This window comes from Lathyrus oleraceus, chromosome 2 (genome assembly GCF_024323335.1).
Source record: "Lathyrus oleraceus cultivar Zhongwan6 chromosome 2, CAAS_Psat_ZW6_1.0, whole genome shotgun sequence".
Classification (NCBI taxonomy): Eukaryota; Viridiplantae; Streptophyta; class Magnoliopsida; order Fabales; family Fabaceae; genus Lathyrus; species Lathyrus oleraceus.
This window is the reverse complement of record NC_066580.1, coordinates 322905417-322977505: the sequence shown is the minus strand read 5'-3', so window position 1 is coordinate 322977505 and position 72089 is coordinate 322905417. Positions and strand designations below refer to the sequence as shown.

At 41.1% G+C, this 72089-nt stretch overlaps 1 protein-coding gene across 2 annotated transcripts; it reads right to left on the bottom strand.

Annotated features, from left to right (window-relative positions):
* Positions 1-52753: 52753 nt before the first annotated feature.
* LOC127119331 (uncharacterized) lies at positions 52754-59047 on the bottom strand. 2 transcript variants are annotated; one of them, XM_051049546.1, is made up of 19 exons: positions 58537-59047; positions 57552-57589; positions 57422-57444; positions 56631-56737; positions 56488-56539; positions 56324-56408; positions 55976-56066; positions 55683-55724; positions 55506-55564; positions 55345-55407; positions 55092-55147; positions 54928-55001; positions 54741-54833; positions 54563-54664; positions 54304-54384; positions 54093-54181; positions 53978-53993; positions 53357-53467; positions 52754-53249 (listed from the first exon to the last, which is right to left on the bottom strand). In XM_051049546.1, the coding sequence occupies exons 1-19, from the start codon at positions 58852-58854 to the stop codon at positions 53106-53108; spliced, it is 1644 nt and encodes a 547-aa protein (XP_050905503.1). In that variant the 5' UTR covers positions 58855-59047; the 3' UTR covers positions 52754-53105. The 2 variants fall into 2 exon arrangements, with proteins under 2 accessions (XP_050905503.1, XP_050905504.1); XM_051049547.1 differs by lacking the exon at positions 57422-57444 and having other exon boundaries at positions 58537-58632.
* Positions 59048-72089: the final 13042 nt, after the last annotated feature.

Below are 72089 nucleotides of genomic sequence, written 5' to 3'. Positions count from 1 at the left end.
ATGCACCAGACACTTGCCTCAATGATGACTGATTACCCTCAACCGGAAAGTAGAAAGTCTCCTGAATCTCATGCTCGAGGGGAGGACCCTCCATAGCAAATCCCATTTGTCTCTTAAGAAGAACCGGGTTGTAATTAATACAACCTTGAACTCCTATAAGAGGCACATTGGGAAAACTCCCACAACTGTAAATAAAATCTCGTCCAGCCATACCATTGTGAGTCCAAGCTATGTCTTTGGCTCGCAAACCCATCAACTTGGCTGCCCAATTAACCGTATGGTCAAGAAAGACAAAAGCACCTCTGGAAGGCAAATATCCCATGAACCATTTATATAACAGTGGAGCACAACATCTAATTAATCCTCCACGCCGCTTCTCGTTCCGATTATGGACCGAGTAATAAATATCCCCCACCAAGGTAGGAATGGGACAAATAAAAAAGCATAATAACATCACACAATTGAATTGAAATAAGTAACATAGTAATAAGGAAATCATTTGTTCAAATTCATAACATACGATCAAATCAGGACCACCCCCCTAACATAGGGGGTTTAGCCTCTCATAGTAGTAAACGAAATCATAGTATGAAAATTAGACATTACAAAGAACTAGGAGATTTGGATCTTCAATGGTCGGAACCCTTGAATCTCGCCGTCTTCGAATCCTCCGTAGTAGCTATCTTCTCAATGCCGTGTTTTCTTTCGTCCGTCAAAAGTGTTCTCTCCTTTCTCTTCCAAGCCTTCTTATAGCTTCAGATGAATCTCTTCCAAGCAAAAGGTCCAAGCTACCCTTAATGAGCAGAATAGGTTCACAAAGCAAAAGTTGGGGTTTCCAAGCCGCGCCCAACAACACGGGCCGTGTGTGTACACACGGGTGCCCGTGTTGCTCTCCATAATAAGTATCTTCAAATCAAGCTACAGAGGCAACAACACGGGCCGTGTTCCTTCACACGGGTGCCCGTGTTAATGCACTGTTTTAAACAACACGGCCGTGTGTCACCACACGGGTGCCCGTGTTGATCTCTGTTTTTCTTCTCCCATTTTGCTCTGCCTGATCAACAACACGGGCAGTGTTGTAGCACACGGGTGCCCGTGTTGACCTGCTGTCTCTTCATATTTTTGCCTTTCTGAGTATCCATAACTTCACTATTAATGCTTTTAAACCTGTACAATGGCCTGTAACAATAACATTACCAAACGAAGCGTAAAAGAGATCTTTTTGACATAAACTTGTAATCAAATGCAATGCGATACCAAACCAACAAAACATGATAAATGACTCTGAAGCAACTATAAACAAACATAAATCTTACCAAAGTGATGAAAATATGTCGGATTAACGGTGGGAATTCAATGGAAATGGTGACCGATCACAACCCCAAACTTGTCTCATTGCTTGTCCTCAAGTGACGTATTGAGTCCAAACAAAGGTCACCCACGAATTCCTTTTCCACAATGCAACCTAGTCTTTCACAATTTGTGTTATTCCCTTCCAATCGAGTTTCAGGTCTCTCCGACTCAGGCAGTTTGCCACATTTCCACATCAGAAGCCTCGTCACCTGCAAGCTTTTCACACACTCACAACTTCTCTCATGGTTAGGGGTGTACACTCACAGCATAATATGCAATACCAAACTCTTAAATTTGAATACATTCTAATGTCACGACAACAGCAGATTCCACACACTTTACGAGGTCTTTTTGGGTTGTAACGTGGCTTGGGTACGGTGGGATAAACAAAAAAAATGGATAACAAAGGGTTTTGAACTCGGCAGTCATGTTGTGTGATTTTTCTTTCTCTTTTTCTCGTGCATCACGTATACTCTGGGGGTTAATTTCACTCTTTTGACTCTTTTTCTACTCAAATTTTTCGAGCATTTTATAGGTGTTAGAGTCTTAAGTCTCGGCAAGTGCATTTTTTCTCTTTTGTTTTTCTTTTCCTTTTTTTTTAAGGAACATACATAATATTTTCTTTTTGTATGATCTCTCATTATGCACTTGCCCTCTCTTTCAAGATTTTCCACCCCAAACTTAGTTTTATGCACATCTTGCAATTCACAACAATCATACCGAGTAATGGAAAAAAATGAATGATTAATAGTTAACAGGGGGTTTATGATGAATAAAATGGCTAAGGCTCAACGGGGTTCACGAATTAATAGTTAACAGGGGGTTTATGATGAATAAAATGGCTAAGGCTCAACGGGGTTCACAAAGGGAAACATACAGATAGGGATGGCTAGAAAGGCTCTGGCTAAACAAACAACTTGCCTCAGTGTGTGTTGTCATGTTGTGACGTGTCAAAAGAACATATGCAAAATCAGAGTGATAGAGTCATACCTGGCTGAACTCTCATGCTGATATTTTAGTGTTTGGCTTTTTGTTATCTCACCATGTTGGTTAGCTTTGCAAGCTCTGAAGCCTCCTCGTGTTATGTGGTTCTTTTCTGACTTGGTTTTTCCATACCGCTCTCTTGGTCCGGTGTCCCCAAATTGTGTCCGACTTTATTTTCTCAAGGTTGCATCAACTTCCAGGGTGCCTTATCAGCCTAAGTTTGAGGGGTGTCATTCATCCACTACCATTGATCCCGGGCTGGTCCAACCGTTTCTCATCACTCTGTACACACAGTAAGTCCAAAAGAAAAGAAAACAAACAAAACAAACAAACACACTAACATAACGATAACATAACAAAAACAAAACAAATTGAAAGAGAATTAAAACATGAAAGGAGAAAAAAAACCCCCACACTTGAACTAAACATTGACCTCAATGTTTAAATTCAAAAACGAAGGGGACTTACAGTGATCACTGTTGTGGAGGAGGCGGAGGATCGTGCGGAAAATGCAACATCAGACGTTGCATCATGGCTTGCATGTCATCCATGACTGTCCCTTGTCGGAACAGTTCCACACCCTGTCTGTCTAATTCCGCACCTTGTCTGGTTTGCTCGGTGCGGAGAGGTCCCATCTCAGTTTGGAGCCAACCCCACTGGTCCTGAGACATAAAAGAGGATCCTTCACCATGTAGGCTCGAATCATGTGGGGGTGGCATACCATAGGTAGCTGGCCTCTCATCTTCTTCCATTTCCTCACCTGAAAGGTCATGGTCAAACTGAGCATCTTCCCCTACCGATGGGGCTGAACCTGTATACAACCAGTTAGCAACATTGGCAATACTAATGGAACCAGGTGCTGGTAGTGCGAGCACTTTCACATTGTGAATCACCAGAGAGTAATGAGTCGGCCTGATGGCAAGCATTTGCTGATTGACTAGAGTGTGCATGTCGATCTTAGTCTTTCCCATCACTGCAGTTTCTTCCAGCAAGAGTTGATCATACCCAAAGTGGCCTGCAATCTGCGTGATCATACCACCCACAGAAATATCACCGGTAGTTGCGTGGCCAACTTGCTTCAAGTGATTGGCGGTGAAAGCCGCTGCATTGATTCGCTCATTGTGGGCCATGCAATGAAGAAAAAATAACTCTCTCTTAGCAGCGACCCCGGTACTATCACCCTGTCCGAACAAGGTGTAGGCTAACCCTTTTTGTGCATATCTGAAGCAAGGGTTATGAATCCCAGAAGCTTTTCCCGAGCTCGGGTTATAGCCAGTTTTACCTGTAATAGCCCTCCAGAAATCAATTGCTGAAAACGTGTCTGGAGGGGTTCCGGGTCCAGATACCGGGAGTCTCAGAATACTCCCAAGTTCCTCAACAGATAACTCGTGATCTTCATCGAACAATCGGAAAGTAATTTGACCATAAATTTCCATCTCCGAACCTGTCCACCTTCTCCTCATCTTAAACTCAACCGCACTTAAGAATTCAAGTGTGATACAAGCGAAGGTCGGTGCTTCGAATTGCATGAATTCTAACATACCGATGTTGTGAAACATGTGGTGCACCTCTTCCTTTAAACCTAACTCATCCAGTGTAGCATCACACATATATCGTGTCGGAATGAGCTTACGTTTAGCGAGAATCACATACCTCTCTTGATGATTCGGTTGTTCAAACAAAATGCCATGAGGATTCGTAGAGCGTCTAGCCCGTTGCTTCGGCCGAGAAGACGTGGCTACATCCTTCTCCTTGCTTATACGCTTTGGGGGAATAATGGTACCTGAAAAAATTTCTCAAAATCCAAAGAACCGATTAGTGAAAACTATCACCGTCACTGTGTAGAGGACGGCAAGAGGAACGATTTTTGTGAAGGTGATATGAGGTTAAAGTGAGTGTAGCTATGAGAAAAGTGGAGCTTAATTTGATGGAGGATAGGTTAACAATGGAGGAGAGGGAGAGAGAAGCTTTCAAAAATCAGAAAAAGTGAGAATAAGAGGTGGGGAAGAGATGTAATAGCAAGTGGGTCCCAACAATAAAAATACCCAAAATCACAAAATTTCAAAAATCAACCCGTTAAGAACAACACGGTCGTGTTCCTGCACACGGGCGCCCGTGTTAATTCACTGTTTTAATTAACACGGTCGTGTGTCACCACACGAGCGCCCGTGTTAATCCACTGTTTTAATTAACACAGTCGTGTGTCACCACACGGGTGGCCGTGTGAATGCCCAGTATTTCCTCTTGCAGCACGACACGGGTCGTGTGTCACCACACGGGTGGCCGTGTGGATGACCTGTTTTTCTCAATATCTGAATTTTTCTATGCTTCATAGGTATGGTATCCTTTCGCTGAGAGGTGATTATGACTATAATCTCCAATTTCCACTCCTTACCTGCAACAACGTTTTACACACACACAGAAAAGAAAAGAAAAAAGAAAATAAGTTACCAATCGAACACATGGGTTGCTTCCCACGAAGCGCTTCGTTTAACGTCGCATGGCTCGACGGTTGTCCACCTCATTAGGCGAGGCGCACATGGTCGATCAATCCAGGCTCTTGGCCTATGTAATAGGGCTTCAGCCTCTGGCCATTCACCTTGAATATATCCCCATTGTTTTGGTTCTTAATATCTATTGCTCCACGGGGAAAGACCTTCTGCACGATAAATGGCCCGGACCATCTTGATTTCAATTTCCCAGGAAACAACTTGAGCCTCGAATTGAACAACAATACCAGTTGTCCTTTCCAGAAATCTTTGTTGATGATTCTCTGATCATGCCACTTCCGTGTTTGCTCCTTGTACATCTTTGCATTCTCATATGCCTGATTATGAAATTCTTCTAACTCGTGAAGTTGAAGAATTCGGGATTCACCGGCTTTTGCAAGATCACAATTTAAGAACTTGGATGCCCAAAAGGCTTTGTGCTCTAATTCCAGAGGAAGATGACACGCCTTAACATAAATCAGTTGATACAGAGACATGCCAATTGGGGTTTTAAAAGCGGTTCGGTACGCCCATAAAGCGTCATCTAATTTGATCGCCCAATCTTTTCTTGAAGCACTCACTGTCTTTTCCAAAATCTGTTTAATTTGCCGATTAGACACTTCAACTTGCCCACTCGTTTGGGGATGATATGGTGTGGCAATCTTGTGCCTCACATTATATTTCTTCAATAAGTTCTCCATGAGCTTATTCAAGAAATGTGTTCCTTCATCACTGATAAGTGCTCTAGGCACACCAAACCTTGAGAAGATGTTTTATTTGAGAAAGTTCACCACTACTCTCGCATCATTAGAAGGGAGGGCAACGGCTTCCACCCATTTGGAGACATAGTCCACAGCCACCAGAATATAATTTTTTCTAAATGAGGGTGGAAATGGCCCCATAAAGTCTATCCCCCAAACATCAAATAATTCCACTTCGAGCATGCCCTTTTGAGGTATCTGATTCCTCCTAGAAATATTTCCTGTCTGTTGGCATCTATCACATTCCTTCACAACGACTTGGGCATCCTTAAACAATGTAGGCCAGTATAACCCTGATTGGAGGACTTTTGCGGCTGCCCTGTCTCCACTAAAGTGTCCCCCATAATTTGAGTCATGACATGCCTTTAAGACTTCATTTTATTCTTCCTCAGGGACACATCGACGAATTAGTCTGTCTACCCCTTTCTTATACAAGAATGGTTCGTCCCACAAATAGAACCTGCAATCATGAAGAAACTTTTTCTTTTTGTTATAATCAAAGTCGTCAGGAATTATACCACCCACCAGGTAGTTTGCGTAGTCCGCAAACCAAGGAACACCCACCACCGCGAGGATTCTTTCATCTATAAACTCGTCCTTTATGGGATGTTCCTCTTCCTTCTCTTCAATCGGGGACATTCGAGATAGGTGGTCAGCAACGGTGTTTTCACACCCCTTTTTGTCTCGAATTTCAAGGTCAAATTCTTGCAACAGCAAGATCCATCTGAGCAGCCTTGGCTTCGAGTCCTGTTTAGAAAAAAGATATTTCAACGCAGCATGGTCAGTATAAACAATTACCTTTGTTCCCAACAAGTATTGCCGAAATTTGTCAAAGGCATAAACCACATCCAGTAACTCCTTCTCTGTGGTTGCATAATTCATCTGGGCTGGATTCAACACATGGCTAGCATAGTAGATGACGTGGAGGAGTTTGTCTTTTCTTTGCCCCAAGACTGCCCCTACTGCTATATCGCTCGCATCACACATTATCTCAAAGGGCAGAGACCAGTCAGGCGAGATCACTATAGGAGCAGACACCAATTTATTTTTCAGAGTGTCGAAGGCTTCGTTGCACTTTTTATCAAACAGAAACGGAGTATCCTTCACAAGAAGGCTAGTCAAAGGTTTTGCGATCTTAGAGAAATCCTTGATAAACCTACAATAGAATCCTGCATGTCCTAAGAAACTCTGTATACCTTTCTCATTCACAGGGTGAGGGAGATTGGCGATTACTTCCACTTTTGCCTTGTCAACTTCTATTCCTTTATGGGAAATTTTATGACCTAGTACTATCCCTTCTCTCACCATGAAGTGACACTTTTCCCAATTCAGAATTAGATTGGTTTGTTGACATCTTTCCAGCACAAGTGACAGATTATACAAACAATTTTCGAAAGAAGAACCAAAAACCGAAAAATCATCCATAAACACCTCCATATGCTTCTCAAGCATATCAGAAAATATGGATGTCATGCACCTTTGAAATGTCGCAGGTGCGTTGCATAAACCAAATGGCATTCTTCTATAAGCAAAGATTCCATACGGGCATGTGAACGTTGTTTTTTCTTGATCCTCCGGTGCCACAGCTGTAACACCTCAAAATTTGCCCTCCTCTCTTGGGACTGGTTTAACATATTGCATTGCATTTTTAGGTCATTAGTTATTGCATATTGCATATCATGTGGTTACATTGTGCAAGTCATCCTCATAAGTCTTGATCAGAAGATGAAGAGGTCATGATGCAAGCTAGGGTTTCATTGGATTGGATCACTAATCATCTGAGGATATGGTGGTTCAAATTAGGGTTTTTGATTTCTCAAGGAGATTGATCTTCATCTTGATTGAAATGATATATCATCATAATCATGGTCTTGATATCATCCAAGAGATTCAGAAGATTGATCATATACCTTGGGATTAGGGTTTTGACCACTGGTCAACCCTAATCAGTTGTATTGGGCCAATCAGGGCATGACAAGGAGATGGGGTCTACAATGGATATGGGGATCATCTCATGATTGTATTGAGCTTATGGAGGCTAGGGTTTCATCCTTGAGCCATTTCATCAGAAGATTGGGGCTCAGATTGATCAGTGCATGGCCAAATTCATCTATCAGTTGAAAAAGTCAACTGTGGTCAACTGTGCTTGATTTTATGGATTTGGAGGTGGGAGAGAGTTGGATACACTTCATTCATGTTGAAACAAGTTTCATTTGACATGTCAAAGCTCAAGAATGAAGAAAATAAAGTCAGGACAAAAATTGCCAAAAATAGAAAGTGACTTGTAATGGAAGTTTCCAAAAATGGAAAGTTTTTTACCACAAAATTACATGTCCAAAAAAGCTTCAAATAAAAATTTGTCCAACATGAAAGTTGTAGATCTTGCTCTCACCTTTCCAAAAAGTCCAAGAACTTGAAATTCCCATGTATGGTTGGCAAGTTATGGTCCATTCATTTTCCAAAAATACCTATAATCAAAGTGGCATAACTTCCACATGGAATGTCCAATTGGGGTAATCTTTTGTGAGCAAACTCCATTTTACATGTACTTTCATGATGTGTGGTCCAAAGTCATCAAAAATGGTCAAGGCAAAAAGTCAATTTTCAAGTGGATTTAAGTGCATTTTTGGTGTGAACATGTGATTTTGAGAAATACAAGGCCAATTGACATGAAACCAATTCCAACACACTCCAAATGCCAAATAGAAGTCGTGTGGACTGTTATTTCACTGTTCCATTGGTTATTTGAAGAGGTCATTTTTGGACTTTCACATAAAATGCAATTATGCTAATCACTTGGTTTTGGTAATTGAGATTAAGCATTGGATTAGTGTGGGGTATAAATTGTTAAGCATAACAGAAATTGTTAATTACTTCACATTCTCCAAGATCTGTAACCACTTTTCCCTCCATTTTCTCTCAAATTCTCCAAGAACTTCATCAACATTTTTCATCAATTCTTCACCAAATCTGCATCAATTTGCATGATTCTTCTTGATTCACTCTCCACAAGCCTTGATATACATCTGTTTTGGCAAATTCGTGGCAATAGCATCAAGATCATGGACTGTTGCAAGCTTGCACTACAATGGCAACTTGATGATTCTTGCACATGAAGCATCTCTGAGCTAGGCTGGCCTTTCCAATCATCTTCCTATACATCAATCTCAATCTGTTTTGGCGAATTACACCTTGAAGCATCCAAATCGAGCACTGCCATTAACACAAGGTGATTTTTCGAATTTCGCCTTTGCTCAAATCATGATATGCGTTTTAAAGATCATTCAACGTAGATTAACATGATATGAATAGTTTTTGGATTGATTGAGTATTGAATGAGAAATCACGATTTGAAGTTTGTTGCTCGTTTCTATTTTTGTTCGATCCGGTTTGTGTGTTAGGAATTAGGTTAAGCCAATTACATATTCATGTTGTACGTGTTGAGACGGTTCTTTTGGTATATCATTTGCCAATTTTGGTGGAGATTTGTTGTTCTTCAATTTTCTGGAATTTTCTGAACTTGTTTTGTTGAAGATGATGAGGAACACGTGTTTGATCTTCATTTGCCATGGCCTGTGTTTGAATCGTGTTTACCGCCATGCCTCAACCAATAGAAACGCGCCAACGCTTCTAATTGAAGCGGCGTCGTTTTGGCCAGGCGCTTAAGTATTACAAGTTTGCCACTGGTTCATATAATTATCATTATTTCATTTTCTTTTTCTTATTTTATTCCATTTTTGATGCTTGATCTTTAGAAATTCATAGAGAGCTCATTTTTTATCCAAAATTGGTGAGATTTTTTTCATAATACTCCTGATGATGTGTAGAATTTAATCATGATTTTTGTAAATTTTTTGCATGTGTAGAAAATTAAAATGCCTAGGGATTGTTTGATGTGTCACATTTGTATATGTTTTGCCATATCCTTCATGAAATGAGGATGCTTTCAAAGAAATGAATGAAATTTTTTGTGCTTGTTCTGCACTCATTTCTGGTAATTTTCATGTGGAGTTTGTGATTTTTGGATATCTGGTTGTTGAGATATGAATTTTTGAATTAAGGTGTGACAATTTGTGTCACACCAAGCTTGATGAATTTCATGATTTTATTTTCCTTGCTTGTGGCCATTGAATTGAGCCAATTTTTTGCATGGTTGAACATGTGTATGTTGAGATGAGATGTGAATTTTTCTGGATTTATTGATGGCATTTCCTAATTGCTTGGAATTTTTCCCTCTGTTTGGTCATTTTGTTGATTCTATGTGACACATGTTACCATTTGCTTTGTGAAATGCTGGTTATTGATTGTATGAGTGTGAAATTTGACATGAGAATTGTAGACACATTATAGGTCATTATGGTTTTGATCCCATTCATTTATCTTACATTGTCACTGTTTTATGATTTTTGGAAGTTGATGCTTGTGTTGATGCCTTGTTTTGGCTTGCTTGAAATTGTCTGAACTTCTTGATTTTCATTGACCTACTTCCTCTTGCCCAATTGAGCTGAAAATTGACATGCTATTCATTGAATGTGTCCTGTTTAGGTGTGAATTTTTGTGGAATTAATTGAATTGTTTTGGTATGCTTTTGATTGATATAGTTCTGTTTGGTCTTTTGAAGTTGCAAATTGCATGTTTGATGTTATTTTGTGCATAAAATGATAATGGTGATTGATATGAGCATGGGACCAATTGGTCTTGTTTCTGATTTGTTTGATTGTGATTGTGGATAATTTTCACTTGCTGTTTTGGATTTTTCTTCCCCTTTGGACCCTAGGCTTGGCCTAGTGGTCTAGTTTCTCATGTTTGGTTTGGATTTTCAAGTTGATTTGCAAAAGCCTTAAGGAGAACAATGCAAGTTGTAAATTGAGTTTGGTTGCTTGTTGTAAACTAACATTGACTTTGTGTTGTAGGGTTTGATGCTTGAGTTTGAGCTCATGGCTTGCACTTATGTGCATTAACTTGTGTTTGACTGTACAGATTAACATTTGCTGTTTACTGTTGGTTTGTCTGAGTACTGATGATACTTGATTGATTTCAGGTACATTTAGTCGCTTACAGTTCCTTGAGAACTTGCTTGCTGCTGCTTGGTTGTATAAACCAGTTGAGGTAGACTCTCTTGTCTCCATGTAGTCTGGAAGACCTGGCTTGTTATTTAGCCAGGCAACTGTCTGAAGTCCTCCTTAAGAGGCGATGTCTGTGATTGTTTACTTTTGTGCCAAGCAGGTAAAGACCTCTATGAGGCAATTGGCGGAACCCAAGGGATATGCAATCTATCCCCCACTATTCTGTTGAGTCGTCCCTTTGCTCACACCACTGTGTTGATGCATTGGGACATTAACCCAAGATCTTGTGCTGTTGCACAATCGAGTCAGAGTCTTGAGCGTAGAAGGGTCCCTCCATTCTGGACCCACGCTCCTTTGTCTGAAGCTCTCCCTGATCAGGGATAAGAGCTGTGAAGTCTGATCTTCACTCACCTTTCATCAGCTTCACCTTAGCCCCTCAATGGCAAGGTTAAGAGCTAACTCTACCCTTGTACAGATGACTTGCCTTGGCAGTCGAACCCTTTGTTTGAGTCCACTTCTGACTGGATATAGTGTGTGCTTTGTGAATGCTTGCTTGAAATGCTTGTTTTGTTTTGTTGATGCTTGCATGCTTGCTTTCTTCCTGGATAGGATTAGCTTGTTGTTGTGCAAGTAGATAGAAACCACAACATAGGGCAATAATGCATGATAACACTAGGCTCGAGTACAGCTCCCTGGTAGTGTGTCTCCCCTTTGTTTCTGGATAGAATTTCTTTCCCTTTCAGGGGAACTACATCGCCCTGATCCTCGTTCCAGACGAGGTATGTAGGCAGGAGACCGTGCGAGGTCTCTCCGGGCACTTTTTTTCTTTTGTGTGTGTGTTTGCTTGTTAGCTTCTTGTGTGTCAGGATATGGACGTAAGCCCAACGATTGGTTGTCCGTATCCTGATTGTGTTTGTTTGGTTCGGAAGCCGATGTAAGTCCAGCGATTGGCATTCGGATTCCAGGTTTGCCTATGGGTGTGTGTGTCTTGTTTGGCGTGCGTGAGCCGAACTACGGCAGCTCTGATTCTCGTTCTAGACGAGATACGTAGGCATAGGATGCGATGTCCTATCGAGATCTCTTCCTCTTAACCCCACCTGTGTTGTCTCCGGTGTGTGTGTGTGTGGTGTTTTAGCAACCTTTTCTTTTCTTAGAGCGTGGATCCCGTCAAGTACGACGGACGTGAGGGGTGCTAATACCTTCCCCTTGCGTAACCGACTCCCTTACCCTTTCTCTTTGGTCGCGAGACCATGCTTTTTCCAGGTTTCTCTGAGCGTTTCCTTTCCCTATCTTGGGATAAATAACGCGCAGTGGCGGCTCTGTGTTGTTTTTGTTTCAGCCCGCCGGTTGTTTTTCGCGGATGCGACAGCTGGCGACTCTGCTGGGGACTTTCTACAGATGTTGACCTGTGCTGGTCCATCTTCCCTAAGCGAGTCTCTCCTAGCGTTTTAGGATAGTTTAGGTTGTTTGATTTGCTTTATTTGTTGCATTTATTATTCTAACAGTGTATATATTTGCATAAATATTTGCACGCATCATACTATCATGTTGCCGTCCTCTGTGCAGGTGGTTCCTCTGTTTGGGGTGGGTGTTCTGAGTGGGGCTAAAACCCAGGACCGAGTATACACTTAGGATTAGTGTGGTCTCACGTTCCTCATTTGCTTTATCAGCATATTGTTGCAACGTGACATGCCACAAGCCGGACGAGGCTCATTTGATAGTGCTTTCCTCTGTGGGGTACTCCATTTTGGTTGAGTTACTTCATTTGAGCTGTTGACTTCGGTGACCGTTCATTCCCGGATCTTTGGTTTAGACGATCTCAGGAGAGCTACAATGGCACACCCGAAAGGGCAAACCCATTGAGTATCTTTGCCCGATTGTCGAGACTATTATCCGCCTTAGGATGACCTGATTAGAATTTACCTGTGAGGGGAGGGTGGTTCTTTCAGATGCATGATCAGATGGTGACTCAAATAGTGACTTTTGGTTCCGTTGATCAGAGTCGCGTTTATAAGTCGGATTTATGGCCGTTTATTGCCGAGACGCCGGAGTGATGTCCGAGTTATTTATCAGTGGGGATCCGTTTATTTCAGGATTCCCCGGGCCGATTCAGAGGTTGTGGGTATCTACTCAGAGTTTTGTCTGGTGATGATGATGATGTATCTGTTTTCCGTTTATTTCGGAACTCTTGAGGCGGATTGGTGGTTACATTCTCCTTCAGATGGTTGTGATCAGTTCATTGGTCCGGGCTGTAATTCAAAGCAACAGATGATCAGATGGCTGGGAGGATGGCAATGCATTGCATTCATTCATCAGCATCATTACATTTTGCATTTACCTGCATCTAACACATGTTTATCCATATGCAGGGACATTTTTGATCGAGATCTTGGTTGAGAGATTTCTGCTCAGAGATGAGGACCGGTTTGAAGCATGATGTTGCCTACAGTTTCTTCAACCCCGAGATTGATGGGTTGAGAGATATGATTGCATTGATTACGCCCGATCATGTGGGGATGTTCAGAGAGTCATACGGTAGTATCCTGAAGATGGTTTTCAGACTCACAGACAGCGACAGGAGTGCCATTCATACTCTTCTCCAGTTTTATGACCCGGGGCTGAGATGCTTTGTATTTCCGGATTATTTGTTGGGACCTCTGATGGAGGATTATGCTAGCATCCTGGGTGTTCAGATCCGCGATCAGATTCCTTTCTATGCTATTAGGAGAGAGCCTGACGTCCTTGGGATTTCCCGTGCTCTTTATTTGAGTCCGGAAATGACTAAGGAGGGTTTGAAGGAAAAGGGGAAATTGTCGGGTTTTCATTTGAGTTTCTTGGAGGCAAAAGCCAAGGAACATGCTGGAATGGGTAACTGGAAGACGGTTTGTACGGTGATAGCTGTAAGCATTTATGGGATTATTCTGTTTCCTAATCAGAAGAGCTTTGTGGACCATAATGCTATCAGATTATTCATGCAGAGAAACCCTATTCCTACTCTGATCGGAGATGTCTATTACTCGGTTCATAACAGAAACGAGAAGCGGCGTGGGGGTTTGATCCGCTGCTGTGCTCAGTTACTCTTCAGGTGGTTTATGGGGTATTTGCCTTCCAGAGGTGCTTTTGCTCATCTTGATCCTTCGGTCAAGTGGTCCTTCAGGTTGATGGGGTTGCAGGCTGATGACAAAGCATGGACTCATAATGGTTTGGCTGGACGGAATTTTATATATAGCTGCGGGGATTTTCCCAATGTGCCTCTCATAGGAGTTCAGGGTTGCATTAATTACAACCCAACGCTTCTTAGGAGACAGATGGGATTTGCTATGGAGGTTCCTCCCCTTGAGTGTGAGACTCAGGAGTCCTTTTACTTCCCGATTGAGGGCAATCAGGCCAAGTTGATGCAGGTGTCTGGGTCATGGCGTAACATTCAAAGGAAAGGAAAGGTTCCGTTTGGCAAGGTTAACTGTCGGTATTTTCCTTTATTTGATGATTGGTTGCGGAAGAGGATAGAGCTCACACTTCTACCATTTCCAGGAGGTGATCCTCGGTGTCCTATGATTGAGGGTCCGAGTTCTTCTGTCAGTATGGAAGAATTCCTCGAGATGAAAAGGGCCAGAGATCAGTTGCTTGCGGAGAAAGATGAATTGGAGATGAGTGTTGCTCGGGTTCAGATAGCCAACCAGGAGATCAAAGTGAAGATGGAAGATCAAGACAAGCGACATGCCCTGGAAGCAAAGCGCTTTGAGATGGATACTGCCTACTATGGGAAGGTCAGCCAAGCCTTAGCATCATCTACCAGAGAGCACGACATCACTAAAGAGAGATTGGCTAGAGCTTCAAAGGTCATTGAAGATGAGAAGCGGAGGCAAATCCTCGTGAGAGATCAGAGAGATGCTAGAGCCAGGGTCCTCGCTGTAGAGTGGGAAGCGGAGAAAGCGAAGATCATCGCCGAGAGAGATCATTACATTGCTGAGAGAGATCATTACTTCAGGCAGATGAAGATTCACCAGAAAGAGGTGGGGAGATTACAGCAGGAGAACACCGAGCTCAGGTTCGCCGCAGAGTTCGCGAGGATGGAAGATGAGATAGGGCCATCTGTGGGACCCTCATCAGGCTAGCTTTGTCATTTGTGTGGATTACCGTCAGGCTTGTTGACGGAATTCATTTGCTTGTATTTCTTTCCCGATTCTGGAGATTTGTATCTGATTTGATGTATGACTATGGCACTTATTGTGCATGTTGTTATGTGATGGTTATTTTCATTCAGTGATTGATCTTCAAGCTTTATTTGCTTTCCCGTATGCACTCACACAAGCACACACATGGTTAGGGGTATTTTGCTGAATCATATATCTCTGATCTGTATGATGAATCAAATGCTGAATATCAAAATATTGCTGCCGAATTGTTATCTGTCTCGATGAAACCAAGATCAAGAGACAAAGTGTTCCTCATATGGATAAACACTGCATTCATGCATGATTATAATAACTTGTGTTTTATTTTGCAGGTATCTGTTGCTCACGTGCTTGATTGTTTCAGGAATCATTGCTCGTGCTCGCAGAGCTGTACCTTTGCACTCAACTCGTCCTCACAGATACTTCACGAGACGTAATACTCCTAGACTGATGGATCTCCCAAATACAGATATCCTCGAGCTGAAAGACAAGATGAACGAGCTGATCAATATTATGCAAGGCTTTGCAGTTGGTCAGAAAGCTCTGGCTGATAAGGTCGAGAAGCTCGAGCGGGCTTTTGCTGCTAATAGTGGTGTGAACCTGGATGGTGTCTCCAACCAGGGGCTGGGATCTAGAGACGGTGGTAAGAGGACAACAGTGGGTGTGGTGAACAACGCTGGTTTTGGTACTGCTGGTGGTCAACCTGGGCCGGGACAGAATTTCAAAGACAGTCTTTTCCTTCCATTCTTCGGGGTTGAGGATGACAGAGAGGAAGATAGAGAGGCAGATCAGTTTTCCATGCACAATGAGCCATTTGGTCAGTATGGTGCTCCACCGCAGAATAAAGAGATTCAGCTACTGGTTGAGAAAATAAGAGCTCTAGAGAGCTATGCCACTCCTGGGGTGGTTAACATGTCAAACATGGGGCTGGTAGAGGGGATTGTGATCCCGCAGAAGTTCAAAGCGCCCGCATTTGACCGATATAATGGGAGTTCTTGCCCTGAGACTCATCTTCAGGCCTTTGTCCGTAAGATCTCAGCTTACACTATGGACCAAAAGCTGTGGATGTACTTCTTCCAGGACAGTCTGTCCGGAGGCTCACTGGAGTGGTACACCAAGCTCAAGTCCTCGGATATTAAGAATTGGCAAGATCTTGGGGACGCATTCGTTAAACAGTATCAGTTCAATGCTGATATGGCCCCGAGTCGTACCCAGCTGCAGGGTATGTCTCAGAAAAATAATGAGGGGTTTAAAGAATATGCCCAAAGATGGAGGGAGTTGGCTGCCAGAGTGCAACCTCCTCTAGTTGACAGAGAGATGTCTGATCTCTTTATGGGAACCTTGCAGGGGGCTTATGCTGAGAGGATGGTTGGTTGTCCGGTGACCAACTTTTCTGATATAGTTGTGGCTGGAGAGAGGATTGAGAGCTGGCTGAAGCTCGGGAAGATTCAGGGTAGCACTTCTTCTTCAGGGTCGAAAAAGCCTTTTGGGAATGGTCAGAGGAAGGAGGGTGACACAAGCGCTGTCTACGCACAGAGGGGACCCAGTAGGGATCGTTACTTTCAGCACACTGCTGCGGTAACTATTCCTGCTGAGCATCAGCCTGCACCGCAACAGCAGCAACAGCAACAACCTCAACAACAGAGACAACCGTTTCAGCAGAGGCCGCAGAGGGCTGGTTACCAAGTCAGGGGCCGAATGAATGACAGGCAGTTTGACAGGCCTCCGGTGACTTATTCTTTTCTGCTAAAGAAGTTGATGGATTTGGGGTTGGTTCAACTCAGAACGCTGGTGTAACACCCCGATAATAATATGATAATTATTTAAATTAAGTTAATAATATATTTATTAATTTAATTAGATAATTGGATTATTATTATTTTTTTTGGAATTATTGAATTATTATTATTATTGGGATAATAATATAAATTGGAAAATATATAAGTGTGAAATAAGGAAAAAGAATCCCATTTGGTAAAAAGAGTTTTACGTGAAACAGAGAAGCGGCTGAAAAGTGGAAAGTGGAGAAAGGGCAAAGAGGAAGAGCAAGGGCAAAGGTTGGAGAAGAGAAAAGCTTGGAGCTCAAAGATTTGCCGGATTAATCAGGTAAGGGGGGTTTATCGTCGTTTAATGGGTATTATGGGTTAGCATGTAATGGGTAGTGATGAACCGTTGAATTGACCCTAATTGGGATTGTAGAATGCTGAAAAAATTGTGATGGATATGTCGTGTAAAAACTGAAATTGAACCTGTAATTGAGTGTGTGGTAATTTCCCTAACGTATAGCTTTTTACGGAATTGGAATCGGAGGTCCGGAAGTCCTCCAACGGCGGAAAATGCGGAGAATTCTGCATTCTGCCTTGTGTTAGCGCAGGAACAGCTTTCTGTCTTGCGTTAACCGGTTAACCCAGGGTGTTAACCGGTTAACACTGTGTTGTATTGTGTAAAATTGCTGTTTTGTCTGCGTTAACCGGTTAACCCAGGGTGTTAACCGGTTAACACTGTTGTGATTGCTGAGATATTGCTGTTCTGTCTGCGTTAACCGGTTAACCCAGGGCGTTAACCGGTTAACACTGTTAAGTTTTGGGCAGGAAGTGTGTTTGTGCTGCGTTAACCGGTTAACCCAGGGCGTTAACCGGTTAACACTGTTGCAGAGTGGAAAAAATTGATTTTTAAATGCTGTGTACTTAATTGAGGGTTTGCCTATATTGGTGTACGATGTAATAGGGATTATTTCCCGTTGTCTTGAACAGTAAGGGTATTAGTAGAGTGTGCTAATACTGTGATTAATTATTTGACATGATATGATGTTTTGATACATGTGTTGATGATGTATGATGATATGCATAATGTTGTGAATGTATATATTATGCATGTATTTGTGAATGGGCTGTTGTATGGCTTAGAGTGTGAGCATATGTCCATTGTGGATTGTTGTTGATGTTGCATTGCTAGATGATTAGCGTGCATAGCATAGCCCTTGGGGTTGTAGCTAATTCCCATAGTGAGGAATTAGTGAGTGAATCATTGTGGATCTGTTGTTGATGTTTGCATGCTAGGTGATTAGTGTGCATAGCATAGCCTTTGGGGCTGTAGCTAATTCCCATAGTGAGGAATTAGTGAGTGAGTCACTAGGTCTCAAATGAGTGGGACTAGTGAGCTTAGTAGTCGTATCTGGATTGATCGGTGAGCTTGAACTGTATGTTCAAGAATAGTCGGTACCGCATGTGTGGAGTCTCATTGCATAATGTATGTATGGCGTATAATATGAATGGATGTATTCCAATATTATACGTGTGTTTGTGTTGGCATTGAGTATGATTGAGTTGATATTGCCGTTGTTGAATGTGTAATCTGATTTGGGTGATGAAATGTGTTAAATTACTTAACATGACATGACATTTTATAATGCTTATTATATCGATTGAGGAACTCACCCTTACAACTATTTTTCAGGTAACGAGCAATGAGTTGAGTAGAAGCTAATGCTTGGAGTCTAGTGTAGTCTCCTTAGTGGGTCATGCTCTGATAGATGTAACATCGGGATGGGATGTTTTTACTTTGTTGAATAATTTACATGTAATATGTTACATGTTTTACATGATTGATGAGATTTCTATCCGCTGCGGTTTATGCAAATGTTTATGTTTTGGATTAATAAAAGAGCATGACAGTTATTGTGTTGAATGGTGTGAGATATTGTGTGACACCCTTAATTGCATATTTACTCTGATAGATACATATTTGTTGTTTTAATTAAATATTTGGGGTATTTTAGAAGGGTGTTACATTAGTGGTATCAGAGCATAGTCGGTTGAGTCGAGTCGTAATTATTCTGTTTCCCTGTACGGGATAGGTGTTGTGTAACCCTATCAGTACTTATTGTTTTAGCTTGTTGGGTTATCAGAATAGAGATGGCTGGAAGAGGTAGAGATGATGCTGCGATTGCTGAGGCTCTGGGTATGCTAGCTGGAGTACTTGGAGGGAATCCGAATGTTGTGGGAATGGGAGCTGCTCGTCAATTGAGTGAGTTCCAGAAGAACAATCCTCCAATGTTCAAGGGAGCATACGATCCAGATGGCGCTCAGAAGTGGTTGAAGGAGATCGAGAGGATCTTCCGAGTGACTGAGTGTGCCGATAACCAGAAGGTCAGGTTCGGTACGCATATGCTGTCCGAGGAAGCTGATGATTGGTGGGTTGCTACCCGCACTGAGTTGGAAACTGCTGGGAATGCTGAGATCACTTGGGCAATGTTCAAAGAGAGATTCCTGAGGAAGTACTTTCCAGAAGATGTCAGAGGAAAGAAAGAGATAGAGTTCTTAGAATTGAAGCAGGGTAACAGGTCTGTTACTGAGTATGCTGCTAAGTTCACAGAGCTGTCAAAGTATTATACTCCCTATAATGAGGCTGCTGGAGAATTTTCGAAATGTGTGAAGTTTGAGAACGGGTTACGTCCCGAGATCAAGCAGGCTATTGGATATCAGCGGATCAGAGTGTTTTCTGACTTGGTTGACTGTTGCAGGATTTTTGAACAGGATTCCAAAGCCAGAGCAGAGAGCCATCAGCAAAGGGTTGATAGGAAAGGCAAGAATCAGAATGATCGTGGAAAACCGTATGCAGTTGGCAAAGGTTTTCAGAAGCAGAGTGGGATGAAGAGGCCTAGTGGGGGAGACTCTAGCGCCCCTGCTAAGTGTTATAGATGTGGTCGGGCTGGACATCGTGTCCATGAGTGTACCAGTGTTGAGATGAAGTGTTTCAAGTGTGGTAAAGGTGGTCATTTGGCTGCAGAGTGCCGGTTGAAGACTGTGACTTGTTTCAACTGTGGAGAGGTGGGTCATATCAGTCCACAGTGTCCTAAGCCGAAGAAAGAGAACCAGTCAGGAGGCAAGGTCTTTGCTTTATCGGGTTCTGAGACTTCTGCAGATGATCGTTTGATCCGAGGTACGTGTTATATTAATGGCTTTCCTCTTGTAGCTATTATTGACACAGGTGCGACTCATTCCTTTATATCTTTGGATTGTGCTGTGAAACTTAAGTTAGAGATATCTGAGATGCATGGTAGTATGGTAATTGATACTCCTGCAAAGGGTTCAGTGACTACTACTTCAGTTTGTTTGAATTGTCCTTTGAGTATTTTTGGTAGAGACTTTGGGATGGACCTTGTGTGTCTTCCACTAGTGAAGATTGATGTTATTATGGGTATGAACTGGTTGGTGTGTAACCGAGTTTATATCAACTGCTTTGATAAGGCTGTGATCTTTCCTGAGATTGAGGAAGGAAAGAGTTTGTTTCTATCAGCAAGGCAGGTGAATGAGGCAGTAACAGATGGGGCAGAGTTGTTTATGCTGTTAGCGACTTTGGAGGCTAAAGATAAATTGGTGATTGGCGATCTAGCCATGGTGTGTGATTTTCCTGATGTGTTTCCAGAAGAAGTGAATGAATTACCGCCAGAGCGTGAAGTTGAGTTCTCGATTGATTTGGTACCTGGTACTAGACCGATATCGATGGCTCCTTACCGTATGTCTGCTGTTGAGTTAGCTGAATTGAAGAGTCAGCTGGAAGATCTGTTGGATAAGAAATTTATTCGTCCGAGTGTGTCACCGTGGGGTGCACCAGTGTTATTGGTTAAGAAGAAAGAAGGTACTATGAGGTTGTTTATGGACTACAGGCAACTGAATAAAGTGACGATCAAGAATCGGTATCCTTTGCCGAGGATTGATGATTTGATGGATCAATTGGTTGGTGCGAGTGTGTTCAGCAAGATAGATTTGAGATCTGGGTATCATCAGATACGTGTGAAAACTGAGGATATTCAGAAGACTGCTTTCAGAACAAGGTATGGACATTATGAGTATTCTGTAATGCCTTTTGGTGTGACTAATGCGCCTGGAGTATTTATGGAGTATATGAATAGGATTTTCCATCCGTACCTAGATCAGTTTGTTGTGGTGTTTATTGATGACATTTTGGTGTATTCGAAATCTGAAGAAGAGCATGCTGAGCATTTGAGAGTGGTTTTAGGAGTTCTACGAGAAAAGAAGTTATTTGCTAAACTGTCCAAATGTGAATTTTGGTTAGAAGAGGTTAGTTTTCTTGGTCATGTGATTTCAAGAGGTGGTGTTGCTGTTGATCCTTCTAAGATAGAAGCGGTGTCTAAGTGGGAAGCTCCTAAGTCTGTTGCTGAGATTCGAAGTTTCCTTGGATTGGCTGGTTATTATAGGAAGTTCATTGAGGGATTTTCTAAGTTGGCGTTACCGTTGACGATGTTGACTAGAAAGGGGCAAGCGTTTGTTTGGGACTCAAAATGTGAAGAAAGTTTCCAAGAGTTAAAGAGAAGGTTAACTATTGCTCCTATTCTGATATTACCGAGTCCGTCGGAATCATTTGAGGTTTACTGTGATGCTTCATTGTTGGGTTTGGGTGGTGTGTTGATGCAGAATAAGCAGGTTATAGCTTATGCTTCGAGACAACTGAGGGTTCATGAGAGGAACTATCCGACACACGATTTAGAGTTGGCAGCTGTGGTATTTGTTCTGAAGTTATGGAGGCATTACTTGTACGGTTCAAGATTTGAGGTTTTCAGTGACCATAAGAGTTTAAAGTATTTGTTTGATCAGAAAGAGCTGAATATGAGACAGAGGAGATGGTTAGAGTTTCTGAAAGATTATGACTTTGGTTTGAATTACCATCCGGGTAAAGCAAACGTAGTGGCTGATGCATTGAGTCGGAAATCATTGCATATGTCTATGTTAATGGTTAAGGAATTGGATTTAATTGAGCAGTTTAGAGACTTGAGTTTGGTGTGTGAGAGTACTCACAATAGTGTTAAATTGGGAATGTTGAAGTTAACGAGTGGTATTCTGGATGAGATCAGAGAGGGTCAGAAATCCGATGTGCTTTTGGTTGATAAGTTGACTCTAGTGAATCAAGGTCAAGGTGGTGAATTCAGAGTTGATGAGAATGGTGTTTTGAAATTTGGTAATCGGGTGTGTATTCCGGATGTTACCGAACTTAAGAAGAGTATTCTGGAGGAAGGACATCGTAGTGGCCTGAGTATTCATCCTGGAGCTACGAAGATGTATCATGATTTGAAAAAGTTATTTTGGTGGCCGGGAATGAAAAGAGAAATTGCGAGTTTTGTTTATTCCTGTTTGACTTGTCAGAAGTCAAAGATTGAGCATCAGAAGCCGTCTGGGCTAATGCAACCGTTGGCTATTCCAGAGTGGAAGTGGGATAGTATCAGTATGGATTTTGTGTCTGGTTTGCCGCGGACAAATAAGAATTGTGAAGCTATTTGGGTGATTGTTGACAGATTGACAAAGTCGGCTCATTTCATTCCGATCAGAATGGATTATCCGTTAGAGAGATTAGCCGAGTTGTATATTGAGAAGATTGTAAGTTTGCATGGTATTCCGTCGAGTATTGTTTCGGACAGAGATCCTAGATTTACATCGAAGTTCTGGGAAGGTTTGCAGAGGGCTTTGGGAACTAAGCTGAGATTGAGTTCTGCATATCATCCGCAGACTGATGGTCAGACTGAGAGGACGATTCAGTCACTGGAGGATCTTTTGAGGGCTTGTGTTTTGGAAAAGGGAGGTGCTTGGGATTGTTATTTACCTTTGATTGAGTTTACCTACAACAATAGTTTTCATTCGAGCATTAGTATGGCACCGTTTGAAGCTTTGTATGGTAGGAGATGTCGGACACCTTTATGTTGGTATGAGTCCGGTGAGAGTGTTGTGGTTGGACCGGAGATTGTTCAACAAACTACGGAAAAGATTAAGATGATTCAGGAGAAGATGAGAATTGCTCAGAGTCGTCAGAAGAGTTATCATGACAAGAGGAGGAAGTCACTTGAGTTCCAAGAGGGAGATCATGTGTTTCTTCGTGTTACTCCGATAACTAGTGTTGGTCGAGCTTTGAAGTCGAAAAGGTTGACACCTCGATTTATTGGTCCTTATCAGATTTTGGAGAGGATAGGGGAGGTAGCCTATCGTATCGCTTTACCGTCGTCGCTTGCGAATTTGCATGAGGTTTTTCATGTGTCTCAGTTGAGGAGGTACATTCATGATCCGTCGCATGTAGTCCAAGTAGATGATGTACAGGTGAGAGATAACCTGACTGTTGAAACGTCACCTATGAGGATCGAGGATCGAGAGTTGAAGCAGTTGCGGGGTAAAGAGATTGCCTTGGTGAAGGTAGCTTGGGGAGGACCAGCAGGTGGCAATGTGACTTGGGAACTTGAGAGTCAGATGAAGGAATCTTATCCTGAATTATTCGCTTGAGGTATGTTTTCGAGGACGAAAACTCTTTTAGTGGGGGAGAGTTGTAACACCCCGATAATAATATGATAATTATTTAAATTAAGTTAATAATATATTTATTAATTTAATTAGATAATTGGATTATTATTATTATTTTTGGAATTATTGAATTATTATTATTATTGGGATAATAATATAAATTGGAAAATATATAAGTGTGAAATAAGGAAAAAGAACCCCATTTGGTAAAAAGAGTTTTACGTGAAACAGAGAAGCGGCTGAAAAGTGGAAAGTGGAGAAAGGGCAAAGAGGAAGAGCAAGGGAAAAGGTTGGAGAAGAGAAAAGCTTGGAGCTCAAAGATTTGCCGGATTAATCAGGTAAGGGGGGTTTATCGTCGTTTAATGGGTATTATGGGTTAGCATGTAATGGGTAGTGATGAACCGTTGAATTGACCCTAATTGGGATTGTAGAATGCTGAAAAAATTGTGATGGATATGTCGTGTAAAAACTGAAATTGAACCTGTAATTGAGTGTGTGGTAATTTCCCTAACGTATAGCTTTTTACGGAATTGGAATCGGAGGTCCGGAAGTCCTCCAACGGCGGAAAATGCGGAGAATTCTGCATTCTGCCTTGTGTTAGCGCAGGAACAGCTTTCTGTCTTGTGTTAACCGGTTAACCCAGGGTGTTAACCGGTTAACACTGTGTTGTATTGTGTAAAATTGCTGTTTTGTCTGCGTTAACCGGTTAACCCAGGGTGTTAACCGGTTAACACTGTTGTGATTGCTGAGATATTGCTGTTCTGTCTGCGTTAACCGGTTAACCCAGGGCGTTAACCGGTTAACACTGTTAAGTTTTGGGCAGGAAGTGTGTTTGTGTTGCGTTAACCGGTTAACCCAGGGCGTTAACCGGTTAACACTGTTGCAGAGTGGAAAAAATTGATTTTTAAATGCTGTGTACTTAATTGAGGGTTTGCCTATATTGGTGTACGATGTAATAGGGATTATTTCCCGTTGTCTTGAACAGTAAGGGTATTAGTAGAGTGTACTAATACTGTGATTAGTTATTTGACATGATATGATGTTTTGATACATGTGTTGATGATGTATGATGATATGCATAATGTTGTGAATGTATATATTATGCATGTATTTGTGAATGGGCTGTTGTATGGCTTAGAGTGTGAGCATATGTCCATTGTGGATTGTTGTTGATGTTGCATTGCTAGATGATTAGCGTGCATAGCATAGCCCTTGGGGTTGTAGCTAATTCCCATAGTGAGGAATTAGTGAGTGAATCATTGTGGATCTGTTGTTGATGTTTGCATGCTAGGTGATTAGTGTGCATAGCATAGCCTTTGGGGCTGTAGCTAATTCCCATAGTGAGGAATTAGTGAGTGAGTCACTAGGTCTCAAATGAGTGGGACTAGTGAGCTTAGTAGCCGTATCTGGATTGATCGGTGAGCTTGAACTGTATGTTCAAGAATAGTCGGTACCGCATGTGTGGAGTCTCATTGCATAATGTATGTATGGCGTATAATATGAATGGATGTATTCCAATATTATACGTGTGTTTGTGTTGGCATTGAGTATGATTGAGTTGATATTGCCGTTGTTGAATGTGTAATCTGATTTGGGTGATGAAATGTGTTAAATTACTTAACATGACATGACATTTTATAATGCTTATTATATCGATTGAGGAACTCACCCTTACAACTATTTTTCAGGTAACGAGCAATGAGTTGAGTAGAAGCTAATGCTTGGAGTCTAGTGTAGTCTCCTTAGTGGGTCATGCTCTGATAGATGTAACATCGGGATGGGATGTTTTTACTTTGTTGAATAATTTACATGTAATATGTTACATGTTTTACATGATTGATGAGATTTCTATCCGCTGCGGTTTATGCAAATGTTTATGTTTTGGTTAATAAAAGAGCATGACAGTTATTGTGTTGAATGGTGTGAGATATTGTGTGACACCCTTAATTGCATATTTACTCTGATAGATACATATTTGTTGTTTTAATTAAATATTTGGGGTATTTTAGAAGGGTGTTACAGCTGGCACCTTTGAGACCTGATCAAAGACCAGCTAATTATGATGAAAATGCTAAATGCGAATTCCATTCGGGTGCTCCCAGACATAATGTAGAGAACTGCAAAGCTTTTAAGCACGTAGTTCAAGACCTGGTGGATTCGAAAGCAATCAATTTCGCACCATCTCCTAACGTTAATGCTAATCCCATGCCCGCGCATGGTCAAAGGGGGGTGATCGCTGTTTCTGAAGAGAATAGAGTTGGGCTGTCAAGTGTGGATCAGTTGAAGACTCCTCTGGCTGAGGTTAAGAGGCAGTTGTTGTTGAATGGGGTCTACCCGGGTTGTAATAATGATTGTGCTGAGTGCACTATTTCTGTCAGTGGATGTGTGTTGCTGAGAAAGACTGTCCAGGGACTGATGGACAATGGAAGTATATTGATTGAGAAGAAGGCTGATAAGGGGAAGGATGAAGTCTCCACCATAACAATATATTTTGATCCGGTGGATTTGTCTACTCTTGCTGAGGCGGCTCCAGTTACTATCACGGTACCTGGACCAATTCCATATGACAAAGATGATGCCGTGCCTTGGCATTATGGTGGAGAGGTGTATTGTAATGGTGAGAAGGTAGAAGACCAGACTGCTAGTGAAACCACCGTTTCAAAGGTGGATAATGCCGGTTCCAGCGGTTTCACTCGTAGTGGCAGATTGTTTGCACCGGAGGCCCTGAGGGGAGGAGAAGGAGAAAAAGAGAAAAAAGAAAAGGCCGAGGCTTTAGCCAGGGCAAAAGGAAAAGCTGTGGTGAATGAGGGTACTCCAGTGGTGACACCGGCGCCTGCGGGGTCGGAAGAAAAACTTGATGATGATGCAGAAGAATTCTTAAGGATCATCAAGAAGTCCGAGTACAAACTGGTTGACCATTTGCAGCAGACTCCCTCTAAAATCTCGATTTTATCTTTGTTGTTAAGCTCTGAGGGGCACAGGGAGGCTTTGTTGAAAATTTTGAAGAAAGCCTATGTCCCTCAAGAGATTACTATAAATCAGTTGGAAACGGTCGTGTCTAATGTGCATGCCAGCCATGGGCTGGGTTTTACAGACATGGACCTGACTGTGGATGGGAGGAATCACAATCGGGCTCTACACATCGCTATGGAGTGCAAAGGGGTTGTGCTTTCGCATGTGTTGGTTGATACCGGCTCCTCATTGAATGTGTTGCCAAAGAAGGCTCTGGCAAAGCTTAACTGTGATGGGCTGATTCTGACCCCGACTGATTTGATTGTAAGGGCGTTTGATGGGTCGAAGCGGGCCGTGTTTGGAGAGGTTGAGCTGCCTGTGAAGATAGGCCCAGAGGTGTTCAAGTCGACATTCTACGTCATGGATATTCAGCCGGCATACAGTTGCCTGTTGGGTCGCCCATGGATCCATGCTGCTGGGGCAGTGACCTCAACTTTACACCAAAAATTGAAGTATATCTGGGAGGGCCAGGTTGTCACTGTGTGCGGAGAAGAGGACATCTTTGTCAGCCACCTGTCCTCGTTCAAATATGTGGAGATGGACGGCGAAATCTGGGAGACGCCCAGCCAAGCATTTGAAACTGTTAAGGTGGAGAATGCTCTTTTTGCCAAGGAGGAAGAGAAACCGTCCATATCTTCATACAAGCAGGCCGCCGAGGTGGTGAAGAGTGGAGAGGCTCCTGGTTGGGGCAGAATGATGGATGTCTCCGCGAAGAAAGATCGCTTCGGAGTGGGGTACCAGCCGAACAGAGGCTCGGGACAAGGCAGGGGACGTCGTACGTCGGTCACCTTCACTAGTGCCGGAATGCTGGATCCGGATCACATCTGCATGATGGGTGACGATGCTGATAGCGACTGCGACATGGACCGGTGGATAAAGCCGTGCACACCAGGGATGGGAATCCAGAACTGGAAGGCTGAAAAGATCATCCGGGTCACTCTGCTGGAAGAGTAATATTTTTCCTGTTTTCAGTTTTATTTGCATGAAAGCCTTACGTGTTGCCCGACACGTAATGGTTCATTGTAAGGGCCACCTCATGTCTAAATTTGCAAATTCGCATCATCAATAAAAGGATGTTTTTCAGTTAAAAGCGGTGTTCCCTATTTTTCATTTATTTTTGCAGTTTAAAAATAAAAACAAAATAAAAATGGCAATGTTTTCATTTTTCTTTAATTTGTCTCACACCGGTTCTAAAAGCAATGCATGAATCAACATTCATGCAGATGCGATTCTTCTCCGGATCTCATTGATAACAATCCTGTTACACCCTCATATGACTTCGACAATCCAATCTATCATGCTGCAGAAGAAGACGAAGAAGATTGTGAACTGCCAGGGGAATTAGCCAGGTTGTTGAAACAAGAGGAGAAGGTGATTCAGCCGCATGAAGAGCAGATTGAAACGGTGAATCTGGGTACCGACGAGGTCAAGAAAGAAGTGAAAATCGGGGCTGCTTTGGAGGCAAGTGTCAAGAGCAGATTGGTAGTGCTGTTGAAAGAGTATGTCGACATCTTTGCCTGGTCTTATCAAGATATGCCAGGGTTGGATACCGATATCGTTGTGCACAAGCTACCGTTGAGAACAGATTGTCCTCCAGTGAAGCAGAAGTTGCGCAGAACTCGACCTGATATGGCGATGAAAATTAAAGAAGAAGTGCAGAAGCAATGGGATGCTGGTTTCCTTGCTGTCACTAATTATCCGCCATGGGTTGCAAACATTGTGCCAGTCCCGAAGAAAGATGGGAAGGTGAGAATGTGTGTGGACTACCGAGATCTGAATAGAGCTAGCCCGAAGGATGATTTTCCGTTACCTCACATTGATGTGTTGGTAGACAATACAGCTCAATTCTCGGTGTTTTCCTTCATGGATGGCTTTTCTGGCTATAATCAAATCAAAATGGCGCCAGATGATATGGAGAAAACAACGTTCATCACACCATGGGGCACTTTTTGTTACAAGGTGATGCCATTCGGTCTCAAGAACGCCGGTGCTACTTATCAGAGGGCCATGGTGACTTTGTTTCATGATATGATTCATCATGAAATTGAATGCTATGTTGATGACATGATAGCAAAGTCCCAGACAGAAGAGGGGCATTTGGTAGATCTGGCCAAGTTGTTCGATCGGCTGAGACAGTTCAGACTGAGGTTGAATCCGAATAAGTGCACTTTCGGAGTGCGGTCCGGTAAATTGATGGGGTTCATTGTGAGCGAGAAAGGAATCGAGGTTGATCCTGCAAAAGTAAAGGCAATAAGAGAGATGCTTGAACCGAGAACAGAGAAGGAGGTTCGTGGTTTCTTAGGTAGATTGAACTACATTTCGCGGTTCATATCTCATCTAACCGCCACGTGTGAACTAATTTTCAAGTTGTTGAGAAAAGATCAAACGGTCAGGTGGAATAATGATTGCCAAGCGGCATTTGAAAAGATAAAAGAGTATTTGCAGGAGCCTCCGATTCTGATGCCTCCGGTGGAGGGAGGACCGTTAATTCTGTACCTGACAGTCCTCGAGGGGTCTATGGGGTGTGTATTGGGGCAGCATGACGAGTCTGGTCGAAAAGAGCATGCCATATACTACCTTAGCAAAAAGTTTACCGACTGTGAAACAAGATATTCACTGCTCGAGAAAACTTGTTGTGCTTTGGTCTGGGCTGCTCGCCGACTAAGGCAGTACATGTTGGTTCATACCACTTTGTTGATTTCCAAGATGGATCCAATCAAGTACATTTTTGAGAAGCCAGCATTGACCGGACGGGTTGCGAGGTGGCAGATGATTCGGACTGAATATGATATACAGTATACCTCTCAGAAGGCGATCAAGGGGAGTGTATTGTCTGATTACCTCGCTCAGCAACCCATTGATGATTATCAATCGATGAAGTTTGAATTCCCTGATGAGGACATCATGTTTCTCAAATCGAAAGATTGTGAGGAACCAATCCCGGAGGAGGGGCCTGACCCTGAATCTGAATGGATTCTGATGTTTGATGGGGTCGTTAACGTGAATGGAAGCGGTGTTGGTGCTGTTTTGGTTACGCCGAAAGGATCCCACATTCCTTTTGCTGCCCGACTAACATTCGAGTGCACCAACAACGTAGCTGAATATGAAGCTTGCATATTGGGGATTGAAGAGGCGATTGATTTGAGGATCAAGAACCTTGTCATATATGGAGATTCAGCTCTGGTTGTAAATCAGGTTAACGGAAAATGGTATACGCATCAATCTCATTTAGTTCCATATCGGGATTATACGAGGAGATTGTTGACGTTTTTCACCAAGGTGAAGATGCATCATGTGCCTAGAGAGGAGAATCCTTTGGCAGATGCTTTGGCTACTCTGGCCGCCTTGATTAAGGTGCAGTGGTGGAATCAGTTCCCCAATGTGGAGGTAGGTCGTCTGGATAGACCGGCTTATGTGTTTGCTGTTGATACAGCATCTGATGATGAGAAGTCGTGGTATTATGATATCAAGCGCTATCTAGAGACTCAAGAATATCCTGAGGGAGCATCGAAGAAGGACCGGAAGACTCTGCGGAGGTTGGCCATGGTGTTCTACTTGAATAAGGATGGGGTTCTATACAAGAGAAATTTTGATTGGGTCTTGCTCCGATGTGTTGATGATAGAGAAGCAAGCCAATTGATGAAAGAGGTTCATGAAGGGTCGTTTGGTACCCATGCCAGTGGGAATGCAATGGTAAAGAAGTTGCTGAGAGCAGGTTATTATTGGATGACAATGGAGGCCCAATGTTTCAATTTCGTGCGGAAGTGTCATAAATGCCAGATTTATGCTGACAAGGTGCATGTGCCTCCAAATTCGTTGAGTTTAATGTCGTCTCCATGGCCGTTTGCTATGTGGGGCATTGATATGATCGGAAAGATCGAGCCTACAGCTTCGAATGGGCACAGATTCATATTAGTGGCTATTAATTACTTCACCAAGTGGGTTGAAGCAGCCTCTTATACGAATGTGACGAAGCAGGTCGTTGCCAGGTTTCTCAAGAGAGACATCATTTGCAGATACGGGGTTCCCGAGAGAATCATTACTGATAATGGTTCTAATTTGAATAACAAAATGATGGCAGAACTGTGCCGGGAATTCAAGATTGAGCATCACAATTCTTCTCCTTATCGTCCGAAGATGAATGGGGCGGTTGAGGCAGCCAACAAGAACATAAAGAAGATTGTGCAGAAAATGGTGGTAACCTACAAGGACTGGCATGAGATGTTGCCGTTTGCATTGCATGGGTATCGAACGTCGGTGCGTACATCTACTGGGGCAACTCCTTTCTCGTTGGTGTATGGAATGGAGGTTGTATTACCTGTTGAAGTTCAGATTCCCTCTTTGAGAGTCTTGATGGACGTGAAATTGCAAGAGGCTGAATGGGTAAGGACCCGGTACGAAGAGTTGAGCTTGATCGAAGAAAAGAGGCTGGCAGCTATCTGTCATGGGCAGTTATATCAGCAAAGGATGAAGCGCGCTTTTGACAGAAAGGTACGACCTCTGGTATATCACGTAGGTGATATGGTGCTGAAAAGGATCCTTCCTCCTCAAAACGATCGAAGAGGCAAATGGACACCTAATTATGAAGGTCCATTCGTGGTCAAGAAGGTTTTCTCTGGAGGAGCCTTGTTGTTGACGACCATGGATGGCGAAGATTTTCCATCCCCTGTGAATGCGGACGCAGTTAAAAAATACTTCGTATAAAGAGACCCGCTGGACAAAAAGAATAAAATAGTCCAGGCAAAAATGGGCATCCCGGCGAACCGAAAAAAAAAAAAAAAGGTTCGGGCAAAAGTTAGGGATAATAAAAGAAAAGAACTGTACACCCGGCAAGTCGAAAACCCCACAAGGGCGATTTGGGCAAAAAAGGGTATCCTGGTGGACTGGAAACCCGAAAGGGCGGTCCAGGCAAAAGAGGGATTGAAACGAACAACTGCGTCTGGCATGATCGTTTGCGCTTTGGTTAAAACATCATGGATAATACCTGGTAGGGATCAATCAGAAGCGTCTTGTTCAGAAGGCAGAAAACACGGAGAGTCTGAGGACATATGGGGTGTAACCGAGTTGGAACTCGATGAGATCACGGGTTTCACATTGCCATTAGGATAGATTTTTCCTTTTGTGCGCAATTACCTCTTTTCAGGAATTGCTTCCTTTGTATTGCTCAATTTGAGCCACACCGTTTCAAACAATAAATTGCATATTCAGTCAAATAGTTTTGTTTTTGTTTTTCATTACCGCTTTGATTGCAAAAACATCCGATTATTTTGATAAAGAATTTTGCATTTTAAGACATACAGGTCCCTTCCAATGCATGCTTATAAGATTGAAAGCTTGAAATCTTATTCGGAAGGTTGAGTGACCCAAGTGTTGAAATCTTGACACGCTTGGGGCACGGTTTTATCTAACGATCTGTTTTGCAGGAACTGTTAGGTATTTTCACTCGCTTGCAGGTCGTGATGTGGAAGCTTTTGATAAAAGAAATCCCCATGGAGTCTAATCAGGGACGAATGAATGTGAAGGGATGACGAAGAGTCGTTGAGGCGTACGACGATCCTTGAATGATAATCAAGAAGACTCTTCAAAATCGGAAGATTGGAAGGTCTGTAGAAATTCCCCGCAGGGTCCAATCAGGGATAAGCGAGATTGAAGAAAGGTGAAAATGACGGCGAAAGGACGTACGACGACCCTTGGAATTAATCAAGAAGACTCTTCAAAGTTGGAAAATTGAAAAAGTCTGTATAATCCCCAGGAGTTCGCTCTCCGTCGAGCGCGGAGCGGTTGGGAATACAAGATAATGGAGCAGAAAAGGTCCAGACGAGTGTGGGAGTTCTCAAAAGTGGAAAGCTGATACGAGATCGGGAGGCGGATACCGTGGTTCGACGAGTCAACGGGTGTTCTGTACCAACTTTTCTCTTTTCCCCAGCTAGGTCCCCAAGCAGAGTTGTGAGGGCTAATTCCCCAGCAGATTCCAGATCTATGGTTTTCCCAGCAGGGTCAAGATGGTTATCCCCAGCAGGTGTCAGATCGATGCTTCCCCAGTCGCCAGGCCTGGAGGTTGCTGTTTCCCCAGCAGAGCTATCTATAAGCATTTCCCCAGTGAAGTTGCTAGGGTTCTACAAGCAGAGTCGGGATTGATATCCTCAGCAAGTCAAAAGACTGTTGTATCCCCACAGGGCGTGGGTGATTCTTTATCCCCAGCAGTTTCCCGAGCGGATTGGGTGCAAAGGAGGTTTTTCCCCAGCCAGGGTTACCTTTTCCCAACAGCGGTGTTATTCCCCGGCAGGGTGGAGATCGGAGTATTGACGAGCCCCTCAGCAGAGTGTCTCGAGCTCCTCAGAAGAGTCCCTTGAGGGGGATACTTTTTATGCATTCATCATGTAGAGTAAGCATAGCATGTTGCATAGAAAAATAATAAAGAGCGTAGCATTTCCATGATTATGGAGCATTACGCAGAAAAATCAATCATACATCATATTGCAAGCATAAAGCTAGTCTCAAACCGTGGTTACTGTTTGAGAGGTGATTTTATCCAAAAGATGAAGGTGTTACTCCGAGGAGTTTAGCCTCATGATTTAATCAAAGGTATTTCCCAGTAGTGCGATACTGGAAGGATTTGTTTCTGTCGGACAGAGATGGAAATATTACGCGATCAGCGCGACTCAAGCCGTGGTTACCGCTTGAGGTTTTGGTTTCGCCGGATGGTGAAGATGTTACTCTGAGGAGTCTAGCATCAGGATGTCAGATCAGCAATGTTCTCCAATAGCGCGATACTGGATGAGATTTTTCCGTCGGACGGAGATGGAAGTAAAATCAAAGGATGTTACGCGATCAGCGCGATTTTGGGGTTCAACTGGAGAAGAGGAAATGTTGATACATTTTCTGGAGATCGGGGTCCAAATGGAGAAAAGGAAATGTTGAGACGTTTTTTGGAGAGTGGGGTTTATATGGAGATTGAAGTTGAAGAATATCCGGGATGAGGTCCTCAGGAGTATCTTCTGTTCATGTGTCACCTTAGACTTTGGCGGATGCCAATGGAGGTCGTTATAGGTGTCTTCGGATGAAGAGATGCACATGTTACCTTCCTTTGTGAAGGTTTACCCTCTGATATGTCGCCCTCAGAGTGGTTTGGTGTTATTTTCGACGTTGCCAGCGGAATTATCACGAGAGATGGGAGAACGGGGTCCAAATGGAGAAAAGGAAGTGTTGCGGCATTTTCTGGAGAACGGGGTTCAAACGGAGAAAGGGAAATGTTGAGGCATTTTCTGGAGAGCGGGGTTCACACGGAGAAAGGGAGATGTTGCGGCATTTTCTGGAGATCGGGGTTCACAATGGCGATCGCAAGTTATCGTCAGGCGACTGGGGTTCACACGGAGAAAGGGAGATGTTGCGGCATTTTCTGGAGATCGGGGTTCACAATGGCGATCGCAAGTTATCGTCAGGCGACTGGGGTTCAAATGGAGAAAAGGAGACACGAGGTGTTTTCTGGAGAGTGGGGTTCATTATTTTGGCAAAAGGGATGTCGGGGTTCAAATGCAGTGATCGGGGTTCAAATGCAGTGATCTGGGATCATTTGCGCGAAAAAGAAAATTTCGGGGTGCAAGAAAATAAAAAAGATTATCAGAAAATTTTTCGGGGTTCAAGAAAAACAAAAAAAAAAAAAAAAAAAAAAGAAAGAGAAGAAATATAATCCCCAGCGGATGTGTGGTGTTCAGGCCATGGTTATCCCTGCGTATATGACTCTAAAGCTTGGCTGATCTTACAATAATAGGCGGTGTCCATCTCAAAATGCTTCACCTCCAGAGCATGTCTCTTAGCCTGGTCTTCTGCTTTCCCTTTGGCTTCCTGATTAGCCAGTTGAATTCTAGCAACGCTCATTTCTAACTCAGTCTTCTCTGCTTGCAGTTGATCTCTCTCCCTCTTCATCTCAAGAAATTCATCCATACTGACAGAAGAGCGGGACTCCTCAATCAACGGGTACCAAAGATCACCCACAGGAACTGGCAAAAGAGTGAGCTCAACCCTCCTTCTGAGCCAATCATCAAACGGAGGAAAAGACCTGTTATTAGCTCTACCAAAAGGAATCTTGCCTTTCCTTTGAATGTTACGCCATGCACCAGACACTTGCCTCAATGATGACTGATTACCCTCAACCGGAAAGTAGAAAGTCTCCTGAATCTCATGCTCGAGGGGAGGACCCTCCATAGCAAATCCCATTTGTCTCTTAAGAAGAACCGGGTTGTAATTAATACAACCTTGAACTCCTATAAGAGGCACATTGGGAAAACTCCCACAACTGTAAATAAAATCTCGTCCAGCCATACCACTGTGAGTCCAAGCTATGTCTTTGGCTCGCAAACCCATCAACTTGGCTTCCCAATTAACCGTATGGTCAAGAAAGACAAAAGCACCTCTGGAAGGCAAATATCCCATGAACCATTTATATAACAGTGGAGCACAACATCTAATTAATCCTCCACGCCGCTTCTCGTTCCGATTATGGACCGAGTAATAAACATCCCCCACCAAGGTAGGAATGGGACAAATAAAAAAGCATAATAACATCACACAATTGAATTGAAATAAGTAACATAGTAATAAGGAAATCATTTGTTCAAATTCATAACATACGATCAAATCAGGACCACCCCCCTAACATAGGGGGTTTAGCCTCTCATAGTAGTAAACGAAATCATAGTATGAAAATTAGACATTACAAAGAACTAGGAGATTTGGATCTTCAATGGTCGGAACCCTTGAATCTCGCCGTCTTCGAATCCTCCGTAGTAGCTATCTTCTCAATGCCGTGTTTTCTTTCGTCCGTCAAAAGTGTTCTCTCCTTTCTCTTCCAAGCCTTCTTATAGCTTCAGATGAATCTCTTCCAAGCAAAAGGTCCAAGCTACCCTTAATGAGCAGAATAGGTTCACAAAGCAAAAGTTGGGGTTTCCAAGCCGCGCCCAACAACACGGGCCGTGTGTGTACACACGGGTGCCCGTGTTTCTCTCCATAATAAGTATCTTCAAATCAAGCTACAGAGGCAACAACACGGGCCGTGTTCCTTCACACGGGTGCCCGTGTTAATGCACTGTTTTAAACAACACGGCCGTGTGTCACCACACGGGTGCCCGTGTTGATCTCTGTTTTTCTTCTCCCATTTTGCTCTGCCTGATCAACAACACGGGCAATGTTGTAGCACACGGGTGCCCGTGTTGACCTGCTGTCTCTTCATATTTTTGCCTTTTTGAGTATCCATAACTTCACTATTAATGCTTTTAAACCTGTACAATGGCCTGTAACAATAACATTACCAAAAGAAGCGTAAAAGAGATCTTTTTGACATAAACTTGTAATCAAATGCAATGCGATACCAAACCAACAAAACATGATAAATGACTCTGAAGCAACTATAAACAAACATAAATCTTACCAAAGTGATGAAAATATGTCGGATTAACGGTGGGAATTCAATGGAAATGGTGACCGATCACAACCTCAAACTTGTCTCATTGCTTGTCCTCAAGTGACGTATTGAGTCCAAACAAAGGTCACCCACGAATTCCTTTTCCACAATGCAACCTAGTCTTTCACAATTTGTGTTATTCCCTTCCAATCGAGTTTCAGGTCTCTCCGACTCAGGCAGTTTGCCACATTTCCACATCAGAAGCCTCGTCACCTGCAAGCTTTTCACACACTCACAACTTCTCTCATGGTTAGGGGTGTACACTCACAGCACAGTATGCAATACCAAACTCTTAAATTTGAATACATTCTAATGTCACGACAACAGCAGATTCCACACACTTTACGAGGTCTTTTTGGGTTGTAACGTGGCTTGGGTACGGTGGGATAAACAAAAAAATGGATAACAAAGGGTTTTGAACTCGGCAGTCATGTTGTGTGATTTTTCTTTCTCTTTTTCTCGTGCATCACGTATACTCTGGGGGTTAATTTCACTCTTTTGACTCTTTTTCTACTCAAATTTTTCGAGCATTTTATAGGTGTTAGAGTCTTAAGTCTCGGCAAGTGCATTTTTTCTCTTTTGTTTTTCTTTTCCTTTTTTTTAAGGAACATACATAATATTTTCTTTTTGTATGATCTCTCATTATGCACTTGCCCTCTCTTTCAAGATTTTCCACCCCAAACTTAGTTTTATGCACATCTTGCAATTCACAACAATCATACCGAGTAATGGAAAAAAATGAATGATTAATAGTTAACAGGGGGTTTATGATGAATAAAATGGCTAAGGCTCAACGGGGTTCACGAATTAATAGTTAACAGGGGGTTTATGATGAATAAAATGGCTAAGGCTCAACGGGGTTCACAAAGGGAAACATACAGATAGGGATGGCTAGAAAGGCTCTGGCTAAACAAACAACTTGCCTCAGTGTGTGTTGTCATGTTGTGACGTGTCAAAAGAACATATGCAAAATCAGAGTGATAGAGTCATACCTGGCTGAACTCTCATGCTGATATTTTAGTGTTTGGCTTTTTGTTATCTCACCATGTTGGTTAGCTTTGCAAGCTCTGAAGCCTCCTCGTGTTATGTGGTTCTTTTCTGACTTGGTTTTTCCATACCGCTCTCTTGGTCCGGTGTCCCCAAATTGTGTCCGACTTTATTTTCTCAAGGTTGCATCAACTTCCAGGGTGCCTTATCAGCCTAAGTTTGAGGGGTGTCATTCATCCACTACCATTGATCCCGGGTTGGTCCAACCGTTTCTCATCACTCTGTACACACAGTAAGTCCAAAAGAAAAGAAAACAAACAAAACAAACAAACACACTAACATAACGATAACATAACAAAAACAAAACAAATTGAAAGAGAATTAAAACATGAAAGGAGAAAAAAAAAAACCCCACACTTGAACTAAACATTGACCTCAATGTTTAAATTCAAAAACAAAGGGGACTTACAGTGATCACTGTTGTGGAGGAGGCGGAGGATCGTGCGGAAAATGCAACATCAGACGTTGCATCATGGCTTGCATGTCATCCATGACTGTCCCTTGTCGGAACAGTTCCACACCCTGTCTGTCTAATTCCCACCTTGTCTGGTTTGCTCGGTGCGGAGAGGTCCCATCTCAGTTTGGAGCCAACCCCACTGGTCCTGAGACATAAAAGAGGATCCTTCACCATGTAGGCTCGAATCATGTGGGGGTGGCATACCATAGGTAGCTGGCCTCTCATCTTCTTCCATTTCCTCACCTGAAAGGTCATGGTCAAACTGAGCATCTTCCCCTACCGATGGGGCTGAACCTGTATACAACCAGTTAGCAACATTGGCAATACTAATGGAACCAGGTGCTGGTAGTGCGAGCACTTCCACATTGTGAATCACCAGAGAGTAATGAGTCGGCCTGATGGCAATCATTTGCTGATTGACTAGAGTGTGCATGTCGATCTTAGTCTTTCCCATCACTGCAGTTTCTTCCAGCAAGAGTTGATCATACCCAAAGTGGCCCGCAATCTGCGTGATCATACCACCCACAGAAATATCACCGGTAGTTGCGTGGCCAACTTGCTTCAAGTGATTGGCGGTGAAAGCCGCTGCATTGATTCGCTCATTGTGGGCCATGCAATGAAGAAAAAATAACTCTCTCTTAGCAGCGACCCCGGTACTATCACCCTGTCCGAACAAGGTGTAGGCTAACCCTTTTTGTGCATATCTGAAGCAAGGGTTATGAATCCCAGAAGCTTTTCCCGAGCTCGGGTTATAGCCAGTTTTACCTGTAATAGCCCTCCAGAAATCAATTGCTGAAAACGTGTCTGGAGGGGTTCCGGGTCCAGATACCGGGAGTCTCAGAATACTCCCAAGTTCCTCAACAGATAACTCGTGATCTTCATCGAACAATCGGAAAGTAATTTGACCATAAATTTCCATCTCCGAACCTGTCCACCTTCTCCTCATCTTAAACTCAACCGCACTTAAGAATTCAAGTGTGATACGAGCGAAGGTCGGTGCTTCGAATTGCATGAATTCTAACATACCGATGTTGTGAAACATGCGGTGCACCTCTTCCTTTAAACCTAACTCATCCAGTGTAGCATCACACATATATCGTGTCGGAATGAGCTTACGTTTAGCGAGAATCACATACCTCTCTTGATGATTCGGTTGTTCAAACAAAATGCCATGAGGATTCGTAGAGCGTCTAGCCCGTTGCTTCGGCCGAGAAGACGTGGCTACATCCTTCTCCTTGCTTATACGCTTTGGGGGCATAATGGTACGTGAAAAAATTTCTCAAAATCCAAAGAACCGATTAGTGAAAACTATCACCGTCACTGTGTAGAGGACGGCAAGAGGAACGATTTTTGTGAAGGTGATATGAGGTTAAAGTGAGTGTAGCTATGAGAAAAGTGGAGCTTAATTTGATGGAGGATAGGTTAACAATGGAGGAGAGGGAGAGAGAAGCTTTCAAAAATCAGAAAAAGTGAGAATAAGAGGTGGGGAAGAGATGTAATAGCAAGTGGGTCCCAACAATAAAAATACCCAAAATCACAAAATTTCAAAAATCAACCCGTTAAGAACAACACGGCCGTGTTCCTGCACACGGGCGCCCGTGTTAATTCACTGTTTTAATTAACACGGTCGTGTGTCACCACACGGGCGCCCGTGTTAATCCACTGTTTTAATTAACACAGTCGTGTGTCACCACACGGGTGGCCGTGTGAATGCCCAGTATTTCCTCTTGCAGCACGACACGGGTCGTGTGTCACCACACGGGTGGCCGTGTGGATGACCTGTTTTTCTCAATATCTGAATTTTTCTATGCTTCATAGGTATGGTATCCTTTCGCTGAGAGGTGATTATGACTATAATCTCCAATTTCCACTCCTTACCTGCAACAACGTTTTACACACACACAGAAAAGAAAAGAAAAAAGAAAATAAGTTACCAATCGAACACATGGGTTGCTTCCCACGAAGCGCTTCGTTTAACGTCGCATGGCTCGACGGTTGTCCACCTCATTAGGCGAGGCGCACATGGTCGATCAATCCAGGCTCTTGGCCTATGTAATAGGGCTTCAGCCTCTGGCCATTCACCTTGAATATATCCCCATTGTTTTGGTTCTTAATATCTATTGCTCCGCGGGGAAAGACCTTCTGCACGATAAATGGCCCGGACCATCTTGATTTCAATTTCCCAGGAAACAACTTGAGCCTCGAATTGAACAACAATACCAGTTGTCCTTTCCAGAAATCTTTCTTGATGATTCTCTGATCATGCCACTTCCGTGTTTGCTCCTTGTACATCTTTGCATTCTCATATGCCTGATTACGAAATTCTTCTAACTCGTGAAGTTGAAGAATTCGGGATTCACCGGCTTTTGCAAGATCACAATTTAAGAACTTGGATGCCCAAAAGGCTTTGTGCTCTAATTCCAGAGGAAGATGACACGCCTTAACATAAATCAGTTGATACAGAGACATGCCAATTGGGGTTTTAAAAGCGGTTCGGTACGCTCATAAAGCGTCATCTAATTTGATCGCCCAATCTTTTCTTGAAGCACTCACTGTCTTTTCCAAAATCTGTTTAATTTGCCGATTAGACACTTCAACTTGCCCACTCGTTTGGGGATGATATGGTGTGGCAATCTTGTGCCTCACATTATATTTCTTCAATAAGTTCTCCATGAGCTTATTCAAGAAATGTGTTCCTTCATCACTGATAAGTGCTCTAGGCACACCAAACCTTGAGAAGATGTTTTATTTGAGAAAGTTTACCACTACTCTCGCATCATTAGAAGGGAGGGCAACGGCTTCCACCCATTTGGAGACATAGTCCACAGCCACCAGAATATAATTTTTTCTAAATGAGGGTGGAAATGGCCCCATAAAGTCTATCCCCCAAACATCAAATAATTCCACTTCGAGCATGCCCTTTTGAGGTATCTGATTCCTCCTAGAAATATTTCCTGTCTGTTGGCATCTGTCACATTCCTTCACAACGACTTGGGCATCCTTAAACAATGTAGGCCAGTATAACCCTGATTGGAGGACTTTTGCGGCTGTCCTGTCTCCACTAAAGTGTCCCCCATAATTTGAGTCATGACATGCCTTTAAGACTTCATTTTATTCTTCCTCAGGGACACATCGACGAATTAGTCTGTCTACCCCTTTCTTATACAAGAATGGTTCGTCCCACAAATAGAACCTGCAATCATGAAGAAACTTTTTCTTTTTGTTATAATCAAAGTCGTCAGGAATTATACCACCCACCAGGTAGTTTGCGTAGTCCGCAAACCAAGGAACACCCACCACCGCGAGGATTCTTTCATCTATAAACTCGTCCTTTATGGGATGTTCCTCTTCCTTCTCTTCAATCGGGGACATTCGAGATAGGTGGTCAGCAACGGTGTTTTCACACCCCTTTTTGTCTCGAATTTCAAGGTCAAATTCTTGCAACAGCAAGATCCATCTGAGCAGCCTTGGCTTCGAGTCCTGTTTAGAAAAAAGATATTTCAACGCAGCATGGTCAGTATAAACAATTACCTTTGTTCCCAACAAGTATTGCCGAAATTTGTCAAAGGCATAAACCACAGCCAGTAACTCCTTCTCTGTGGTTGCATAATTCATCTGGGCTGGATTCAACACATGGCTAGCATAGTAGATGACGTGGAGGAGTTTGTCTTTTCTTTGCCCCAAGACTGCCCCTACTGCTATATCGCTCGCATCACACATTATCTCAAAGGGCAGAGACCAGTCAGGCGAGATCACTATAGGAGCAGACACCAATTTATTTTTCAGAGTGTCGAAGGCTTCGTTGCACTTTTTATCAAACAGAAACGGAGTATCCTTCACAAGAAGGCTAGTCAAAGGTTTTGCGATCTTAGAGAAATCCTTGATGAACCTACAATAGAATCCTGCATGTCCTAAGAAACTCTGTATACCTTTCTCATTCACAGGGTGAGGGAGATTGGCGATTACTTCCACTTTTGCCTTGTCAACTTCTATTCCTTTATGGGAAATTTTATGACCTAGTACTATCCCTTCTCTCACCATGAAGTGACACTTTTCCCAATTCAGAATTAGATTGGTTTGTTGACATCTTTCCAGCACAAGTGACAGATTATACAAACAATTTTCGAAAGAAGAACCAAAAACCGAAAAATCATCCATAAACACCTCCATATGCTTCTCAAGCATATCAGAAAATATGGATGTCATGCACCTCTGAAATGTCGCAGGTGCGTTGCATAAACCAAATGGCATTCTTCTATAAGCAAAGATTCCATACGGGCATGTGAACGTTGTTTTTTCTTGATCCTCCGGTGCCACAGCTGTAACACCTCAAAATTTGCCCTCCTCTCTTGGGACTGGTTTAACATATTGCATTGCATTTTTAGGTCATTAGTTATTGCATATTGCATATCATGTGGTTACATTGTGCAAGTCATCCTCATAAGTCTTGATCAGAAGATGAAGAGGTCATGATGCAAGCTAGGGTTTCATTGGATTGGATCACTAATCATCTGAGGATATGGTGGTTCAAATTAGGGTTTTTGATTTCTCAAGGAGATTGATCTTCATATTAATTGAAATGATATATCATCATCATCATGGTCTTGATATCATCCAAGAGATTTAGAAGATTGATCATATACCTTGGGATTAGGGTTTTGACCACTAGTCAACCCTAATCAGTTGTATTGGGCCAATCAGGGCATGACAAGGAGATGGGGTCTATAATGGATATGGGGATCATCTCATGATTGTATTGAGCTTATGGAGGCTAGGGTTTCATCCTTGAGCCATTTCATCAGAAGATTGGGGCTCAGATTGATCAGTGCATGGCCAAATTCATCTATCAGTTGAAAAAGTCAACTGTGGTCAACTGTGCTTGATTTTATGGATTTGGAGGTGGGAGAGAGTTGGATACACTTCATTCATGTTGAAACAAGTTTCATTTGACATGTCAAAGCTCAAGAATGAAGAAAATAAAGTCAGGACAAAAATTGCCAAAAATAGAAAGTGACTTGTAATGGAAGTTTCCAAAAATGGAAAGTTTTTTACCACAAAATTACATGTCCAAAAAAGCTTCAAATGAAAATTTGTCCAACATGAAAGTTGTAGATCTTGCTCTCACCTTTCCAAAAAGTCCAAGAACTTGAAATTCCCATGTATGGTTGGCAAGTTATGGTCCATTCATTTTCCAAAAATACCTATAATCAAAGTGGCATAACTTTCACATGGAATGTCCAATTTGGGTAATCTTTTGTGAGCAAACTCCATTTTACATGTACTTTCATGATGTGTGGTCCAAAGTCATCAAAAATGGTCAAGGCAAAAAGTCAATTTTCAAGTGGATTTAAGTGCATTTTTGGTGTGAACATGTGATTTTGAGAAATACAAGGCCAATTGGCATGAAACCAATTCCAACACACTCCAAATGCCAAATAGAAGTTGTGTGGACTGTTATTTCACTGTTCCATTGGTTATTTGAAGAGGTCATTTTTGGACTTTCACATAAAATGCAATTATGCTAATCACTTGGTTTTGGTAATTGAGATTAAGCATTGGATTAGTGTGGGGTATAAATTGTTAAGCATAACAGAAATTGTTAATTACTTCACATTCTCCAAGATCTGTAACCACTTTTCCCTCCATTTTCTCTCAAATTCTCCAAGAACTTCATCAACATTTTTCATCAATTCTTCACCAAATCTGCATCAATTTGCATGATTCTTCTTGATTCACTCTCCACAAGCCTTGATATACATCTGTTTTGGCAAATTCGTGGCAATAGCATCAAGATCATGGACTGTTGCAAGCTTGCACTACAATGGCAACTTGATGATTCTTGCACATGAAGCATCTCTGAGCTAGGCTGGCCTTTCCAATCATCTTCCTATACATCAATCTCAATCTGTTTTGGCGAATTACACCTTGAAGCATCCAAATCGAGCACTGCCATTAACACAAGGTGATTTTTCGAATTTCGCCTTTGCTCAAATCATGATATGCGTTTTAAAGATCATTCAACATAGATTAACATGATATGAATAGTTTTTGGATTGATTGAGTATTGAATGAGAAATCACGATTTGAAGTTTGTTGCTCGTTTCTATTTTTGTTCGATCCGGTTTGTGTGTTAGGAATTAGGTTAAGCCAATTACATATTCATGTTGTACGTGTAGAGACGGTTCTTTTGGTATATCATTTGCCAATTTTGGTGGAGATTTGTTGTTCTTCAATTTTCTGGAAATTTCTGAACTTGTTTTGTTGAAGATGATGAGGAACACGTGTTTGATCTTCATTTGCCATGGCCTGTGTTTGAATCGTGTTTACCGCCATGCCTCAACCAATAGAAACGCGCCAACGCTTCTAATTGAAGCGGCGTCGTTTTGGCCAGGCGCTTAAGTATTACAAGTTTGCCACTGGTTCATATAATTATCATTATTTCATTTTCTTTTTCTTATTTTATTCCATTTTTTATGCTTGATCTTTAGAAATTCATAGAGAGCTCATTTTTTATCCAAAATTGGTGAGATTTTTTTCATAATACTCCTGATGATGTGTAGAATTTAATCATGATTTTTGTAAATTTTTTGCATGTGTAGAAAATTAAAATGCCTAGGGATTGTTTGATGTGTCACATTTGTATATGTTTTTCCATATCCTTCATGAAATGAGGATGCTTTCAAAGAAATGAATGAAATTTTTTGTGCTTGTTCTGGACTCATTGCTGGTAATTTTCATGTGGAGTTTGTGATTTTTGGATATCTGGTTGTTGAGATATGAATTTTTGAATTAAGGTGTGACAATTTGTGTCACACCAAGCTTGATGAATTTCATGATTTTATTTGCCTTGCTTGTGAACATTGAATTGAGCCAATTTTTTGCATGGTTGAACATGTGTATGTTGAGATGACATGTGAATTTTTCTGGATTTATTGATGGCATTTCCTAATTGCTTGGAATTTTTCCCTCTGTTTGGTCATTTTGTTGATTCTATGTGACACATGTTACCATTTGCTTTGTGAAATGCTGGTTATTGATTGTATGAGTGTGAAATTTGACATGAGCATTGTAGACACATTATAAGTCATTGTGGTTTTGATCCCATTCATTCATCTTACATTGTCACTGTTTTATGATTTTTGGAAGTTGATGCTTGTGTTGATGCCTTGTTTTGGCTTGCTTGAAATTGTCTGAACTTCTTGATTTTCATTGACCTACTTCCTCTTGCCCAATTGAGCTGAAAATTGACATGCTATTCATTGAATTTGTCCTGTTTAGGTGTGAATTTTTGTGGAATTAATTAAATTGTTTTGGTATGCTTTTGATTGATATAGTTATGTTTGGTCTTTTGAAGTTGCAAATTGCATGTTTGATGCTATTTTGTGCATAAAATGATAATGGTGATTGGTATGAGCATGGGACCAATTGGTCTTGCTTCTGATTTGTTTGATTATGATTGTGGATAATTTTCACTTGCTGTTTTGGATTTTTCTTCCCCTTTGGACCCTAGGCTTGGCCTAGTGGTCTAGTTTCTCATGTTTGGTTTGGATTTTCAGGTTGAAATGCAAAAGCCTTAAGGAGAACAATGCAAGTTGTAAATTGAGTTTGGTTGCTTGTTGTAAACTAACATTGACTTTGTGTTGTAGGGTTTGATGCTTGAGTTTGAGCTCATGGCTTGCACTTATGTGCATTAACTTGTGTTTGACTGTACAGATTAACATTTGCTGTTTACTGTTGGTTTGTCTGAGTACTGATGATACTTGATTGATTTCAGGTACATTTAGTCGCTTACAGTTCCTTGAGAACTTGCTTGCTGCTGCTTGGTTGTATAAACCAGTTGAGGTAGACTCTCTTGTCTCCATGTAGTCTGGAAGACCTGGCTTGTTATTTAGCCAGGCAACTGTCTGAAGTCCTCCTTAAGAGGCGATGTCTGTGATTGTTTACTTTTGTGCCAAGCAGGTAAAGACCTCTATGAGGCAATTGGCGGAACCCAAGGGATATGCAATCTATCCCCCGCTATTCTGTTGAGTCGTCCCTTTGCTCACACCACTGTGTTGATGCATTGGGACATTAACCCAAGATCTTGTGTTGTTGCACAATCGAGTCAGAGTCTTGAGCGTAGAAGGGTCCCTCCATTCTGGACCCACGCTCCTTTGTCTGAAGCTCTCCCTGATCAGGGATAAGAGCTGTGAAGTCTGATCTTCACTCACCTTTCATCAGCTTCACCTTAGCCCCTCAATGGTAAGGTTAAGAGCTAACTCTACCCTTGTACAGATGACTTGCCTTGGCAGTCGAACCCTTTGTTTGAGCCCACTTCTGACTGGATATAGTGTGTGCTTTGTGAATGCTTGCTTGAAATGCTTGTTTTGTTTTGTTGATGCTTGCATGCTTGCTTTCTTCCTGGATAGGATTAGCTTGCTGTTGTGCAAGTAGATAGAAACCACAACATAGGGCAATGATGCATGATAACACTAGGCTCGAGTACAGCTCCCTGGTAGTGTGTCTCCCCTTTGTTTCTGGCTAGAATTTCTTTCCCTTTCAGGGGAACTACATCGCCCTGATCCTCGTTCCAGACGAGGTATGTAGGCAGGAGACTGTGCGAGGTCTCTCCGGACACTTTTTTTCTTTTGTGTGTGTGTTTGCTTGTTAGCTTCTTGTGTGTCAGGATATGGACGTAAGCCCAGCGATTGGTTGTCCGTATCCTGATTGTGTTTGTTTGGTTCGGAAGCCGATGTAAGTCCAGCGATTGGCATTCGGGTTCCAGGATTGCCTATGGGTGTGTGTGTCTTGTTTGGCGTGCGTGAGCCGAAAGCTCTGATTCTCGTTCTAGACGAGATACGTAGGCATAGGATGTGATGTCCTATCGAGCTCTCTTCCTCTTAACCCCACCTGTGTTGTCTCCGGTGTGTGTGTGTGTGTGGTGTTTTAGCAACCTTTTCTTTTCTTAGAGCGTGGATCCCGTCGAGTACGACGGACGTGAGGGGTGCTAATACCTTCCCCTTGCGTAACCGACTCCCTTACCCTTTCTCTTTGGTCGCGAGACCATGCTTTTCCAGGTTTCTCTGAGCGTTTCCTTTCCCTATCTTGGGATAAATAACGCGCAGTGGCGACTCTGTGTTGTTTTTGTTTCAGCCCGCCGGTTGTTTTTCGCGGATGCGACAACAGCAATTTGGTTGTACCCTGAGTACCCATCCAGAAAACAATAGAAATCATGACCTGCCAATCTTTCCAACATCTGATCAATAAAAGGTAAAGGAAAATGGTCCTTCCTTGTAGCAGTGTTCAGTCTTCTATAGTCTATGCAAACTCTCCAACCTGTAACAGTACGGATGGGTATCAACTCATTTTTCTCATTTTTTATCACAGGTGTCTCTCCCTTCTTTGGTACCACATGAACTGGGCTCACCCACGAACTGTCAGATATTGGGTAAATTAACCCCTCATCTAAAAGTTTAACAACCTCCTTGCAAACGACTTCTTTCATAGCTGGATTCAGTCTTCTTTGAGGTTGGACGGCCGGTTTCTGATCATCCTCCATCAAAATCTTGTGCATACACATTGTCGGGTTGATTCCTTTCAAATCGTCCATCGCCCACCCAATAGCACCCTTGTATTTCTTGAGGACTTTGATTAGCTCTCCTTCTTGGATCTCTCTCAAACCTGAATTGATGATTGCTGGACATTTTTCCTCATTGTCAAGAAAGACATATTTGAGATGTTCTGGTAATTGTTTCAACTTTATCCCTTTTTTTATATCCTGTTTCGATTCTGGAGATGTTTTAGGTCGAAGCTCTTCCCACCGTTGCGGTCGTGAACAAACCCAAGGCGGTTGTTCCTTTAACATCGCTACCACTTCGGATTCTTTCTCATCAATTCCTTCAGTATCCTCAACGATAGATAAACTCAAAACTCTCTCCAAAGGGAGCTTGGGTGTTGTAATCTGCATAGATTGAGCAAAAACTGTATCTAACACTTCAATACTTTTACTCGCCCATTCGTCATCCTTGAATTTCATAGTATCCCTCACATCAATTTTGAGCTTTTCATCATACACTTTGAGGGTCATGGTTCCTTCCTCAATATCTATCATGCATCTTCCGGTTTCAAGGAAAGGTCTTCCCAATATGAGAGGAATTTCCTCATCTTCCGGCATCTCGAGTATCACAAAATCCACCGGGAATACAAATTTATCAATCTTCACCAGAACATCTGTTGCTATACCATAGGGTCTCTTCATAGAATGATCCGCAAACTGCAGTGTCATGCGAGTATCATGCACCTCCCCTAACTCAAGTTTTTTGTAAATCGAGAGGGGCATTAGACTAACACTTGCTCCCAAATCGATCAGTGCCTTTTTGAATGATCTTTCTCCGATTGTACAAGGAATGGTGACTTCACCTCTATCTTTTTTCTTCACCGGAATTTTTAGGCCCTGCAAAATAGCACTACAAGTTTCAGTTAGCATGACTGGCTCGCCGTCGATCGACCTTTTCTTCGATATGATGTCTTTCATGAATTTGGCGTAGATCGGCATCTGTTCCAGAGCTTCAGCAAAAGGTATGTTGATCTCGAGCTTCTTGAATAATTCTAAGAATTTCTCAAAAAAAAAATCATGGAGGTCTTTCTTCTTTGTTCTTGTCGGAAAAGGAAGAATGATCTTTGGTTTTCGTTTCTCTTGCTGGCTTGTCGGCTTCACCACCACTTCTTCAGTTTGTTTTGGCTCTTCTCTAATCTCCAAGTCAACTTCCAACAATCCATCTTCTTCAACCTGTTCGTCAACTTGTAGTTCCTTAGCTTTTCCTTTTCTGGTGACCACAGCTTTAATGTGACTTTGATCACGGGGATTAACGACTGTCCCACTGGGAAGCGTGCCAGGTGCTTGAGAGTTTGAGGCTAACTGTTGAGCAATTTGACCCATCTGAATTTCAAGATTTTTTATAGATGTTGTAGTGTTCTTCTGATTATTTCGAGTCTCCTCTTGGAATTGGATGTTGTGAGCTGCCATCTTTTCAATTGCGATCTCCCAATCTGCCTTCTTAGGTACCTGTTGTTGCTGCTGCTGATATTGATTTTGATATTGACCATGTGTCTGCTGTTGCACGTTCCCTCTTTGATCTTTCCATGCAAAGTTGGGATGATTCTTCCACCCCGGATTGTATGTGTTGGAGTAGGGATTGTTTTGCTTTAAAAACTTTATATCTTCTATCTGTTACGGTGTTGCAAAACAATGAACAGTATTGTGTGGTCCATTGCAAATGCCACACACATCACTCGGTGCCTGTTGCACTTGAGCCACTTTCTGCGCACCTATGTTTAGTGCTTTCAACCTTTTCTCTACCTCCGCAGCAACAACTTCTTCAATTTTCACCTGTTTGTTTGTTTCAAGCTTCAAGTCAATAACTGCAGATTTGCTTGATACCCTGTCATATAACTCTAAATGCTCGTTCGAGGTAATAGCTTCAATTATCTTCTTCATAGCGGTGGCTATTGCAAAGTTAGCTGAGCCACCAGCTGCTGAATCAAGGATTTGTCTCGTTTGAATTCGAAGACCATTGACAAACATTTGCATTTGTTCAGTTTCATCCATGTTGTGAGTAGGACAAGCCACTAGGATTCTCTTGAATCGTTTGTAGGCATCTCCTAGTGACTCACCCTCCTTCTGCTTGAAGTTTAGGATCTCATATCTTTTTCGCAATGACACAGATGCGGGAAAATACTCCTGCAAGAATGATGTTTCCATTTGCTCCCATGTAGTGATACTACCAGCAGGTAAGGAATAGAACCACTCTTCGGGCTCATCTGCTAAAGTGAATGGGAACATACGAAGTCGGATTGCTTCTTCGCTATGTCCAGGCATTTTCAGTGTTGTGCTCATGGTTAAAAATCTTTGCAGATGCTTGTTGGCATCTTCATTCACTCTTCCAGAGAAGGACCGTCTTTCGAGTTGATTAATGGTGTTGGGATGCAGCTGAAATTGTTCCACATTAACCGGTTGGTTGACAATTGTCATACGACCACCCGGGGTGTTGGTTCCACCATAGTCACCTAGGAGTCTCTCTGGTGGTGGTGGTGGTGGATTAGCAGCCATGATTTCAGGAACTGTTTCCGCGTCTGAATCTGAATTCTCTGAGTGCACTGAAACAACTTCCCCCTCCGCTTTCTCTGCTAATTCCAGTTTTTCTCTCTTAGTTTGTCTTAGTCTAGCGCGAAGAGTTCTTTCTGGATCTGCGTCAAAAGGAAAATCCGTTGAGGCCTTACCTCGCATAAACAAGTTAGACAAAGATTAGAATTGAATAACAAAATTGTCACAGATAAAATTTTGGTTGGCGAGCAACAAAATTTCGATAGAATAGAAATTAAAATATGTATTTTGGCAATCCCCGGCAACGGCGCCAAAAACTTGATCGGAAAAATAGCAAGTGTACTATTTTTACCGATGTAGTAGTAAGGAGTTTTATCTCCAAGTATCGATCTCAAGGATTGCGTAGGAAATACTTATTTTACTTTGACTCTATCAGAACGAAAAGATAATGGTTTGGTTGTTTTGGAATTCTAACAATAAACATAACAGACAGTAAAATATAACTGGTTAGATCAACCACTTCCCCTAGCATATTTTATATTAATCAGTTATATTTTACTGTCTGTTGTGTTTATTGTTAGAATTCCAAAACAACCAAACCATTATCTTTTCGTTCTGATAGAATCAAAGTAAAATAAGTATTTCCTACGCAATCCTTGAGATCGATACTTGGAGATAAAACTCCTTATTACTACATCGGTAAAAATAGTACACTTGCTATTTTTCCGATCAGGACGTCCTGATGACAGTTCATCTCTTCAATCAAGAGTTGTTTGGGCAAACAACCCCAAACACTTAATTCAATCTTTCTTTTTGGTTTCACCTTATAGTGGCGGTCTGCTAGTCCACGTATTGGTAAATGCCTACCTTCCTCTTCGATTAAGAGTCTATCCTTCTCTTGGATCCAAGCTAATATCCTGATTTGATCTCGAACTGCCAATTCCCCAACAAGTGACACACAAATCCTTGCACTCCAATACTACAATCATTCCTTGACTTGGTGTTTGTCTTGTGAGACCCTGTTGCTTAGACAAACATCTCTCTCTTTCTATTCTCGTAGTTCTGAACTACGATGGCTCTGACTTTCTCATTACACAATGAGAATACGTAGGCACGAGGATGCAAATCCTTGGCGAGCATAATTCTAATTATTTCTCCTTCGCCTTAGGGCATCATTCATATCTTTCATAATCCATTATCTACCCTCAATCATAAATCGTTCACCCAATGACATATTTGTCTCTTTGACATCGAAATACACTTTCTTTGGAATTCCGTATACATCCTTTTAAGACACCTAATGTAGTCCGCCTTTCTACCTAGAGTTGTTTGGGCAAACAACCCCAAACATTTAATTTCTTCCTTTTTAGATAAAATCCTACAGTGGCGGCTTGCTAGTCCACATATCGGTTAACGTTGTTTCCCTTTATGGTAGAAATCACATTTCTCTTATGGATTCCAATACACTTTCACCTTTAGATTTCAAACAATACTTCTTCAGTCACTTATCACCAGATACTCTATTCTGTAACTTCGATCACTTCACTCCATTCATTTCCATGATACCTTCATATTCTACCTTCATTCACTCCTTGTGATATACCCTATCCTCTGAGCCAAATACACTATACCTTTGTGCTCCATCTTATACACCTTTTAGTGAACCAAGAGCCGATTTGTTCGTCTTGTCAGACCCTATAGCTTAGACGAACATCTCCTTACTTACTTTGCAGCAATACTTAGGCAACCCTTTCTTTTCGGTTATTCCAATACAGTGATACAAGTCCTATACGCCCTCACCTGTTGGTTCACACCAGTTTTACTCTTGGGTTCACATTTTCACCCCTTCTTGGAGTTCAAATCGCACAATCCTTTGGTTCAGATCATACTTTCTATCACGCTCTTTCCACCTCCTGCCTCTAGTTCCTTGAACTACGAAGCTCTGAATTCCTCATTGCACTATGAGGATATGTAGGCATGAGGGCCCCAATCCTTACTGAGCACGCTATCTATTTCCCTTCCTTTCCCCTTATTCTTTTGCGAGTAATCTTTAGATAACACTTGTTCGAGCGAGAATAATCAAAACGGTTCCCATGGAGTACCATGGATGTTTGGGGTGTTAATACCTTCCCCTTGCATAACCGACTTCCTTACCCAATATATCTCTTTCCCCGGGGTTTTATCGATGTTTTCCCTTCCCTCTGGGGATAAATAAAGTTTGATGGCGACTCTGTTGTATGTTCGAGCGTGCGATACGTTCGGGTATATTTCCGCTAGCACCAATGATACTCGAGTGTCGCTTCCCTAGACTACCGTTCTTAGTTACTCATTTTTGACTCGTGTGCGGCAGAGGATCAATCCCGCCAAGTCACATTGAAAATTTTAAAATACTTGTATGACATGACAAAATGATATATTCTTATTAGATGATAGTGTAAAACTTTTTTACACTGTCAGAGCATCACCATTAAACTCATACAAAGAAAAAAAGGATGATGCACCGTAAATTTATTTTACACTGTCAACCAATGACGACCATGCATCCCGCTAAGTCAGACTGAGAAATTTAGAATACTTATATGACATGACAAAATGATATATTCTTATTGGATGACAGTGTAAAACTTTTTTACATTGTCAGAGCATCATCATTAAACCCTACTCTCTATTTTTTGGGCATTCTATATTTCTTTCGATCCACTAATTTCAATCTTCGATCAATTACATTCCAATTATAGATTATAGAATTATTGATATAGATTATTACAAAATATTATATTTTCTTCAAAATAAATCTATCATTATTTAATTATTTATATTAATCTAAATAAACTATGTAAAATTAAATAAATTAAAATAACTTTTATAAAAAATACATAAATATATTATAATCAATCCGTGCAATACAGATTTTTTTACCTAGATTCTCTGTAAATTTTATACATTAATAATTATCCATTCAAAAATATATTCAAATCTCTTCCTTCAATGAAAACTTATCTAATATATATATATTTTAATTGAATTATAGTGCATTATCTTTAATATATGAGATTAATTACTATACACTGATAATATAAAAAGATTTACACAATCGATTCATCACCATCATCTATTTGTATTATTTTATAAATTTTTAAAATAAAAATCAAACTTATTTTATTATCTAACGTCTAAGATTAACTACCGTCAGTGTATTTCAATTAAATCCTTAATATATATATATATAAAGAATTTCTCAACTTGCAAATTTTTTTACAATTTTTTCTTATCGTTTATTCTACTGAATACTCATCTTGCAAAGTTATGTTATTCTTATTTTCTCAAACTTTACTCAACCATTCATTTTGCTATCGTAAATTTATTATCGACTCTTTTATCTTTATATTCGTCATTTATACAACACACCAACGTAAAAGACAACTTGGAAGTCGCTCCACCCTAGACAAACATAAGGTTTCTACGTGTTTTACAAAATAAATGTGCCATTTATTGTGATTTCTCTCTTACTGCAACCACAAGATAGAAATTGATATCTACAAGTTAGACCACTTAGATCATGTATTGTACACAATTTTTAATTCTATAACTAAACTTCCAATATACAACAAACAAAAACCAATCTACACCCGATTGTCTAGTTGTACATTAGTAGGTAATAATACCATCATCCATTTTAAAGGAATATGAATCATGTTACTCAAAAACTTATCAACAACCTAATCAAAACACAATTTTGATGACCTGTAAGCAGTAGCGATACCATCATTCATTTTATATATTCATATACTACATTCTTCCCTAAATATACCCTGGGTTGACTAAATAGCAAGAATTAAGAAACTAGTAGACTTTGTACCACCCACTGCATTATCACATATGGTAAATATTACTAGTATCTGGGACCACTAGTAGACTAGTAGATATCTACATGTTCAAATCCAGTAGGGTAGGTCTTATACTTAAGACGCTTCTTCTTCTCGGGAGTTTCGTGCACTTGTGCATTCCTTCCAAATGTCTTGAGCTGATAATTTTCGAAAGCCTTAGAAACAGCTTCCACCTTTGTTAATGTCAAAAAATCAGTACATCAGTACATAAAGTGCATATATTCAAACATTTCCGAATTGTGAAAATAGATTCTTTGCCTCTTGTTTCTTCGCTGCTTACCAGTTCAGGCTTCTTACTGTACACTCGCACTATGATGTCTTCGTAAAATGCAGGCAACAAATGACTGACTCGCTCGTCTTGGATGGGAAATTTTTCTTTACTCTCGTAGTCCTGACACAATAATATAATGCAGTTGAGCCTTCAGCCATGTAAAACTTTAGTATGCAATAAGAAAACTAAATAATTTTGGGAAGCAACATTCGAACAATTATAAATAGTAGTAACCATACAAGATATATTTGACTAATATGGATTATGGTGACTTGATGATAGTTATTTCAAGGTCGCGACCTTGTCCAAAATTGGAGTCAAACATACACAGAAAATTTCAAAGGCATTATCAAATTTGGATTCCACAATGACAGGTGGTCAGCAATTCCAATTTGCAGTAATATGCTAACCACCTTGGCCAAAATAAAGTACTTATTTCTTTCAAAATTTTACCACTTTCGTTTGCTTTGTGCATAATATGGTACTTTATCGTCATGTTCATAATACACTAACTTGCAATATAACTTCATGAAGATAATCACAATTAGTTACAAATTATAATTGGCATTTATTGACCAAAGTTATTGAAAAAAAGGAGGAAAGAACTGAAAATATAAGTGAAGTCAGTACCTTGAAAAATTTAATTCTGGATCCAGAAATGCATGCAAAAAAGAAGAAAGATAGTGTCAGCCTACTGTTGGCAGTTCACAAATGATTAGGAACAGTTAAGTTCTTCAGCATGTACCTTTCAAGAGGGTTTTTCGTTCCACGTGTTAAATCAATTTTAACATTGCTCACAACAACATCATCTTCTTTCAAATTGGAGCCATTTGTCTGTTTAGAAAAAATGACATTGAGATAGAATGAGTATCTCAATCTGTTCCCAGAAAAGAAGGTAGGCAAACATGTACATAGACAGAATGAAAATGGACAATTATTACTATAAAATTTTCAACCTGGGAACAAACAATGTCTTGGGGTGTGATGCTTTTGAAGTTATCCAGTCTTTCTTTTGGAACAGAGAATTCATTGCAGAACTACAAAATGGAGTAAATGGTTGCATCAATTTGACAGCATATGCTATTTATGTATTATAATTACTATCTACAGAAAATATTAAATTCTCTCCACCTATCAGAAAGATTGTCAAAAAAATAAGAATAGGTAAGCACCTATCCAAAAAAAATTATCAGGTACTGTACTGTACGGCTGTACCTGGTAAAGATCTCTTCTGCGAATGCGCAGAATCAAGTCTCTGGACTCCTTCAACTCTTGCTGGGAAGAAGACTCAATGGTTTTAAGAATAGAGTCATCTAACTGAAATGTAAGAGTGTCAGATCCAAATTGATAACTAAAAATTCTTAACATCAATAGCTTGCAATATATTCAAGACCTTCCAAAAGTAAGATGGTTGATGAATAGAGGATGCAATAGGAAGATATGGATTTGCTTTCACCAATGCATCGATAACCATCAGCTCTATAGCCTGACAAAGGAAACAGCAAAAAATATATTGTGCTTTCTCTCTGAACTCAAATAGAATTTGTTTTGACATAACAAAGTTTGGTGAAACAATTCACCTTTACTTTTGCATGTGTATAGACTGTCCGATGCAAATCAGCACGGGTTGCAAATAACTTGTGAATTGTCAGATCTGACCAACATTTCAAACAAGAATAATGTATATAATTTACAGTTTTCTGCACTAACAACAAGGGGAGCAAAGTTTTCAGTAAGCACTAACGATCTGTAGCACGATAGCAAATTTCGTCATCCATAACTTGCATGGTTTCCATCAATCTGAAAAGACAATAAAATTCGAAACAAGTTATAATTAATTACCAACCTCATTTCGAGAAAATAGGCATGGAACGAAGTATGGGATTTAATTCAATAAGAAGCCCATATTGCTGCACTGGTGTACAATTGTGCTGTCCCCTACTGTCAGAACATCCAACCCAACAAAATAAAGCCGCCTAGATAATAAAAATAAACACCTTTCAGACTGAAAGTTGCACCCTAGGCCACACGCACGTGAATCACGAGCAATGTAATCAAACCTGCAAATTCTTAGTCCATTAAGGTTCTATGTTTAAGAGATTGGATAAAAACGAGAAATGTGCATCGGGAGGAAAGAGGGTGAAAAGTATCAACTTACTTGTCAACATCAATTCCATTGCGACCATTTGCAACAATATCATATAAGAACTGATTTTCCTTTTATGTAGGAGAAAATTTTGAAGGAAATCAGTATAATAATATTGTTAAAGAAAGTGGTATGGTATGAATAAAATTATCAGAAGAAAATAAAATTTTGGACACTAAGATGACAAACTCTTTGTGGAGGAGGATGGTCAGAGCTAGAAGTGATCATTTCCTGCAAAAAGAAATGAAATTTATCAAAGCTCCTTGTATACGAACTGAAATGAGGAACTCAGTCATTAGTTCTTATTCTTAAGAAATATCAAAATTTAAAATTTTAGGAATGGAATATAGAACTGAAATGAAAGCTGTGGCCAAACTGAAAGATAATCATCAAGAGATATGTCATTGCGATATATTGCAGAATTTCTGTTTTAAAAAACACAGAAAAATCTAAGAAAATTCAACTGATCATTTAACTCTAACCTTTGCTTTTTTGAGGAGTTGAGGATCCAAATCAATATTGTGCTGATCAACAATGTAGTCTATCATTTTCTCAGACATTTCCTCATGAGACCTGAAAGAATAAATAAGAAGCATCAAAACGACGGATTCTCCACGATGGAACGATTGCAGTTTTAACAAAACTAGTCAATTCCAAAAATCATAACAGAGTAATCTTTGTTGTGAAGAGTCATGATGTTCATATCATATTTTTGTCAACGGAATTTGAAAGAAGAGTAAGCAATACCAATACCAGAATTAAAAATGAAACAAGTATGATTAAAAGCACAAAATCAACATGTACTTTTTTATCCAGAACACCAAAATTACCAAGTAGAGCCATTGAGAACCAGGGGAAGGAACCCACGCTCAAAAGTGTGGCTGAAGGGCCCATGACCAACATCATGCAGTAAACCTAGACACAGATGACAAATGATAAAGTAGTGGAATTAGAACAGTTAAAACAAACTAAATTTGGTAGAAGTGGAAGTTACCAGCAAGTTTTACTGCCAATACATCAAATTTTTCAATACCCAGCTCGGGGCCCTGAAAAAGACGGCAAGACCGCATGACTGCTTAACACTATAACACACAACTGATAAGGAGTATTTAGATAAGACGATTGAAAAGTGTATACCTGGTATTTTTTAATGATATCAACAGCTTTGCCAGCAAGCCAATAAACACCCAATGAATGTTCAAAACGAGAATGTACAGCCCCAGGGTAAACCATATGACATAGGCCTGGATCACATAAGTGAGAAGGTTAAGTTCATCTAAAATGAGTTTGATTATGTTGTTTCAAAAAATATAACTGATGTCTCTACTTTTAAACCACCTTGCTTTTGGGTATAAAACTGACAAAATTACACATTAACCATATTCTAACAAACACAATAATAATTTAATATTGGAAAAAAGAAGAGAAACCTGCTTGATTGCCAATTATTAAACTAGGGAATAGTAATATCATATATCTATCCCAATGGTTTATTACTTTATGATTTTCACAAGCATACAGCTAAGTCAATCTAACTGCAAAAGGCAATGGAAGGGGGAAAAGTTGATGCTAGCAGATTTGTAATAGTAGAAAGAGGCTAAGGGAAGCTAAGAAGTTGAATATGAAGCACTTGTATTAAAACATGCTGATTAGATGATAGACATAAACCAACTTAGAGTTACAAATTAAGAGACCCTAGACTCATTACAAATCTATTACAGGAAGCCTGCATTTGCATGTGGCTGATTACTGTGACCTAGCCACAAGAGTCAAGAAAACTCGAATTTATGACCTTTGGATTACATGCGATTTTCCATGATAAACTTATTCTAATAAATATGCATTGACAACACATCCAGTTATTTTTCCAATCCTACATCCCCTATTTAGTTTGATTTGTATTCATAGAGTACTAATTGTTCACTCACCAAGTTGCTTCAAATCACGCAGTCTGCATAATAAACAGTCATGTAAAGGGGAAAAAAATGTCAGTACATGAAGTGTAATTATTCGCCTCTATTTTTCGCATTGAATCTATTTTTTGTAAGGCATACTTGCCTTTGAAATTGTTCTGTGTCAACAAACTTCAAGAAGATCTGCAACAAACAAGAGATTTCCAAGTTCCATCACAACCAAAACACAGAAAAATAAAGCTCTTAATGCACTTTGGATCAAAAAAGAGTACTAACTTATAAGATGGTTATAAAACACCACACAAGCCAAAGAAAATATATTACAAGTTTTTAACAATTACATTATGCTAAATAAGACCAGTCTAATCGTGTTATATATTATAAGGCATCCCCTAAGGACTCTAACTGATTCAATGAGATATCAGAATCAACATTTTAATTCCTGATCTGATTCAACCTGTTGAAAGGTGAACCTGCATTAACTAAGTTTTAGTTTTAAACAGGCCGTTTATCTGAAGGTGCCGATACCGTAACTCACACCACGACGACCATAAACAGTGTCGCGACACCTGTATCAACCGACACTTATTTAAAACCTATTTAGAGCTTTCCTTTTGGTTCAAGCTGTTTATGATACTCGGAGTCTTGGACTTACGATATCCAATTCGGTTTTAATAACATCTATCATTATAGAAAGTTTATCTATACTAATTTGTCTTCTAATCTCACTCGTTAATGCTAGTACAATATTTTGCATGAATTGACATATACAGGTAAATCCTCAATAATTGCCGCTTAAATCGGTTTTCAACTGTATAATAACTTATTAAGTCCGTCAAAACCTTCTATAATTCTAAAGCAGTTCCACATTTTTCTATCACTGATTGTAACGGTAACAAAAAGCAAAACGCAAAAAACACGAATAAGCATAGACAAACTCTCGCAGAATCTTCTTCAATCTACTATCGATCAACAGTATAAAAATCATGCAACGATTTTCTATTTTAATTCTGAAATCTATACATATACTCGACATTGTAATCGAGAACAGAGAAGGAAGAATAAAACTAGAAAAGTAACATTCGAAGGAAAGTTTAAACGAAGAATCGATAATCGGAAAAAACGGTTACAGGCTCGAGAAAGATGTTGCCGTGAACGTTATCACGGATGTGCTTGAGAAACTTCCGTTCGGAAGAGACGGAGTCGTTCGAGGAAACAGGAAAGGCGACGGTAGAATCGGTTGTCATGGAGTGAAGTAGAAGCGTGATGGAGAAAAAATGCAGAAAAACGAAGCGAAATCTGAAGTGTGCGTTAGGGTTTGTAGAAGAGAAGGAGAAAGGGAGAGAAACTGAAAAAGAAGTTGAAAGAGAGAAATGAAAACGTGAAGGGGGAGGAGAGTTGGTTTTTAAACAGTTTCGGGCATGGCAAACTTTTTGAAGTGACGGCATGAACGTGAAACCGCCAAAACGAAATTCTTTCACACACGAGTATTAGGCGCGTGTGAGCACACGCGATTGATATCTAGTTGAGAATGTGTGGCTTTGTTTGGATTACGGTAAGGATGGAAAACGGGGAAAGTTTACTTCAGGCTCAGGTAAGGAATCAAAGGTGTAAAAGTGTCTTGTTTGGTCTACAGCGAATTGGTGATGGAAGAAAGACATTTAAAACTAATCAGGTAGGTGTTGCTTTCAGTACACATTTGAGATGGTAACTAAATATTTAATTTATGCATAAACTACTATTTTGGATTTTTGTGTTTAAATTGCATGTATTTAGTATTTAAGCAAATTAAGCAAATATAAGAAGAGATTAAAGGTAGTGCAATGTCGGTGTAAAGAAATATTACACTCACATCCAATCAAAATATTTTATATTGTCAAATCATAACAGTACTTTAAAAATAAAAGTGTGATGTTGTGGGATATACGGGTCTCATTGGTTGACAGCGTAAAAATATTTTACATTGTTAGTGCATATTCCTTTTTGTCATATAGAATTTAAAGGTAATGCACTGTCGGTGTAAAGAAATATTACAATGACATTCAATCAAATATTTTATATTACCAAATCATAACAGCATTTTAAAAATAAAAGTGTGATGTGGCGGGATACATGGGTCTCATTGGTTGACAGTGTAAAAATATTTTACACTGTCAGTGCATATTCCTTTTTCTCATATAGAGTTTAAAGGTAGTGCACTGTCAGTGTAAAGAAATATTACACTGACATCCAATCAAAACATTTTATTTGTCAAATCATAACAGTATTTTAAAAATAAAAGTGTGATGTGGCGGGATACACGAGTCTCATTGATTGACAGTGTAAAATTATTTCTCTAAATCATTTAACAAAAGTAGACATAGCACTATGTCACTTAATGTGTCGATTCTAACATATTCAAACTAATTAGTTTTACATTCGGTCTATATAAGAAAAATAATTAATATATTTGAACTATATAATATAATGGATCAAATATAATAATTCTTCAATAAATTTAAAACTCATTTTTTTATAAATAGGCGGAGAAAAAATATTCATTAATTAAGAGTTAGCATTCCTATAAGAGGGTTACTTGCAAGACCGGCTATAAAGTCATGGACTTAGTGTTTGGGGTGTATGATTCTTTGATAAACAATGTTCTTGAAAGGTTTAAAAATGGGGTAAACGTAACTCTTGATGAGTTAGGGAGGTAATAAAGGTAAAATGGGAATGGAAAGTAGAAACAATAAAGTACTGAAACAAAAGTATAAACGATAAAACAAGAAAGACAAAAGGTAAACTTTGTAAGATTAAATGACTTGTAAATATAAAATGGAGGCAAAATACATTTTTGTGAGGAGAGTGACTTTTTTCTCGTAAGCGCTTTGATACTTCAAGCTTTACCCCTACTACAAATGTTCAAATTGCCACCTCTAGAATCTCACCTAACATTGGCTTAAATACTAGCTAAAATTAATCGTCTGGAGGTTACAAAACCATCTCATGATGTCACGCGTCGGTCCACTTCCCCCATCTTGACGAATAACTACTCACGATCTCCTTGAGTGTCCACGTTTTCCTTCACCGCCCAAAACCTTCGAATTCGACCAAGGCTTACAGGTGTCAATTTTTAGACTCGTCCACCATCCTGTTGAGGAGGCTTTGACAGATCCCCTAGTCGAAGTTGGCCTTCCCTCTTATCCGAAATTAGTCAGCTAACAAATCCCCCCCTGAAAAGGCTGGCTTCGACATGAACACGTCGATCGAGAGGCTGGCCTTTTGACGTTTCATATTTCGGCTAGCTATCTTATCGTTACTCATGACTTCATATGTGATTATGACTTTTTTCGGCCATGCGATTTCTAAGACACTCCATCATCATTAGCAGTTGTCCCTAGGTCGTGGGATCTCAACCGAACCTCACTAACTCTTCCTATTACTTCCTAGCCAGCCATTTGTCAGTCACCCACTGCTCGACTGTTCACTTCACTAACCTATAAATTTTCTATTCTTCTTCTTCACACACTCTTCTGCTTCCATACTCACATATTCTTTTGCTCAAACTTCAAACGCATTTCTGCATTGCAATTTCTCACACAGCATCTCAAACTCCAAACCTTTGCTTTATTTCACAATGGCTTCCTCCTCTCACGCAAAAGAAACGGTTTCTTATGGTACTTGTCACAATCTCATCTCCTTCAAGCCTACTGCTAAAGAGGGTATGAATCGCATTCCTCAACCCACATCATCTGACGAAGCTATTATCAAGAACTGGCAAAACCAGATGGTGATTCCTTTCGTGGTTGACAAAAAGTTGCTGGCTTTCCACGGTCCTCTTGCTGACAAAAAATCTTTTCCAAAGACTGTTGCACCCTTTTTCCCTTGGTATAAACCTGATATGCCTCCTACTTTTGATAGATCTGTCGTGCTTGACGTCAGATTCATGGAGGCAAAGCCATGGTTTTTTGCTTCATGCCCACTCCAGGCAACAAGGAATATTTGGCGTGGTTTAGCAAGATGTCGCATTACGCGAAAAACCGGCGGGAAAAACAAACAAACAAAGCCGCCACCGTGCGTTATTTATCCCAGACGAGGGAAAGGAAACGCTCGAAGTAAACCTGGAAAGGAATGGTCTTACGACCGGAGATTACAGGGTACGGGAGTCGGTTACGCAAGGGGAAGGTATTAGCACCCCTCACGTCCGTCGTACTCGACGGGATCCACACTTAAAAGAAAAGAATAAGGTTGCTAGATAACTGCTCAAAAGAATGCACACACACTGGAATAAACAGGCGGGAGAGGATGGAGGAAGAGGACTCGGCAGGATATCGCATCCTGGGCCTACGTAGTTTGTCAGACACAAACATCAGAGTCGACGTAGTTCGGGGAAATGGGAAACGGGCTCGCTAGGATATCACATCTGATGCCTACGTATCTCATCTGGAATGAGAATCAGAGCTACCGTAGTTCGGCTAACGCACGCCGAAACAAAACACACGCACAGACGCTGAGACGTCAAAACAAACATACAATTGAAATCGGGATGCCAATCGCTGGTCTTACGTCCAACTCCGAACAACAAACACAAACAAGGAAACCGAATGCCAATCGCTGGACTTACATCAGACTCCACACACAACAAACAAACGTACACAGGAAACCGAATGCCAATTGCTGGACTTACATCAGACTCCAAACACAAACACAAACAAGGAAACCGAATGCCAATCGCTGGACTTACATCAGACTCCAAGCAAACAAGAGGTTAACCAGACGCTGAGTCGTCAAAAGCAACAAAAAAGTTGAACAAACAAGCTAACAGGGAGTCTGGTACTCGAGCCTGCTAGTTGTCAAGCAAACACACACAAAAAGGAAAAGGGTGCCCGGAGAGATCTCGCACGATCTCCTGCCTACGTACCTCATCTGGTATGAGGATCAGGGCAACGTAGTTCCCCTGAACAGGGAAAGAACCTCTAACCTAACCAGAGACTGGGAAATGACAAACTAGAAGGGAGACTGACTCGAGCCTAATAGTTATCATGTAATCCACAATGGTCCTAGGTTGAGGTATCTAAACAGATCCTAACTCGCACAGGCAGCAAGTTGATACAACAGATAAACAGCAAACAAGCATAATAAGGCAATCACACACACTATATGCAAGCAATTGGGCTCATACAAGGCTAGGCTGTAAAAACAAGCCAACTGGAATAGGGTGTGGTTAGCTCTTAACCCTAACATTGAGAGTTAGGGTGAAGCAGATGAAATGGAGATGAGGATTGTGCCTCATAGCTCTTATCCCTGGCCTGGGAGAGCTTGACTCAAATAGAAAGTGTGGGAGTTCAGAAGGTAGGAACTCTTCTCCACAGATGACTGACACAACATGATCTTGGGTTATTATCCACAATGCATCAACACAATGGTGTGAGCAAGATGAATGACACAACTGAATAGCAGGGGATGGATTGCACATCCCTTTTATCTGCCAATTGCCTCCTAAAGAGGTCTTTACCTGCTTGGCACAAAAATTAAACATTCACAAGCATTGCCTCTTAAGGAGGGCTTCAGACAGGTGCCTGCCCACATAACAGGACAGGTCTTCCAGACTACATGAAGTCAAGAGATTCTACCTCAGTGGTAAGCAAACCACAAGCTAGCCAAGCAAAGTTCAAAAGAACTCAAAGCAACTTATGTACCTGTAAAAACATCTAAACTAATCAGTTCAACTGTACAGACAAACAATCAACAGGCAATAACAAACAGACAGACAATGTTCACAATGTGCAAGCCACAAGGCAAACTCAAATTAATTGGCATCAACCTACAAAACAATACAATGTTATCCAATCATCAACCAATTAACCAAACTCAAATGAATGAGCCACTCCAATCATGGCAATGTGCCTTTGAACCTGAAATCCACAATCCAAACAGTGAGTCCAAACCACTAGGTCAAAGCCTAGGGTCAAAATAGGGTCAAACATTCAAAACAGAACATGAAATTTAACATGAATCATCTTCATTCAATCAGGAACACATCTCAAAAAGTCCCACATCAAAATCATTAATCATATTCATTTCATGAACAAAACATGGCAAGGTATGCAAATGGTGACCACATTAAGACATCAGAAGAAACAAATGCACATCAAATCAAAAATGACTCAAATAATATTGGCAAAACTCATGAGTACACAAGACATATAACATGGTCATCATACAAAAAATCAGAGGCATTGGACATCATTAGGCATGGCAATCACTTTGATCAATCAAGACAAGCACATGTGTGACACAAATTGTCACACCAAGTTAGCATAAGCATAAAACAGAGATGAATCATGGTAAAAATCTCAAACCAAAGCCAAAACATCACTCAACATGTCTAGAAATCACACACAAAATTTCAAAAGCATTGGATCATTTTTGAGCATTTTATGATGAATGGAACAAGGTAAGGTCAAACATACATACATGTGCAATCACCCTAGGACAAAATATTTTCCAGCCAAGCACAATTTGCATTTTAATGATCATAAAAAAGTAGACAGAATGAGGATCATGATGCAAAAAATTGGAGGTCATTTGGTGCATTTTTCAATTTTGAATGATTTTTTGAAGTTGATAGAAAAATTTGAAATAAAAAATGAGCCAAGCATGGAAAATGGGAGGGAAAAGAAATAATAGCATTGCAATTTGAAAAAACACACTCAACCGGATCCGAACCATGCGCGTTTTTGAATTACCCAGCGCGCCACATTCAAAACGACTGCGTTTCAATACAAAACCCTAAGCCTGGCGCGCTCTTTGAATTTCGTAGCTAATCCTAATTTCGTAGCTAAAACCTAGCCAATTCGTAGCAAAACTGGAACATCAAGGTTGAAGATGAAGATCATGAAGATCTTCATCTGGATTTTCCAAATTTTCACAACATGTCCAGAAATTAACAAGACCAACACCAAACGATTCCTCATCACACATACATTCAAGATCCAACAACATTTCATGCAAAAACTTCATAACAAGTCCAGATCGAAGGAATTAAATTTTGACATCAAAACTTTAAACATGCATAACTTCGCGTATAGTTCACCAATTCACTCGAATTTTACATCAGCATCATCACCACTAAAAGCTATACACAAATATCACAAAGAAAATGAGAATTAAAAAGGTCGAATTCTGACCTTCTTGATGAACAGCCAGTGGAATCGTGCTCTACAATGCTTAGTAATGCTTCAATTCTCTTCTACAATGCTTGATGATGAATTTGATGAGGAATTAGAAGCTCCAGCATGCACGAACTCAGTTCAATTTCCAAACTCCATGGATGCTTCAAGCTCTGAGTACAGTTCAATATGGCACCAATTGCTTCGAATTCACGTCCAAACTTGCTCAACAATACCTCATGATCATGAATCTAACAATAGAACATGCTTTTGTGTGAAGAATTTGCAGAAAATTTTGAGAGAAAATTTTTTGGGATTCTTGGATCTAGATCTGAAATTGTAGCTTCTGATGAAAAACAGTTATGATTAAGTATATATACTTCCTACTAATCATGTTTAAAACCAACTTAAGCCTAATGCAAATGTGATTAGTAAGTTGGAAGGTGTTTGTGCAAAAATGATATTTCCACTTCATGCACCCCATGCCACGTGAACAGTACTCTTCCAAGGCCCAAAATCCCTTAAAATGAGTCCATGCACACTTTAGGATAGGTTTTGTATGCATGCAATCATCCAAAATGGTTTTAGCAATCTTTCTTCACAAATCTTCATGAGTGAACCAATGATCATGCAATGAGATTTCATGCCATGTAATGATATGCTTGGAAAGTACATGTTATGAGGATCAAAATGCAAAAAGAACCACTCATTTTGGAGCTTTGGTTTGAAAGTTATGCTCATTTGAACTTTTGAACACACTTTACCATGATTGAACCATATCTCCTCAACCACACATGAGAAATCCATGATCTTTGACTTTTTGGAAATGGGAGAGAAAGATATTCAACTTTCATGTTGGACAAAATTTCATTTGAAGCTTTCTTGGTGATTTAATATTGAGTGGAAGTTGGTCCAAAACCTTTCCATTTTTGGAAAGTTCAAATTACAGGTCACTTTCTATTTTTGGAAAGTCTTGACCTGACTTCAAATTCTTCAATGTTGATGCTTGAAATGTCATATGAGACTTGTTTGAACATGAATGGAGCATCTCTAACCACTTCCCACCTCCAAATCCACAGTTGACTTTGCAGTTGACTTTTATGGTTGACAGATGACTTGAACATACACTGATGATTCTGAGCCTCAACCACTTGATGAAATGGAACCAAAATGAAACGCTAGCTTATACAAGCTCAATAAAATCATATGATGATCTCCATCTCATTAAAGACCTCATCTCCTTGAAAAACCCTGACTGGTAGAATGCAACTGATTAGGGTTGACTAGAGGTCAAAACCCTAATCCCAAGGAATCTGATCAGGAATAATGAACCATGATGATGATGATGTACCATTTCAACCAAGATAATACTCAACCTCCTTGAGGAACCAAGAAACCCTAATTGAAGCACAAACCTCAGATGATTAGTGATCAATTAATGAGGCCCTCAAGCTTGCATCTCTTAACCTCTCCATCTTCTGAGAAAGACCTAGGAGGATGACTTGCCTATTTCACATGATATGCAAAGATGTAATGCCTAATGTCCTACAAAATGAAATGCAATATGCTAAGCTAGTCCCAAGAGAGGAGGGCAAATTTTGAGGTGTTACAGCTGCCCCTATCCAATCCACTGTGAACCTGTCGATATGAACAGCCTCGGCTTTCAGACGATCAGGGTGAAGAGTGATTGAATACTAAGAACAGACGAATAATTTGCGCTATGATGGAAAATAATTAACAATGCCTGTTATAATCGGCAAAGAAGCAATCTCAAAAGAAGAATCCGTCTGGTACGGAGAACGTCGGCCTGAATACCGAAAAGAAATTTGACCTGGATACCAAAATAAATGGTAACCCAGGGATAACCATGGCCTGAACGCCGCTCATCAGTCTGAATACTGAGCATCGTAATATGAGAGTATTAATGTCGGTCTGATCACCGAGAGATTGGCCTGAATGCCCGAAAAACTGGCCTGAATGCCATTTTAGTCTGGATACCACTTCGGTCCGGGTACCACTTCGGTCTGGATACCACTTCGACCAGCCTGAACGCCGCAAGCTGCATCGATCTGAACTTCGGAAGCTTCCTCGATCTGAAAATCGGAAACTGGCCTGAGTGCCCCAAGTGCTTCGACCTGAACGTCGGAAACTTCTTCGATCTGAAAATCGGAAACTGGTATGAATACCCACCTCGTCCTGAACACCGGAAAACTGGCATGAGTGCCCCAAGTGTGTCGACCTGAACGTCGGAAACTTCTTCGATCTGAAAATCGGAACCTGGTCTGAATACCCACCTCGGCCTGAACACCGGAAAACTGGCCTGAGTGCCCCAACGGTCTGAATACCCGAAAAACTCTTCATGCCTATCAGCATCGGCAGAAATAAGGGACAATGATACATGAGGCGGCATGCGTGCCACCGACCCATGCTGGGGATAACAAGCCATGAGTATGCTATCCTCTATTCGACCCTAGCAAACGAACAATTCACGCTCAGCTGGGGATTTTTCTCTTTTCACTTTTCCTGAAACCTCAAAGCTTCCCTCGATTTTTTATTTTTATCTCCATCTTCGTCCGACAGAAACTCCTCCTCCAATATCGCACTACTGGGGAATATTATGGGTCTGACATCATGATGCCAAACTCCTCAGAGTAACCTCTTCACCCTCTGGCGAAACCACCTCTCAAACAGTAACCACGGCTTGAGACTAGCTTATGCTTGCAATGCTGATGCATGATTTTTTAGCGCAATGCTCCATAATCATGGAAATGCTACGCAATTAGCTATGCAATATGCTATGCTTATCTACATGATGAATGCATAAAAAAAAGGTATCCCCCTCGAGGGATTCTTCTGGGGAGCTCGAGGCACTCTGTTGAGGAACTCGACAACACTCCAATCTCCACCCTACTGGGGAATAACGTTGCTGCTGGGGAAAGGACCACCCTTACCAGGGATGACCTCCACTGAACCCGATCCACTTGGGGACTTCGTTGGGGACGAAACTCCCAACGCATTATGCGGGGAAAACAACAACCTTTGACTTGCTGGGGGAAAAACTAGCCACGGACACCTCCGCTGGGGAAATAGCAACCTTCAGGTCTGGCTGCTGAGGAAACACCGATCTAAAACCTGTTGGGGAGGTAACAATCCCAACTCTGCTTGGGGAAACAAGGAAAGTCTGGCACAGAACACCCATCGACTCGTCGAACCCTGGTATCCCACATCTAAACCCAGTATCCGCTTTCCACTTTTGAGAGCTCCCAGACTCGTCTGGACTTTTCTGATTCATCATCTTGTATTCTCGACTTCTCCGTACTCCACATAGATCGCGCTCCCTGGATTCATACAAACTTCCCAGTCCTCAAACTTTGAAGAGTCTTCTTGATTAATATTCAGGATCATCGCACGTCTTTCGCCGTCTTTCCACCATTCCTCGGCCCCTGATTGGACTCCGTGGGGATCCTTTTGTCAAAAAGGCTTCTCATCACACCTGCAAGTGAGTGGAAATATCTAACAGCACCTGCAACAGAGATCGTTAGATAAAAACATGCCCCAGGTATGCCAAAATTTCAACACCTGAGTCATTCAACCTTCCAAATAAGATTTCAAGTTTTCAATCTTATAAACATGCATTGGAAGGGATCTCCCTGTTTCGAAATGCAAAGATTCTTTATCAAAATGAACAGATGTTTTTGCAATCAAAGCGGTAATGAAAACAAAAAACAACATTATTTGACTGAATATGCATTTTATTGATTGAAAAGGTGTGGCTCAAACTGAGCAATACAAAGGAAGCAATTCCTGAAAAGAGGTAATTACGCACAAAAGGAAAATCTATCCTAATGGCAATGTGAAACCGTGACCTCATCGAGTTCCAACTCGATTACACCCCATATGTCCTCAGACTCTCCGTGCTTCATGCCTTCTGAACAAGACGTTTTCGACTGCTCCCTATCGGGGATTATCCATGTCATATCCAAAGTACAAACGATCATGCTAGATGCAGTTGTTCGTTTCAATCCCTCTTTTGCCTGGACCGCCCTTTCGGGTTTTCAGTCCACCGGGATACCCTTTTTTGCCCAAGCCGCCCTTGTGGGGTTTTCGACTTGCCGGGTGTATAGTTTTTTCTCTTTTCTTTTTATCCCTAATTTTTGCCCGAACCTTTTCCATTTTTTTTCGGTTCGCCGGGATGCCCATTTTTTCCTGGACTATTTTATTCTTTTCGTCCAGCGGGTCTCTTATACGAAGTATTTTTTAACTGCGTCCGCATTCATAGGGGATGGAAAATCTTCGCCATCCATAGTCGTTAACAACAAGGCCCCGCCAGAGAAAACCTTCTTGACCACGAATGGACCTTCATAATTGGGTGTCCATTTGCCCCTACGATCGTTTTGAGGAGGAAGGATCCTTTTCAGCACCAAATCTCCTACGTGATACACACGAGGTCGCACCTTTCGGTCAAAAGCACGCTTCATCCGCTGCTGGTACAACTGCCCATGATAGATGGCCGCCAGCCTCTTTTCCTCAATCAGGCTCAACTCTTCGTACCGAGTCCTTACCCATTCAGCCTCTTGCAACTTCACGTCCATCAAGACTCTCAGCGAAGGAATCTGAACCTCAACCGGTAGCACCGCTTCCATCCCATACACGAGTGAGAAAGGCGTTGCCCTAGTAGATGTACGCACTGAGGTTCGGTACCCATGCAATGCAAATGGCAACATCTCATGCCAATCTTTATAGGTCACAACCATTTTCTGCACAATCTTCTTTATATTCTTATTAGCTGCCTCAACCGCCCCATTCATCTTCGGACGATAAGGAGAAGAATTATGATGCTCAATCTTGAACTCCCGACATAGTTCTGCCATCATCTTGTTATTCAAATTAGAACCATTATCAGTAATGATTCTCTCGGGAACCCCATATCGGCAAATGATGTCTCTCTTTAAGAATCTGGCAACGACCTGTTTCGTCACATTCGCGTAAGAGGCTGCTTCCACCCACTTGGTGAAGTAATCAATAGCCACTAATATGAACCGGTGCCCATTCGAAGCCGTAGGCTCAATCTTTCCAATCATATTGATGCCCCCACATAGCGAACGGCCACGGAGACGACATCAAACTCAACGGATTTGGAGGCACGTGCACCTTGTTAGCATAAATCTGGAATTTATGACACTTCCGCACGAAATTGAAACATTGGGCCTCCATTGTCATCCAATAATAACCTGCCCTCAGCAGCTTCTTCACCATTGCATTCCCACTGACATGGGTACCAAACGACCCCTCATGAACCTCTTTCATCAATTGGCTTGCTTCTTTGTCATCGACGCATCTGAGCAAAACCCAATCAAAATTTCTCTTGTACAAAACCCCATCCTTATTCAAGTAGAACACCATGGCCAACCTCCTTAGAGTCTTTCGGTCCTTCTTGGATGCTCCCTCAGGGTATTCTTGGGTTTCCAAATAGCGCTTGATACGTAATACCACGGCTTCTCATCGTCAGGCGCTGTGTCAACAGCAAACACATAAGTCGGTCTATCCAGACGTCCCACCTCAACGCTTGGGAACTGATTCCACCACTGCACCTTAATCAAGGCGGCCAGAGTAGCCAAAGCATCTGCCAAAGGATTCTCTTCTCTAGGCACATGATGCAATACCACCTTGGTGAAAAACGTCAACAATCTCCTCGTATAATCCCGGTATGGAATTAAATGAGATTCATGCGTATACCACTTTCCGTTAACCTGATTCACAACCAAAGCTGAATCTCCATATATGACAAGGTTCTTGATCCTCAAATCAATCGCCTCTTCAATCCCCAAGATACAAGCTTCGTATTCGGCCACATCGTTGGTGCACTCAAATGTTAGCCGGGCAGCAAAAGGAATGTGAGATCCTTTCGGCGTAACCAAAACAACACCAACTCCGTTACCGTTTACGTTAATGGCCCCATCAAACATCAAAATCCATTCGGATTCAGGGTCAGGCCCCTCCTCCGGGATTGGTTCCTCACAATCTTTCGATTTGAGAAACATGATGTCCTCATCAGGGAATTCAAACTTCATTGGTTGATAATCCTCAATGGGTTGCTGGGCGAGGTAATCAGACAGTACACTCCCCTTGATTGCTTTCTGAGAGGTATACTGGATATCATATTCAGTCAAAATCATTTGCCACCTCGCAACCCGTCTGGTCAATGCTGGCTTCTCAAAAACATACTTGATTGGATCCATCTTGGAAATCAACAAAGTGGTATGAACCAGCATATACTGCCTCAGTCGGCGAGCAGCCCAGACCAAAGCACAGCAAGTTTTCTCGAGCAGTGAATATCTAGTTTCACAGTCGGTAAACTTTTTGCTAAGGTAGTATATGGCATGCTCTTTTCGACCAGACTCGTCATGCTGCCCCAGTACGCACCCCATAGACCCCTCGAGGACTGTCAAGTACAGAATTAACGGTCGTCCCTCCACAGGAGGCATCAGAATCGGAGGCTCTGTAGCGGTGTATTCGTCGCTATATGATTTATTGATTAAACCATAAGCAAAGCATACAAAGAATCGAGTCGCCACCGCACTTTTATTTATCCTAAGGAATGGTTAAAAAGCGAACAAAAACCTAAGAAGTTTTACACGTAGAAAACTAATGAAAAAGATCAGAGAATCTGGGTAAGGGGTAAATTACGCAATGGGAAGGTGTTAGGCACCCATCACGTCCTAGGTACTCCTAGGGAGCCCTTTTCACACTTGTTGTATAAGAAATGTTTATTTGTTTATGACATATTGTGCAAACATGAATGGGAAGATGAGAAAAGGATGTACAATTTTATTATTTTTGTGTTTGAACGGATGAACCCGTTGCCTACGTACCTTCCATCAAAGGTAAGGATCAAAACGCCGTAGTTCGGCTAAAAGATTTCCAAAAATTAGTGAATTCATTTAAAAACACAAGCTCTAAGGCTTTTCATTACCAATGGGAGAAAACTCAACCTGAATCAACAATCCACCATGCGAGGACGGCTTCAACATACTAGTGAGGGGTTAACCCTATAATAAGTATGGAAGACTTACAATCAAGTCACTAAGGACAAGGTAAGATTTACATCAACCACTATGGTAATTGAAACCTAAGGCTAATGCATGAAAACATATTAACAATGGACAAAGCCACAAAACATCTGAATGGGTGAAGTTAATTGATTATGAGTATTCACAAAATATGGTCAAGGTATGATTAAGATTGATTCAAAGAAGTATTATGAAATGGAGTTTGAAAAGTCAAGGACTTAGGGTCCAGGTTTCTAATTTGAAAAGAGATGAAGATGTTTGCACAACAAGTCAAAGGTTTGAAAAGTCAACAAGTGAAAAGGGGTTTTGAAACAAAAAGGATGTGGATGGAGGAGTGTAAAACTTCCTAGAAAGGTTCAGCTCTTGAGATCATATAGAAGATGATTCAAGTGTGTCCTTAGGAATAGGCAAATGAGAAAGCAAAGAAAGCAAGGTGATACCGGATGCCATCAATGGACTTAT

Coding starts and splice junctions, on each gene's coding strand:
- LOC127119331 (XM_051049546.1), bottom strand. CDS start 58,854: ATGCCGTCACTTCAAAAAGTTTGCCATGCCCGAAACTGTTTAAAAACC. Junction 56,409..56,487: donor ATTGGCAGTAAAACTTGCTG/GTAACTTCCACT, acceptor ATCTGTGTCTAG/GTTTACTGCATGATGTTGGT. Junction 55,408..55,505: donor AATGGAATTGATGTTGACAA/GTAAGTTGATAC, acceptor AAGAATTTGCAG/GTTTGATTACATTGCTCGTG.